The following is a 72089-nucleotide window of genomic DNA, read 5'->3' as shown; positions in this document are numbered from 1 at the left end:
GTAAAGAAAACACTCTGCTGATGGATAAAGATATAATGACTAGCATAACAACCTAAATGCTTGTCCGTATCTCCAACTGTTAGGATGTAGCTGGGTTGGTGCAACATTAAGAAGGCGCAAGACCCCTAGTGAAGTCGTCAAAGGGTAGTCGAACGTGTAATTTTGAAAAATGACACATGTACATATAGAAAAATTCCTCCTTAGCCCCTCTCGCCCATGGCATACACATTCCACAACGCTAACTCGTTCCAAGGACACAATCTCTAAAGATCCATCCCTTTCGAACACACGTATGCATCATAACCATGACTCCAGCAATTGCGACCACCTAAATATAGAAAATTATCTCGTTACGGTTGACAACAACCACTTGTATCCAATCCTTTGCGGTAAATTACTCTCGGCCAACTCTTCAACTGGATCCTCCCTTACATCTGCAACAATATCCATATTAATCCCTCTCTCACTATAGGAGGAACCACTCGATGATTCACTCATCAAATCACTACTTCTACTATGCATACCCAATATAGAATCACTATTATACATACCTTAACACGAAGATGATAACATAGGGTAATATGTCGAACATGAAGAGCTTGGTAGAAGTAGGACATAACCTTTCTCTCAATTATGAAAATGAATGCAAGTCCTCACCCAAAATTCCTCATCATTATGCTTGCACTCTCATAAATGTCACCTTAAAGGAGGTGCCTTCTTAGATTTAACTCCTTGAGGCTGTGGGGCTACAATACCCTAGGGGGAAAGACCAAAGAAAGGGAATTTTTCTTTGCAAAACTGAAACACTTACAATAGTTTTTAGCATGACAGATCTTATCAGAGGTTGGGGGCTGATGTACCATAGTGGCCAATTGGCCGCTATATGTAACATCCCGTCAGGATATTACTAATTTATAAATAAATAATTGGAATAATTAAGACAACATGTTTAATAATACCTCATTTTCCCCAAAACGCGGGAAAATTTAAAACTTTATTTATTGCTGATAAAAACTTAGAACGTCCATCACATAATTAAAATCCAATGTTATTAAGTCACCCATCCGGGTTTACAAATATTTCCAAAACAAGTAATACAAGTAAAAAGTCTCCCCAACTCAATCCCCTCTCCGCGCCTAAGCTGCACCTGAGCCACCTGCATCACCAGCATCTGCTCCCGTGTACCGCGTACACGATCATCGCCACACACACGCAGATAGGGTGAGCTTAGCAGATAAAACACATATATATTCGAAGCTATAAACATATATATATAAATCAGTATACATACACATAACATCACTTAAATTTAACTTTCCACATTGCCCTATATTTTTATTCCCTCGATTCAATCTCCAATACGTTTATTCGTGTTCTACCTCGTCTGCTAATTACTTCAAGGTGACTTGCTGCCATACCTATCGGCCACAACCGATAGAGCACGTGCGGGAATACATGCTACGGATCATACACCGCAACGCCAGGTAGAGTTCCCACATACGAACAAAGTCCGTATCGTCCCAAGACTACCAAACTCGTCAGCCAACAACTGAGGAGGGCAATCTATCTGGACCCATCCGTACTGGCCACAACCAGCACACTCATACCGGCCACACTCGCCAACCCGAGCCACAACTCAAGGGTTCCTCGTGTTCGTCCGCCATCCCGAGCCACAACTCAAGAGATGCTATTCCGAGCCACAACTCAAGGAATACCACGTGCTTAACCCCTATCCCGAGCCACAACTCAAGGGATACGTTCCGAGCCACAACTCAAGGAACTCCAGCAACCTCACCTCTAAAGCACTACCAGAAGCCTTGTAGAACACCCTATGAAGTCCAACAACTGGGACTTACAGCAGCTAAACCGCCTGGCGGGGGACACGTACCGCTAGGCGCCACAGCTTCCAAACCGCTTGGAAGCTATGATGAGTCGAACCTTGGCTCACATTCAATAATTAACTTTTGGGGAATTTAATATTATTTTTGCGCTTACAAATTTGATATTAGTTGCATCAAATTTATTATTAGATATTCTTGAGTTTAATAATGCAAGTGTAATTTAATTTAGGTCCTTAAGGGTGTAAATAGTGAATCTTTTAATTCATAAATTAAGTCCCAAAAATAGGAATTTTAGAGAGAAATAGTTCAAGTACTAAATGCACCCCCAGTTCTCACGTTTACACCCCTTTTTCAAATTGGAATATCCATTTTTAAAATAAAACATTTCTGGAGCTAGTTGCACCCCTTGTTTTCAGGTTTACACCCCCTTTTGTAATAGAAATTCATTTTTTGTTCTGCACCCTTCCTTTTTACTAAGCTACACCCCTAATGTCACTTAAACTCTAGTCCACCAGATTTCGCCACGTGGAAATCCTCCACTTACTAAGTTAACCAATGACAGATTGCCACATCATCAATCCTCCACTAACTCAAATCACCAATCAATGTTTGCCACGTCATCGTCTCCTTCCCAACACAAACCCTAACCCTAATCTCTCTTTCTCTCTCTTCCGCATCAACCCACTCCATGCCGCAGCCGCAGCCGCCACCCCCGACTTTGGCCGTCACTGCACCTCCGTCGGCCATCCTCCTCCGCGCCAGCCACCACCTGCTCGCACAACATCTCTGGCGCCAACCTCCGACAACCCCTCGCGCCACCGTCTTCTATGCCGTGTCGTCACCCTCCATCACGCTACCACCACCACTGCGCGCACCTCGAAACTCCTCGGACCATCAACCCGTCCACCACACGAAGCCCCACCGTCTCCGCAGTCGTGTTGCTGGAACCACCACTGCACTCGTCTGTCTCCATCACGCATCGTCTTCTCCATTTGGTCACGCTGCTAGAACCTCCATTGATGTCACCGGACTGTTCAATATCTCCGGCAACACCTGTACCAACACCTCCGCATCCTCCCGTGTGATCTGCCTTACACCATGCCAGAACCGCAGTTCGTCTTCACGCATCGAACCACCCCCGCTGCACCAAGCTCAACACTTTCATGGTAGCGCCACCATCGAAGTCACGGAAGCCACCGCGAGTTCGCCATGGAAGCCACCACGAGTTCGCCATGAGCCTCGTCGGAAGTACATTCTGTGTCATCGCAAACCCATTACGGCAGCTCGCCACCATGAGGAAACCCTAACCATGGAGGGACTCACGAGGAAACCCTAATTTTTGGGAAGAGAAAGCGCTGCCACATGTCCGCTTCTCAATGGACAGTCCAAAAAGTCAGACTGGTTAACCAATCAACTCTGAGCAAGGATTGGTCAACCTGGGTCAATTTGTCCATTTTGCGTTATACTTGGCAAGTGATTCCTCTACAGGAACCCTAAATGGCCTAGCAAGGAAAAGATAGTCTGGCGGTAGTTCACCACCAACTAGTCTAATTCTGGAAATTTCCCAGAATCACAATCTTTAAAAATGGAATATACAAATCCTACATAATCATACCAAATTCAGCATACCAATCAGAATTAAATTAATCAACGCATGAATTACCCTATTTAGCATGTCATTCAAATTAAAAATAAAGTTAACGCGTAAAAGCTCCCCTAACCTGGTTCCTTAGCTTAAATTAGAACAATTGATGAAGCTCTCCCTTGATCACCAATGGCCACCCTTGGTTTCCCTCAATTCTGCCTTCAACTCCCTCACGTCAGCCCCTCTCACTCACCCTTGCCTCTGTTTTTCTAAGTCTAGGTTCAGCCTTGCCAAAACCTTGCCTAAACTCCAACTTTTTCCTTTTAAACTAGTACTTTAGGTTACTTAAAAATATTAAAACGAATTTAATTTCATTTACCTTTTAATAACCCTCCATCTCTCATCATGAATGGGAATGCAGCCCCCCTTGGCCGTACTGCTTCCCATTGCCTCTGTTAACCTTTCCCATTTCCCTCTAAAGTCACCATTAGCAAAATAAAAACAAGCATAATTTCCATTTAGCCTTTCTAAGGTTTGAACCCATGACCCCTTTGTTACCACTCAAGTGCATAACCATTTCAACCAATCATGTTTCATGCTAACCTTCACAATTCAAGTATCATAACATACAAGAACATGTTTTCATAAATTTAAATAACAAAACCATAACATCAAAAGTTAGCATACATAGGACTCGAACCCAAGTCCTCTCGCACAATCAAAGTGCTCTCAACCATATGAGCTAACACTTTTCCACGTCATACTAACCATAATTTAATGTCATAATTATTACCCCTCCCGTATTTATTAATTAATTATTTATTTAATTAATTAAATTCTACGGGTCTTACACTATACCATATGCACTGCAATGGCCAAATTGGCTGCTACACCATAGTATTCAGATTGTCCACCATCTTAGGAAGGTCATCAACCATAAAGGTCGCTAGCTTGAAAATAACTGCTAAGCTTGAAGGAATACCATGTGGTGCATGACTAGGTATATAACGGTAAACAACGAAATAACTAGCTTACATGGCAGCCAAATTGATTAACTAAATGGCCTCCTCAAACATCTACACTAACCAGCCGCAAAACAAGCACGTGATGACGACCGAGATACCGCGTACTCTAACTTAGAGAAAGTCAGTTAAACCACTATGAAAAAGTGTTCGGCCTAAAACTTGGACCCAACCAAGTCCACATAAACCCAATAAAGGACTGGATCACTAAAGACATAACCAAGGCCCAACCTACGGTCTAAACCAAGGTAAGTGGGATTAGTCGTGTATAAATAAGAGTTAACCCTAACAATTAAAGGTACACATTTCATTAATGCATAATCTAAGATTTGACTTTGAGAGTTTTTGCTGACTTGTTCGATGAAGTCCTTTCTGCATGTAACCCCCCAATGATCCACCAAGTGTCGAATGATGAAGATATGACAAATAGAACTAAGAGACATCCATCCGAGAAGCTCAAAGATTGTGGTAACATAAGGTTTGAGTCCTGTAATGATCTAATATTTTTTATGTAGGAACAACTTTTAACTTATTAGTTTGAGGAAAAGTATATGTAAGCTTAATCGAATTTATGTCATGCTTTAAATTTTAAATTAAAATCCATTTTATTAATAGAATAACAATAATACTCATTATATTAAAATCATATTTCTTCAAAAATATAAACCTTATAAAATCTTTTATGTTTTAGTCATAGCATAATTTTTATGATATTTTTTATATATAACAACTAAATTATTCATTTTTCTAGAAAAATGTTAATTGTAATATTTTTTTTTTAAAATTAAAAGTTTTATAACTTTTAATTTAAGTTTATTTTTCATTAGAAATAAAACCTTGACCAAATCCTGAATTGATTTAACATTTCGGTTTAGTTATTGGGCGAAATAAGGGTCTTTTGTCTCTTCCTAGGTCCTTGTATAACATAATAATAACAAATATTGTGATATGACCTCCATAATAAAACAAATATATACATATTAAGATGTTATTGAAAAATACTTAATTCCTTTTTAAAATTGCCTTAATTAGGTGTGTACGCCATGCAAGAATGTTTCAAGTACTTCTGACACTAATTGAACCTCCATTGTGGGCATTGAAGTTGGGGTTGTGACATATCTTACTTCTTTGACCACTACTCTAGTGAAATAATCATACATGGGCATAATGTGCATTGTTGAACCTTCCAGGTACGCACTCCAGTTACAATGTTAGTCTTTGTGTCATATGGTCTAGTGTTTAGATCCAATCAAGTCTTATAATCCTTGGAATATACCACACATGGATATGTGGGTTTAGTTTGTTTACAGAGTCTTATTCTCAAAGCAAGGGTTCCTCCTCCTAGATTGGGAAATCCTGTGTTTGACACCCTTAGGTTCTCTCCCAAAAACATGTGGTTAGATTTATAAGTAAGTGTACTTCCAGGAACAATTAGATAAAGAACATAATATATAGATAATTAAAGGGTAGTATGGTTGAAGTTAAGAAGCCAAGTTCAATCCCAACATCCTAATCAACATCACCTCTCTCATAGATTTATTTAGTTTATCTTTAACATTATCAAAACCAAAATTAAAAATAGTGCCACTATTACATTTCCAAACTCGAGTTAAATTATAGACCGCTGATCTAGTTAACAAATCCATGTGGATACAACCTTGTTGCACTACAACCTACCCAATATACTTGCTGGAAATATTACACCCACACCAGGTGCAAACAAGTTTTTAGCGTTGTTGCCGGGGATTTGCGCTAAGTTAGATTACTAGTTTGTAATTACCTTGAAGTTTGTTATATGTTTTTAAATTTGTGCATTATTTTTTATTTTATTTCCATTTATACATTTAATATGCTCTACTCAATTGATCTTGAGTTGTTGTGCATGTCAAGAGGAGAGAAAGGAACTCTATTGCTTGATCCAAAAATAGTAAAAATTGCTAGAAGAAACAACAATAGAAACAGGAAAAAGAGGTTACAGGAAAAACTTAAGCCGCAGCAGAACCAGATTGCAAAAATTTGACATTTTCAAAGCTCAAATCTGCATAACTCAGACGAAATCAAGGCAAAAAGTACAAAACAAAGGAGATTATTGGGAGATTACATGCAACAACATGGGCAAGGAATTTTCTGAGCATTGTTAGGCCTACCAAAGGAGTGGAGATGAAATCTGCTCTGTTGTCACTTCTAATAGTAAACCAATTTGCTGGATTAGAGAATGAAGACCCATACAATCATCTCACAACCTTTTATGAATTTTGTAGCACCATAGGAATATCAAGAGAGGATGAGGAGGCAACATGCTTAAGATTGTTTCAATTTTCCTTAATTGGAAAAGCCAAAATATGGTTGCAATCTCAACCAAACCAGAGTTTAGTGAATAGGGAAGATGTGGAAAGGAAATTCCTATCTTGAGTTTTCCCACCATCAAGATATGTGGGTGCCAAGTCATCTATTACAACATTTTCACAAGGAATAGATGAGCCCTTATGTGAAGCATGGGAAAGATACAAATCTCTTCTCAGAAAATGTCCAAATCATGAATTGGATGATTTAGTTTAACTCAACATGTTTTATAATGGGCTAAGGCCACAACCAAACTACTTATGGATTTTCTACAAAAGGATCCATGATGACTAAAGATGTGGCTGAAGCAAGGGCAACCTAATAGAAACCAAGCACATAGAAGAGGAATTCTCGAATTAGATACACAAAATGCAATTTTAGCACAAAACAAGTTGATTTCACATCAAATGGAAGAACTTAAAAAGCAAATGACTAAGATGCAGGTTGGTGCAACAATAATTTGCATGTCTCAACCAGTTTTGAGGTGTCATTTTTGTGTTGGTGATCACCCTAATGGCCAATGTTCAACAACTTAAATTTATCCAAGAAGAGCAGGCCAATTTCATGACTGGCTCGAGAATGCCAGAAAAATTTAACTTCCATCAGAATTCAAATTGGGGGAACAATCAATACCACAATTAGCAAGCACCTTATCAAAACCAACAACCACCCCAGCATGACAAATTGAACAAATTGGAGGATGCTCTTGATAAATTCATTCAAGTTTCAACAACCCATCAAAAGAACACAAAGGCATCCATCAAAAATCTAGAAGTCAAAGTTGGACAAATACCAAAGCAACTTGTTGATCATCAAGAAAGCCAATTTTCAACCAACACTCAAGTCAACTCTAGATATGGACCAACGAGAATGGATAAAGAGAGGCAATACAAGAGATTCGTAGATATATCAAAAGGTTGCAGATCAGTGTACCTTTTGTAAGTATTGAAATGGTTGAAATGCTAAGAAGGGGGTTGAATTGGCTAGTTAAAAAATAAAGTGACTTTTAAAAGCCTAAAACAGTTTCAATTGAATCAAATCAACCACCAAGTATGGATGCAAACACTCTTGGACTAGACACTTTCAATCGATCAAAAAACAAAGTTAGTTGATTGATTTCATTAAACAGATACAATACTAATATAATCAATAGGTTAAATTACAAAAACAAACGACTGAAAAACTGGGAAAAATGCAAAAATGTGAATTTGTGATTTAAAGCAAGATCAATATGAAAAATCAGTCAAGGTAGGTTCAAATGAGTTATATCAACACGAGCAATGCTGCAGATAATGCCAGATCACAGAAGAATGTCAAAAAGATTATTCAAATCAAAATTCCTTAAACTTTAAAGTGTAATACAAGAGAGAATGGTTAGAGAAAAGAGTAATGCACAAGATTTTTATACTAGTTCACTCAAACCTAAGCTACATCTAGTTAGTCAAGGCAACCCGAGTCTGACTTTGCACTATTTCAAAAGATTTAAAAAGTTCACAAAATTACCATTTTAAAATATGCAAGAACACCACATAATGACTCTTGAATCATACAAGAATCAAACTAACACAGTAAGACACCTCTTATAGACCTGGAAAACCACCAGACACAACCTAAAAGCTTGAGAAAGACCAAACCTCAATGGTAGCATAACCTTGCCAACCACAATTACCTTTTCCAAGCTTCAAACATAAAAAAATGCTCCAAGAATGATCCAAGATCAATCTTCACTAGTTGCACACTGTATGATAAGCCTGATGATTAAAAAATTTACAAAATTCATGAAGGCCAAAGGTAAAATCAATTCAAGAGCAATAAGAAGGAAAATCAAGGATCATTCTCAAACTTCAAGTGCTATGGATGTGGAGAAACTGAACATGTCAAGGCAGATTGCCCAAATTCAAAGAAAAGCGAAGAAAGGAAGGGCAGAACATTTTTTAAGAAAAAGACATACATAGCATGAGAAGTTAATGCCTCAAGTACATCAAAATGCAATGATTTTGATAAGGAAGAAGCAAAGTTTTGTTTGATGGCTGATCATGATGTCTCTGACAGCGAGGTAAGTTCTACTTACAATGAAAATGATTATGATGATCTTTATGATGCATTTCAACAATTGCTTGTTAAATCTAGTAAATTAGATACCGCTCACAGGAAGTTAAAATTTGAGTTTAAAGAATTACAAAATAAACTTGAAAAATCTCTTGAGGAAGAAGAAATTTTAAAAATAAAATTTCAACTATAGAAAGCAAAGAAAAAGAAATTGTTGAATGTGCTTCCTGTAAAAGTTACATGTTTGATATATGTATTTTGGAAAAACGTCTTGAAGATGCATTAGAAAATAAAAATTCTGAAAATCCTTTCTTTTATCCTGCATGGCCACAACCATGTATAATATCATTTCACCACCAAAGAACCTCCTCATTCTCTATCACATGGCCACAACCATGTAATATCAATGTACATCAAGGAAGACTCGTTCCCCTCCTTCCACATGGCCACAACCATGTAATATCAGTACACATCAAGGAGACTCGTTCCAGCTCTTCCATATGGCCATAACCATGCTAGTAGTGTTCTACATCTTCTAGTGAGTATCTCAAGGCGCCTTGCTGGCACACCTATCGACCACAACTAATAGAGCATGTGCGGGAACCATGTTACGGATCACACACCGTAATGCCAAGTGGAGTTCCCAAATACGAACATAGTCTGTAACGTCCCAAGACTACCAAACTCGTCAGCAAATCACTAAGGAGGGCAATCCATCTGGACCCATCCGTACTGGCCAAAACCAGCACACTCACATCGGCAACACTCGTCAACCCGAGCCACAACTCAAGGGAAGTCATTCCGGGCCACAACCCATAGAATGCCACGTGCTTCACCCCTATCCTGAGCCACAACCCAAGGATACATTCCGGACCACAACTCAAGGAACACCAACAAGCCCACCATTGAGACATCCTAGACGCCTTATAGAACACGCCTCACAAATTCCATCTTATCCCGTTAATATCGCAGTACACATGTCTTGATCGCACAACAACACCCTCACTCACTTAGGCTAAAAGCCTTTGTTCAAACTGTTCAGCTTGTCTCGCTTAAGCTAGGCCCACTAGCTTGAGCGAGTCCCTAGAACATTTGTAGCCCACGAAGTCTCACTTAAGCGAGCTCCTTCTCGCTTGGGCGAGACCCTCACTCGCCCAGGACTAAAATGTCTCATCTAGGCGACGAGTTCAATAGGAACAGCGAAACCTCCCTCGAAATCTCACTTAGGTGAGGGACTCCCGCCTGAGCGAGACCCTCTTCGCCCACCCCACGGGTTCAGGTTTGAGCACGATGCTTAAGCGAAACCAACAAATCCCCCACGATTTCTTGCTTAGGCGAGACACACTCGCCTAAGCGAGATGGCCTGTCGCCTAAGACCAGAATCCTCCGCCTGAGCGAGATGCTCGGGCAAAAACCAATTCGAGTCTCTGCATATCTCGCCTAGGCGAGCCTAGCTAGCTTGAGCGAGATTGCAGGCTCTGGCATTGCTTCACTCACCCAACAACAACAACATACCCAAATTCACACTCCAATCATGCCAACAATCCAGAATAATGCACCAAACATGTACACCTAATTCAGACCCAAAATACTTCCCAAGATCCAAGTTTAAAGCATAAATTGTGGTTACTGTACCCAAGCCCTCATTATTCCTATACAATTGCATAAAAAGTTTGATCAAATGCCACCAGAACAACCAATACAACATCCCATCAGTTTAGGCATGAAAATTTGGGTACACACACAACACAATTATGCAAAACAATACAATTAAACCAGGATTTTGAGTTCAGCTCCCCCTAACTTGGATCCTTTTGATAAAAAGTGGATTACTGAGAGTTTCCAATGACCACCCTTCTTTGTCTATCCTTCAATTCAATCCCAAAACCTCACTCAACCTCACCACTCTCTAAAACTCGTGCTCTCTTTTCTGGGTAAAATTTCCAGTTTGCCAAAACCCTCAATTTCACCACAATTTGGCCTTTTAAAGGTGCCTTAATGTGGTTTAATGAAAAAAACGAAAACTGGTTTTATTGTGGGTTTTATTTCTATTCAAGGGCCATTACTTAGTTTTCTCCACCCTTTCATATTCAATCCACCCCAATTATTAACAAAAAGAGAGTCAAATTTAGGTTCACCAAGGTTTGAACCCATACCATGTTCCTCATCAAATCAAAGCACAACCACTCAAACAATTTATCTTTTATGATAATTCACCTAATTCTATAATCATGTTATCACTCCACACAATCATGCTTATTATTAAAATTAATAATAATCAAACAACACAAAAATGGCATACATAGGACTCGAACCCAAGTCCTTTCACAGAACCAAAGTACTCTTAATCACTTGAGCTAGTACTTTTCCACACCATATCCATCAGAATTTAATGTCATAAATAGTTTACCTACCCGCATTTATTAATTAATTATTTATTTAATTAATTAAATTATGCGGATCTTACATGAAACACCAATTAGAGGATTATAATATCTATCTAAATCATATACCTCTAAAGTGTGATAATACGAGTGCCATAAACTTAACCAAAAATCCCATAATGCACTATAGAACAAAGCACATAGAAATTAGACATCACTTTTTGAGGGATCATATAAATAAAGGAAATTATGTAATAGAATATGTAGACACTGAGCATCAATTAGTTGATATTTTTACCAAACCTTAAGCCAAAGATAGATTTGATGAACTAGGGCGAGATTTGGGCATACTAAAGGTATCTTAAAATTGCAAAAACTGAATTTTTCTCAAATCTGAAAAATGGCGCATCAATAATCGATTATCATGTATAATAATCAATTATCATGACATTTGAACAACATGACCAAACCTTTTGGAATACTCGATTATTACTTAAGATAATCGATTATCACTTTATCAGGATCCATGGTTCTTAACAATTTTCAAACAATAATCGATTATCTTTCAGATAATCGATTATCTCGAGTCGTTAGGCAAAAGTTTTCGAAAACTAGTCGTTGTAACGGCTAGATTGGCTTTAAATTTCGTGTATCTGACCGTTGAAGATCTTTTTCATATAAATTCAGGCCAAATTTTCACTATTACTGTAGCATCCTGGTCAGATATTATGAATTTAAATAATAAAATAAGGAAATAAAAATAAAACTTCATTTATTATAATTCCATTTCCCAAAAATGCGGGAAATTTAAAACATTTATTTTGTCATAAAAATACCTCGAAATCCAAAATTCATAAAACTCTAATACAATAACTACATTCAATAATCCAATTGATTACAAAATCTTTAAATTCCATCAAATAATAAACTTTGTAGAAAATCCCTGAGATAGCCCAAGCTCTGGCTCTATGCGTCATCAGATCCACTTGCAACATCATCTGCTCCCATGTACCGCGTACACGATCATCGCCAAACACAAGCAGATAGGGTGAGTTAATAGTACATAAAACATATATATAAATCAAATATAGAATCAAACTCACACCAAAGGAATTTTATCCTTTGATTCCATACCACATGGCCATCATTATGTTCCCGTGTTCTACGTCTTGAGATTAATAGCTCAAGATGTCTTGCTGTCACACCTACAAGCCACAACTTGTAGAACACGTGCGGGAAACCTGCTACAGACCACACTCTGTAACGCCAGGTGGAGTTCCCAATACAAATATAATATGTAACATCCCAAGACTACCAAACTCGTCAGCAATATACTGAGGAAGGCAATCTATCTGGACCCATCCGTACGAGCCATAACTCGCACACTCACACCGACAACACTCGCCAACCCGAGCCATAACTCAAGAGTTTCTCGTGTTCATCCGCCATCACGAGCCACAACTCAAGAGATGTCATTCCGAGCCACAACTCAAGAGATGTCATTCTGAGCCATAACTCAAGGGATACATTCTGAGCCACAACTCAAGGGACATCCAACAAGCCCATATTTAAGGTATCACCCAAGCATTGTAGATCACGCACATCCATAACAAACAAAGCTTTTGCCTCTGCATTATCGCTTGGCGCCGCTCTAGAGCCGCTAGGCGAACCTTGCTTCCAAACTGCTTGGCGGGAGACACGGGCCGCTAGGTGCCAAGCGCCTCTAATGCCATTGTCTGCAGATAACGCCTGGCGGGACAACCCTCACTGATAGGTGCCACGCGCTTCCAAAGCCCACTGTGATTGTAGCTATCGCCTGACGGGTCAAACACCACCCCCAGGCATTACACAAATACTTGCACATATTGGTTTTTAGTTCTAGTTCAGGCACATTTGCTCACACACTACCTACATTGCCACTCATCCAGAGTACCATAACCTAGTTGATTACTGTCAACAATGATTTCAGTTGTCATAACTCCTTTTATGTGCATTCATTCCCTAATGCTGTCACTTATGCAATCCCAGGTTTTCACACTTATCATTTCTTTATTAACTGACGCAACTGCCCTCCCCCTTCCAACACAACCACAACACTAATTCAACCTTACCATAGAATAGACCTATACCTCATATCCAACTATTACATCTTCACTTAGGAACTCTGACTCTTAATTGTCCTATACCTCTCAATCCAACAATACTTTAATTTAATAAGACTCTCTATTGCATTGTTATTACTGTCATGTTTCTTCCAACCCCCTATTAACACTTGAATTAATTCACGCTACTCATTTAAATGTATAATCACCCTAGACCGTTGTCCAAATAATTTCTCAATCCTACATTCAGCATCAATCTGATTCACAAAAATCCCAAACCCACTAATGCACCTCGTAGCCACGTAGGTTTCTTACTCTACACTGGCGCCAAGCGACACATAATCTGCTGCCCGACGATGCAACCAATTCTGGGAAAACCATAATTTCTCCCTACACTTACGAGAACTCCAACTTTCCCATTTCATACCAGTCTCTCAATTTTCCACCCAATACACTTCTATCATACGCTTATGAGTAGTATTAATATATTATGCTTCTAATACACAAAATTATATTACTTTTGGTCGCGTAATTTCCTCCAAAACTCAAAATCCCCAAATGTTCAAACCATAACATACATTCCTATCAATTTCATCAAATTAATTTTGATTATTTGCTAATTTGCACCACATTAGCATCCAACATTCGATTCTCAATTAGTAATCCCTTTCCTTCCGATCAGAATTACCCAGCAATTACCAAAACACAAAAAATAAGTAACTTGGCTTGCGTCGCCAGGCAGTTCCTCATAGTAACCCAAGAACACATGGCAAAACACTTGCGTCGTCTGACAGCTTTGGAGGCCCGCTAGACAGTTTCTAGAATTTTCCAAAAACCCAGAAATTTAAGTGCGGACAGCAAAGAATTCAAACTCAATCAGGCTATACATCATGCAGTTAAATTCAAACTATAAGATTACGAGTTCTAGCTCCATTAACCTAGATATCTTTGCTCAAAAGACAATGTTAGAGTTCCCTTTTGATGTTAGCACTTGACTCCCTTTGTTTAGCTTCAATCCTCTCCAAATGGCCTCCAAATTCACCCTCACACTAAAATTCCAGCACAGTTTATTGTTCTAACTCTAGAAGACTTCTCTCTCTAACTAGTTTTGCCCTTAATCCCAATTTCAACCCAAGTTTAAATTGAGTCTACCAAGGTTCGAACTCACAACCATACAATCTCAATGCAAGTGCACAATCAATTCATGTTTCATGATAATTCTTATAAATCTATGATTATATTATCACTCATCATGCTCAAGCATATTATTAAAATAATAAACAATTAAACAACACACAATTGGCATACACAAGACTCGAACTCAAGTTCACCCAACACAATCAAGTACTCTCAACAGCTTAGGCTAGTACTTTTCCACGTCATATCAATTAAAATTTAATGCCATAAAAGCTCTCACAACCCGCATTTATTAATTAATTATTTATTTAAATAATTAAATTTCGCGGGTCTTATAGTTACCCCTTACAAACATCAAATTTTGAGAACCCTATTTTTCTCTCAAAAACCTTCAAGCTTCCTTTCTCTTCAAGCTTGCTGATTTCAAATGGCTGAAGCATCTCGTGGGAAGATTCCTACTCACAGAAGAACTGCATCCTGTGCAACTTAACCTCAAACACGCATTGCTTCCATTGAAGGATGGATTTCAGTTGAAGAGAGAAGATTCAAATTTATTGGAAAGATAAGCCTCTCATCACTCCAAAATTTATCAAATCTCAATGGTATGTCAACCATTGATTCACAATTTCTCTCCTTCTTGTTGAACAAGGGGTGAAGTTCTTTACCGAAATGCAAGGGACCTACTATCCTGACTTAGTACGAGCCTTCTACTACAATTACAAGTTTAGATATGGAGTGGGATTTACCAAGGTGAAAGGTGTATATATCATTTTGGATGATGATATCTGGGAAAATATTGTTCAATTTCCCATTCATAATGGCCCTCTCCAATTCTGACGATAAGAATTGAAGGGTTTAACAGAATTCTTAGCTATAGGTCCTTCCTCAGAAAACCTGATCAAGAAATAGGTAGACAAATGCTAGTAGGTCCTCTAAAATAGATGAGCATCTTCTTCATTATCTCATTGTCTGGATTTTATGTCCCCGTGGAACAACTAATGCCTAATGTAGTGAAGTTGATCTCATGATAATATACGCTTTGCTAAATCATATTCCTATCAATTGGCCAAGTATCATCCTTGATACAATGCTCAAAGCAAAGTGGCTCCCTCAATATCCACTCCCTTATTCTTTACTTATCTCTCGCATATGTGAGTACAAAGGCGTAAAAATATCTGATGAACAATTTCATCGCACCACTGATGCCAACAAAGTTGTAGACAACTCATTGAAACATATGAAGTTTATTCTTTTTGGGAACACCTACATTCAGAAGGATGAAATGCCACATTCTGAAAATGAAAAGGAAGAAAATCCCTACACTGATCTTGTCCATCCTATTAACACCAATATTGGTTCCTCTAGTGGGGTTGGTGGCTCATCCTCTTCTTTAGAAGACAATATTTTAAACTTAAACCAGAGACTTGAAGAACTTTTTCTTCTCTCAATTGTTAGACATGAAGAGGTCACCGACTTAATCAGAGGACTTGATTCTAGGATCTCAAATTTAGAAAATAGATTTGATGATGAATTTACTCATGAAAATAATGATGAAAAGGATGACATGAGTCTAGAATTTTAGGGGATTGTACCTTTGCTATTGTTTTACATTATATTGTTAAGTGTATTTATTTCATCTTAAATCAAAGTGCTATTTATTTCTCTATACTTGTCTAATTAAAGGGGAGTTTTCTCTTAAACTTTTTTCAAATGATCAAAACAAGAGGAGAAAGTTTAAAAACAATGAAACTAACCAATCTACTTGTAAGACTTCTGATTGCAAATACTTTAACATATTGTTTTGATCATCATCAAGAAGGGGTAGATTGTTAGCAAAAGCAAAAGACAAGTTAATGTTGAAGAAAATTTTTGATGACAACAAAGAAACTCAAAAGCCATCTGGAAGATAATCTGAAGCCAAGTGTTCTATGTTTAAAGTTATCTTGTAATTGTCTTAAAGTGTTTAGAATAGCTTATAATCAATAGCAAGATAGTAATCTTTCTGATTCTCTTATTTTTGTAAAAACCACTGTGATAATCGATTATCACTTAGGATAATCGATTATCTTAAGCTAAGCTCATTTTTCAGAAATCCACTGGAATAATCGATTATCACCCTAGATAATCGATTATCTGCTCAAACTTTTGTTTTTAGAAAATGCACTAGAATAATCGATTATCATAAGTGGTAATCGATTATCCATGGTAGTTTGAACATGACTGTTTAGTTTTTGACCTAATTTTCGAAACCCCTATTTAAGGAAGTGCAGTGCTACTTCGAAATTACCTTTTTGAGAGCTAGAGTCTTAGTGCTATGTTTGCAAAGGAGTTCTCTGAGTGTTCTTAAAAATGCTCTGAAAAGCCTAGTATGGGTAGAGCGATAACTTTTCCTAAGAGGGTTTCTAGGAGATTGAGTGTTGTTGTTAATGCTAGGAAAGCTAGGTCAAGGTATCTGTGTGATTTAGAGAAAGTTATTTTCATCCCTTGTGTCTTCAAGAGAGGTGTTTTCTTTTCCCTACTATCTTATTTATCTGATTGTAATATGTTATTATTAGTGATTGAGTTAATCTCTTTAAAGAGATTAACAACTAGACGTAGAATCTTTTAATCTGAACCAGTATAAATACTTGTGACAAATCTTCTTCCATATCTCTTTATTGTGTTTGTTGTTGCATTTAAAGGAACTAATATTAAATTAAAAATTTAAGTATTAACTTTAATATTAAAACCAATTCACCCCCTCTTGGTTTTTGTCCAAACACTAAACATTTCGCTATGCGTTTTCAACATTTGGTGCCCCTTCATCCTAAGCATAAGACCCTGCCTAATCAGGTTGTCGCGAAGACTCATCAGTCACAGTGGTTGCCTTCTTCTGGGATACCACCCTTTTCTTGTAATCGCTATCCATGGGTGTCATCTGGGCCATGATATCTGCAATGAATACAAAAATTTAGATAAGTCATAACTAATTCTAAAATAGCCTATTGGCCCAAAACCATTAACTGTAAACTTCTCGCTACATATACTTTGAAGGAAGACATTGGATAAGGTCCATGGTTGGGAGTTTGTTGGGAAGTGATTGCAAAATAGCCAAATCTGCCTTCTTAGCGAGGTCAACAAGTCCTTGGACCAGGCATCCACAATAGAAGGCAGTCAAGTCCAATAAAGGGGAAATTTCAAACAACCTTCATCATAAAAAAACCACTTATAGCCCCTATGATTAATGAAGACTTTGAAAAACCAGTTTTGAAACCCTTGTAGGATGCGACGTAAAGGCTAAGCAAGGTTGGCCGAAGGTGATCAAGGTAACCCATCCATTCAATATAGCCGGACGGGTCTTGTAGAAGTGCAAGAACAAGTGGGCGGTTACTGTGAGGCCAGCCGCACGAGACAAGAGATCAAATGCTTGTAATGTCGCCCAGGTGTTCGGGTGAATCTAAGTAGGGACACAATGCATCTCCCTTAACGTAGAAGAGCCCTCCGAGAAAGAAATTACCACAACAAACATGATTACCTAATAGGAAAAGAATTTGACCGAACAGTGTGTACAATAATCGAAGTAGGAAAAGTGTTAAAATAATAGGGACCACCAATTTTTATTTATAGAAAATTCATGGAACATGTGGTAGCACGAGAAACGTTGGATTTTGTAGCCTTTAATGACCTAGGGGGTACGACTCTTCGCATTTCGTGTGACAAGCACAAAATACAAACTATTAGACACAAAATATGAAGAGTCAAATTCCCCCTGCTTGAGGAAAGGACACGACACGACATCTCCAAACTGCAAGCACCAAGCTAACCCCTTTTCGCTTCAACTTGTGACCTCACTCAAGGTTTGGGACTTGTGTATTGTATAGGCTGGTCAGCTGGTCAATAGTCGAACCATTGAGGTGTCTCCCCAAATGTTCTTATATCGATTAGACATTGGCTATCCAAGTTGCAATGTTCAACATATCATCATGATATGGCGGTCACTTCAAAGATTATAAAAACATGTGCGACATCAACCGGTCATCGGATGTTCAAGTTGTGATGCTTGACATATGAAGATATGTGCGACATCAACCAATCGTCGACTGGCTAAGTGGTGATTAGTTCAAAGATTATGAAAGTATGCGCAACATCGACTAGCCAAGTGGTAATCATTTCGGAGATTATGAAGACATGTTGATGTGACCCCATTAAGGCTCATAGCTTGGGCCATTGGCTAGGCCCATTCCTTTTAATTTCTTTTATTTTCTTTATTTTTAATTAAATAAATGTTGTTCTAATTGGGTTTATTTTGTTAATTGTAGTCCATTTTCTAAGCTGTCCAAATCTTGAAGTATTGGCATTGGGCCTGCGGCCCAATTCAACTAAAACTCTTTCATCCTTCACGATGTATTCTTGATGGGTCGAGAAGCCCAACCTCCCTCATGTTGCCACCTAAACACATGTAGCATGAAGTTGCTTCCACGCGTGCATTACACCATACATAAGTCACTTGTTTTAGGCTCAAATTAATTTTGCAAAGAGAGGCCCAATTCAATCTGCAGCCATCAACATTATGGGATTCACTTTACCAAAGTATCCATGCAAATGTGCAATAGAGGACCATTTGTGAACCCAACGTCTTTTTCATCATGCGTAGCAACCCTAAGTTAGGGTTTCAACCTTTTCATCCTTAAGCTTACCATGGCGTCTTGTCCGTTAGTATCCCATGCTTCCTCCCTCACCTTTTCACCGTTAGGGTTACACCACCTTAGTTAGGATTTCACCTTTGTCGTTAGGAACCTGTTAGATGGCGTCCCTTTCTTCATTTTTGCTTTCCAGTTGCCTTCACCTATATAAAGGTAGGCCAACCTCATGTAATTCAGCTTAGATGAATGAGTTGTGGTTTAATCACTTCCTTCGTCATCTCACCTTTCACCTTAGATGAGGATTTCTCCTACTAGGGTTCCAACACCGTGAGTGTTGTAAGGATCCATGAGAGAACGAGAGTGACTCATTCTATTATGAGTCTTCCACTGCATTTACCATCAATTCCACCAAACAATCGATGTAAGACCCGTGAAAATTAATTAATTAATTAAATAATAAATTAATAGATGTGGATAGTAGGAGTCTTTATGGCATTTAATATTGATTGATGTGATGTCGAAAAGTACTAGCTCAAATGGTTGAGAGTACTTTAGTGTGTGATAACACTTGGGTTCGAGTCTTAATAATTATATTTGATCATGTTGAGTGGTAATATAATTATAGAATTATAAGAATTATCACGAAACATGATTTGGTTGAATGGTTGTGCATTGATTTGACATTGGCAAGGTTAGGGTTTCAAACCTTGGTGAACCCAAATTAAGCTTTCTTTTTGCTAAACTTGTTTTTGGCAAAGATGAGAAGGGATAGAAACCCTAGCAGCCACATGAAGGCAGCTAAAAGGGCTGAGAAACAACTCCATAATGGTCTTGAATAGCAATTATCATGATCATTAAACCCATTTTTCGTTTTGGCTAATTAATCATCATTAAGACCTAATTAAAAGGCCAATTAGAGGTAAGAAAGAAGGTTTTGGTGGCTGCCATTAGAGAGGACATTGTGAGGAGCAAAATTCAGAGAGAAAAGTGTGTTTCTGGTGTGAAAAGAAAAGTTGTTTTGGGAAGGAATCAAAGGGAGGGGCATTGGTGCTTAAGGGAAGACCCATAATTCAAACTCTAAGTAAATGAATTCCAGGTTAGGAGAGTTTTACTTGTTAGTTTTATGTTTAAGGATTGATTTCACAAAATGTATGTTGAATTGAACGCATATGCTCTGCCTAATCAGGGAAAAATATATAATTAATGATTTGGAAGTGATTGGAAGTTAGAATTCGCTGAATTAGTCTTAATTAAAGGTTCTATTGGGTGTAAAATTGTATGAACATGAGTTTAGGGTCGATTATTTGGAATTATCCAATTCTCGCGATGTTAAGTGGTAAATGTTGATGGAAACCCGTATTATTGGGGAAATTTAGGTATGAACCGTGAAAATAAACACAGGAGTGCAGCCAGGGGGTCGAAATTGCAATTAAAATCAGAATATTTAGGGTTGGTTAAAGTTCATAGGTGCAGGAAAACATACTGGGTTCCAGGAATAGCAGGAACCGCCTGGCAGCATCCAATTTTACGCCAGGCACCGTACCTCAGTTGCAGGATTAGGTGTTTTGGTGCGTTTTGGTGGTTGGGAAACCATTTTGTGTCATGTGTGATATAATTGTGGGGTGGGAATTTGATTGGGAATGGTCTAAACGGGAAAAGTGGTTTTAAAAGCTTTTATGGTTTAGAGTGATGCATTGGAATGATCAGGACTTAAATAAGTGTAGAATGGTATTGATGGAAGTGTAGTTGATGATACAGAAACAGAAATAGAGTTGTAATGGATTGGTGAGACAAGTAGTAGGTACTCAAGAACATGTGCATGTAAGAGTTCATTGGATAAACTTAGGTTTGGTAATTATAGAATAGAACAAGGCATTGAGACAAATGAGATCATGTAATAAGGGATATGGTATCAACAGTGTTTGTATTTGACTGTGATGAGGACTCCATATCAGTGGTAATAAGCTTAGCATTAACTTAAAGTTAAGGACTCTAACAATAATAATAGGATTAAAGTGAGGAAGCTTGACTTTGTAATTGTGATGATTGTAGCATGATATGCACTGTTATTAAATTAGGGATTGATGGATAAACATCATTGTTGGCAGTAACCAACTAAGTTATAGGATTCTAGAGGAATGAGAATGTGAGTATTATGCGAGCAATTATGCCTAGACTTGAGCAGAAAACCTGTATTGCGAAAGCACTGATATGGCGCCTGGCAGTAATATCTGAACCGCTAAGTGATAGCGATGATTCAGAGGGCAGCATTTACGCATGGCGCCTAGCGGCAGAGAGCTTCTGCCAGACAATAACTACAGATCAGTGGGCTCTAGGGCGCTTGGCGCCTAGCGATACATGTCCCCCGCCAGGTATTCTAGAAGTGCCAGCGCCTGGCACTACGTGACCTATGCCAAGCGATTTATGATGCAGTAGCATTTGGGTTGATGGCATTATGTGCGTGATCAACAAGGCTTCTATGACACCTTAAAGGTCGGCTTGCTGGTGTTCCTTAAGTTGTGGCTCAGAACGTATCCCTTGAGTTGAGCTCAGGATAAGGGTTAAGCATGTGGCATTCCTTGAGTTGAGCTCGGAATAACATCCCTTGAGTTGAGCTCGGGATGGCGGATGAACACGAGGAACCCTTGAGTTGAGCTCGGGTTGGCGAGTGTTGTCGGTGTGAGTGTGCTGGTTGTGGCCAGTACGGATGGGTCTAGATGGATTCCCCTCCTCAGTAATTAGCTGACTAGTTTGGTAGTCTTGGGACGTTACGAACTATCTTCATACTTGGGAACTCCACCTGGCGTTACGGTGTGTGATCCGTAGCATGGTCTCCCGCACGTCCTCTATCGGTTGTGGCGGATAGGTATTGCAGCAAGACATCTTGAGGTAGTCACTAGAAGATGTAGAACACGAATAACATGGTGGTGGCCATGTGGTATGGAATCAAAAGAGGGAATTCTTTTGGGATGGTTGTGTGATATATATTTAAGTGTGTTATATATGTATATATATTCATATTTTTATTCTATTTAGCTCACCCCATCTGCTTGTGTGTGGCGATGATCGTATACGCGGTATACGTGAGCAAATGATGTTGCAGGTGGATCTAGTGAGGCCTAGAGACGGAGTAGGGGCTAATTGGGAGATTTTATAGGGTTGTTTTTATTATGGATTATACAGATTGTAATCTTTAGTTATGAACATGGTTTTCTTTTATAATTGAATTATAATGTAATTGAGATACTTTTAATTGAAATAAAGTTTTAAATTTCCTGCATTTTGGGAAATGAGGTTTCAATAAATGAAACTGGTGTAATAATTCTTTATTTTATTATTTAAATTCGTAATATCCAGTCGGGATGTTACAATCGACACCTAGAGGTCGTTCTCCGTCAATTGGAGCTATATTCTACCGATTAACGATGTCGCCGACCTCATCAAGTGGTATTCAGAGCCAATCGGTTCTCGGAGTGTCGCAAGCTAAGTATTCCCCATCTTAGTTCGTCTTCTTTTATATTTGTTTGCTTCCGTCTTGATCCTGATTAATTGTGTTTTCGAGTTTTCTTCTCTGCATGAATTTCTGCCATGGTATTTTTCTTACTGAAATTGATTCATTGTCTTGTTCTAATTTTATTGAATCAATATTGATGATATCATGTCTTAAGTCTCTGAATTTGCCGCTCCAACGCATGTCAATTAGGTTTGATTTTATTTTATTACTTAGCTTTGAATTTTCTGATCTTTGTTTTGTCTAGGTTCATGTTAGTTGCTTTGTATGTCGTGAATTCCATAGACGTTGTGCCTAATTTGAGTATCGTTCACTGTTTTGTCTTTGCTTCAGTCCATGTTCTATTTTTTTTTTCAGTCATTAGTTTCTATTCATGTGTATGTTCTGGAGTTCTGAGATTGCTAATAGATCACTAGCAATTGTTCTGTAGTATACATTGAAATTGTTCCATTTTATTTCTATTGTTCTTTTCTGTTGTTTGCTTTGTCCACTTTTTGAAATCCATTTGTTGTTCAATTGTGTTTGTGCCTTTAGTTTCTATGGCATCTATTATTGTTCTGCACTTCACTATCTTGGCCAAGGATTGCTCCCAACTGAAGCAACTCACGAGTATTCCACCACTAACTTCTGATTTGTATCAGGATAAATGTGTGGAACCTATGCTTAGTCATGTGTATGCATAGGCTGTATGCTTGTTGATCTAGTGCATTCTATTTTGTTGCCTCATTTTTTGCCATATATATTTCCTGACTCAGCATTAATGTTTAGTGATGTGCTAATTTTTGGCCATATCTGTGTTTTGGATCAGCCTATGTGTAATTGCATCAGTACTTGTGTTTATCTTCTTCTTTTTTAGTGCTGGTTTAATTTTTCCAATGTTTTCAATGCATGCTCTGTGATGATCTGATGCATTCTTGGGCTATTTCAATATGAATGAAAAAAACTGCAATTCGTGTCTTTTATTTGAAAGCTAGATCACATTTCTTGTTTTTCTGTGATTACCCTCGAGTGTATCTCTTATCATTTATTTGCAGTCTCTATGTTGAATATTGATTCCTTGTGTTGTGCTGATTTTGACCATACCAATTGTCTTGAATCAGTTTTGGCGCATCTATTTCTTCCAGTGTTATTTCATATTCAATGGTGTCTGGTTGAATTAGAGTCTGTTGATTATTACTGCACTGGCCGAGTCTCTTCTGTTGTCTTGTATAAGTCTGTTTCAATTTTTTTTAGTTGGATCACTTGTTCTCTATTATATGCGTTTGATTACTGAATTGGAAGTAGCCCATTGAAATTGTTGTGAGTTGTTGATTAAGATCTTTGAGAGTTAAAAGAAAAAGAAAGAAGTCCAATGAAAGTGAAATATGATGAAAAATACATGAAAATTAATTATTGTCTGCAAAGTGAAGTTTTGATAAAGTCTTTGAGTACACAGCGTGCAACACCGTCACATATTTGCTACTTTTTTTTCAATGTCATTTGCATATGCTCTTGATTCAACTTGTTTTTTAGTCTTGTTTTAGTTTGGTTTTATTGATCATATTCTAGACACTTTCCTTAGGTTCCTTTTGTGTGCCTTCTTTATTTGTTAGCTTGTTTCTTGCTTGCTTCTTTGATTATTGTTTGAGTTTGTCTATTAAATCCATCACTTGATGTTGTCATTGCCTCGTATTTGAGCTTTTCTTGTTTTCTTGATTTTTTACTCTCACGTAGCAGCTTGGCTTGCTCTTGTTCTATTTTGGATTCTCCAATCTCACTTTTTTTGGCAGCCTTGTAGGTGAAGCCACTTATTGGAGTAGTGGAGTGGTGAGGAATCTGTTGGGGACTTAACTGTCGAGAGGAAAAAGGAGTGAGCTGGGACTTGAGAGCATCAAAGTGGAAGAAACACTTGAGAGATATACTTTGGAGGCTGGACCGAGAGAGACATAGCATAACATAGTTCTTTTATTTTGTGATTATTGTTGTTTTCACGTCACGGTATTTTGGGTTGTATTTTTTTTTTCAGCTTGTTGTTTTTATTTCATTTGGCTTAGGTGGGAAAATGCTTTAGAGCAATCTTATCCTTAGTAAGGTTTGTAATAGTTTAATCGTGTAGTATAAGGTTCAAGGGGTTCCAAAGGCCACTTGTATCTTCACTTAGGATTTAATTTTCGTCTAGTTTATGTTTTTTTGTCTTTATGTTTTAAATGTCCAGGTTTTGTGTGATTTGTGTGTTTGCCTTTATATTTTAGGTCACCATGTGTTTAACACCTACTTGACCTTCTTTTGGTCTTTAGGTTTCAATTAGTCCACACACTTTTGAAAATTGTTTTTCACACAATCTATTTTGCTTTGAATTTTTATTAAGAATTTTGGTGAAAGAAATTTAGAGATCTCTGGCTAGGAAAGGCTTGGTTTCTAAGCTTGTCCATGAGACTCACCTCCCTTTCCTAGGAGTATCTCTAGAAATCTTTTCCTTTATATTCTCTTTAGAAATTCTTCAAGTCTTTATTGTGAAAGTATTTTCAAATTGTTTTAAAAATGAGTTGTTCTTTGTATATTAGTTCTTCTAGGTATGGGATACAGAGAAATTGGTGCAACCACTGTTTAGTAAATATAGTCTATTTGACATTCTTAGGCATGTTACTTCTAGGTTTATTGGACGTGCATCCGAGTGGTGGCAAAGGAGAAAAGTTAGAGTGCAAAAGGGGAGAGAAACAAGCATTAATACATTTTATGAATTGAAAGCATGCATGTGAAAACATTTCATTCCCCCTTCATTTAGGATAACTAGTAGGGATGGCAACGAGGCGGGGCGGGGACGGGTTTCACTATCCCATACCTATCCCCGTAAAAAAAATCCATCCCCATCCCCATACCTAAACCCAACGGGTATCAAACTTTTGTCCCATCCCCATCCCCATCGGGTAACGGGTATAATCTCGTACCCATACTTGTACCCATTTTCTTACTACTTTAATATTAATTTTAATTAATTTTTATAAAATAATAAAAATTATGGTAAAAGAAACATAATATTACCAAATATCCAATATTAGGAGTATGGTTGTTTCTTCGATATCAAATACTTTAAAATAAATTATAATTGTTTACATTTTAGATTAGAATACCAAATAAAATTTAATGAGAACCAAAACATTTATTAAATTTGCAAACATCAATGAAACCTAGTTGATAAATTTTAAAAATATTTTTAAAAAAATATAAAAGGGAAAAATATTCAAATTAAAATATATTTTAAATGTTTGTTTACTTCAATTTTTTAAATTATAATGAATCTATTTTTTATACACTAATAAAAGTTATAATACATCACTTGATCAAAATGACGCAAAGAACAAATAATAAACATAATAATAAAATTTTAACATAGATCTTGTATCTTTTGAACCTCAATATATGTTGGATGGTGGTAAAAAAATATTCATGGCAATTATATAAAATTTTTATATTGTAGTAAATAAAAATTAATTCTACAATTATAGTGAAAAAATTAAAGTATGATTGTAATGAGTTAGAAATAATTAGATAAAATTTATCAAAATAGTATTCTACATGATGAAAATAAACCAAAAAATAAAAAATATTAAAAAATTAACAAATGTGTGTATTATAAACAATTTGGAGACTAATGAAAGGAATCGCACAAAGGAAAACAAATATATAATAAGGGTATGATAAGATGACAAAAATATCTTAGAGATCTAAGAAAACTTTTCAAAAAATATCAATATATATACTCAATGGTTGATAAAAAAAATAACGCAAAGAACAAATAATAAACATAATAATAAAATTTTATCATAGATTTTGTATCTTTTGAACTCCAATATATGTTGGATGGTGATAAAAAAATATTCATGGCAATTACATTAAATTTTTATATTGTAGTAAATAAAAATTATTTATACAATTATAGTGAAAAAATTAAAGTATGATTGTAATGAGTTAGAAAATAAAAAATAATTATATAAAATTTATCGAAATAGTATTCTACATGATGAAAATAAACAAAAATAAAAATATTAAAAAATTAACAAATGTGTATCTTATAAACAATTTAAAGACTATTGGAAGGAATCGCACAAAGAAAAATAAATATATAATTAAGAATATGATAAGATGAAAAATATCTTAGAGATCTAAGAAAACTTTTCAAATATCAACATATATACTCAATGCTTGAGAAATAACAAAAATTGTTTTAACGAAACAAAAGACTTCTTCAAATGAAACAAAAATTAATAATAATAAGTAAAGAATTTTTTTATATTACCTAGTAAATGAAATGTTTATGCTATTAAACACTTAAATTGAGAGTATTAAACATTCTCATGTGAAAGGAAAATATACAATAAATAAAAATATTAAAAAATAATAGAAATATTCAAATGTTAGACATAAAATTTTTTTAATTGACATACATCATTAAACATAATTGCATAAAGGTTATGATAAGATAAAAAATATATTAGAGATGTGAATGAGTTTCATGACAAACTAAATATTTAGAAGAAATAAAAAATAAAAAGAATATATATATATATATATGGTTACTTAATTAATTGTGAATATTTTAATAATTTAAACGAGGATGGAGATATGGCGGGGACAGGTATTATGGCGGGGATATATACATCCCCATCCCCATCCCCATACCCAATTGAAAAAATTGAGGATTCCCCATACCCATACCCAGTTAATGCGGGGATTCTCATCAAAACGGGGACGGGTTCGGGCAATACCCACGGGGACGGATTTATTTGTCATCTCTAATAACTAGAGAGCAACAAGCTAGGATAGAAAACTTCATTGACATAGGTGATGCATTCGTCCAAAATCTAGCTAAGTTTTGTAGGCTAGAAAAAGATTTTAAGCACAATTTGGACTTGCTCTTGAGTGAACAAAGAAAGAGAGAAAAACATAAGAGAGAGCAAGCCAAACTAAAAAAGCTTCGAGAGTTTGAAAAGAAGAAAGAAAAAGAAAATCTTGAGAAGCTTCGTGCTAAAAGAAGCAAGAGGAATATGAGAAAATTGAGAAGAAGAAAAGAGATGAGAAAGAAAAGGCAAAAGAGGAGACTCTTAGAAAAGCCAAAGATTAAATGAGAGAAAAGAATTAGAAGAAAGAGAACAAATAAGACAAGAGAGTGAGCTTGAAATACAATCATCAGTAGTAGAGTTAACGAGCATTTCAAAAGAAAAAAGGGAACTCATTGTTAGGGACTTGGTGTACCATCCTTCACCAATTCCTTCCATAAAGATCCAATTTCCAAAGGGAGTTCTCCCATCTTTAAACTCTTCTCACTTTTTCATTAAATCTTTTGTTTTGTTTCCCTCTCAAACAGTTTCTTCTCCATCTCATTCCCTTATTTTATACTCCTCAACATATTGTGCCAAAATACACTTTGACTTTAAAATTATTTTCAAAAATCATCCAAGTCAAAGTGTAAGACACTCTTTTTGTGAATTAGGCCTATTATCAACTACTTCCAATTTTATAAGCCCGTTTTCACACATTGCCCAATCAATAATACAACATGGTCATTATGATTTTAATGTCATTTTATTTGATGACTATTGCAGATTTGTTTTTTATCTTGGTAGACCCTTAAATTTGGTTGTTGTGAGCTTTACCACCCTCTTGATCTGAGGATAAATCCTCTTCAAGAGGGAGGAGATGATGTTACCCCATTAAGGCTCATAGCTTGGGCCATTGGCTAGGCCCATTCCTTTTAATTTATTTTATTTTCTTTATTTTTAATTAAATAAATGTTGTTATAATTGGGTTTGTTTTGTTAATTGTAGTCTATTTTCCGAGCTGTCCAAATCTTGAAGTATTGGCATTAGGCCTACGGCCCAATTCAGCTAAAACTCTTTCATCCTTCACGTTGTATTCTTGATGGGCCGAGAAGCCCAACCTCCCTCATGCTGCAACCTAAACACATGCAACATGAAGCTGCTTCCACGCGTGCATTACACCATACATAAGTCACCTATTTTGGGCTCAAACTGATTTTGCGAAGAGAGGCCCAATTCAATCTGCAGCCATCAGCATTATGTGATTCACTTTGCCAAAGTATCCATCCAAATGTGCAATAGAGGACAATCCATGAACCCAACATCTTTTTCATCACGCGTAGCAACCCTAGGTTAGGGTTTCCACCTTTTCATCCTTAAGCGTGCCACGGTGCCTTGTCCGTTAGTATCCCATGTTTCTTTCCTCACCTTTTCACCATTAGGGTTACACCACCTTAGTTAGGATTTCACCTTTGCCGTTAAGAACCTGTTAGACGACGTCCCTTTCTTCTTTTCTGTTTTTCGTTAGCTTAGATGAATGAATTGTGGTTTAATCCCTTCCTTCGTCAACTCACCCTTCACCTTAGATGAGGATTTCTCCTCCTAGGGTTCCAACACCATGAGTGTTGTGAGGATCCGTGAGAGAACGAGAGTGACTCGTTCCATTATGAGTCTTCCGCTGCATTTCCCGTCGATTCCACCGAACAATCGACACCTGGAGGCCGTTCTCCGTCAATTGGAGCCACATTCCGCCAATTAACGACGTCGCCGACCTCATCCATGTGTAATATTGATTGACCACGATCACGTCTCACGGGAGCGAGAAAAAAACATAGCGGAAAACTATAATAAAGATCTAAAAACACAAAAAAAATATATTTTAGTAGACATTAAACTCCACTCCACATACTCACTTATTTCTCTTGATTAAACACATTAGATTTTCTACTTTATAATTATTGTTTTTTATCTTATATCTTTTCCACTTACTATGTTTCTTTCATCTCACCGCTAGGGATTGCACAATAACTATTATCCATTATATTGTTCTTATAGGACCAAGTTGTACTTCACAAATCTCCTGAGTTGTTCTGGTGCTCGCCTACTACCTAGTCTCTCCTTACTCTAACGAAGCTCCGATAACAGCGTAGGGGTGCCAGCAAAAGACACTCTTATGCTTAATTTAACATTGGTCATGTCAGGGGTTTAGAGAATACTTTAATGCGTAATCAATGCATAGAAAATGTGTTATTTATACCTTTTTTACATGTGGGTCCTACCTAGAATGGGCTTTTGGGCCCAAAATATCTCTTTTAACTATTTCTGGATCCAGTGGAAGTGGGTAAAATTACAAGAAGAACCCTTAAAGGTTGTTAGTAGGTAGCTTACGAGAAAATATGGTTGGATACTGCATACTTATGGAAGACTTCAAGTACACGGTATCGGGTAATCGGACATGTGAGGTCAAGGGGCTGGATATTCTTGGGCTGCATAGTCAGTTGAGTGTATGGCCGCTTACTGTAAGATTTGGGAAAAACTAGAATAAAGAGAAACACATGAAAAAATTTATGACTGGCTTAAGAATGTAGATTTATTCTAATATATTCTAATTTAAATTATTTTATTGAATAATAAAATAGGTGATAAACATTAATTAATTATGAAATGTGATATGTATTTGTTTATTACTTTGTTGTGTGCATATTATGAAAAAAATGCATATAGCTTAATGGTTGTTTTGTGTGTTAGTGGTGAGAAGGTGCATATGGGTGCATATGTTCGATCCATGGCAATCTTAGTTTTTTTTTGTCTTTTTTAATTTTTTCTCTCCACTCTTTGGTGGGGCCACATAAAACCTTTTAATTTTCTCTCTCCCGTTTAGTTACACTTGGAGCATCTCTGATTTATGTTTTTATGTTACAACATTTGTTTATTTTGGTTTTCGTTGCCATTGCCCCAAATATTGATAAATAAAAATGATCAAGTTTTAGCTTGAGTGGTAAGAATCTTAACAGAAAGATTTAGAAACTAAAAACGGAAGAAGATAGAGTAACAATAGATAGGGTAAATTAGAAAGGTTAAAAGTTAGGGTTTGGAGAAGAAGATGAGAGAAAACCGTGAGGCGGGAGTGGAGTCGAGAGAGCGCAATGAGTGAAGATGGAGAGCTGCAGAATATGCCAATGAAACGTAGATGGTAAGATCTTGAAGGACGGGTACAAGAGGTAGCTACACCATTTTTCACTTTAAGCAACAAGTAAAATGTGTTGGCTAAAGTTAAAAAAGTGTGGCCTAAACTTTAGGCAACACTTTGGCAACAATTTTGTAGGTGTGGAGGATATGGCTGTGGGCTTAGGTTATAGGCAACAATTTTTGTACTAAAGGCCACACAATTTACAAAAATGTTGCCTTATAGTGTTAGAATAGGCCACACATTTTAAATGTTGCCTATTCTTTTTAGACAACACATTTTGAATGTTGTTTGTTGTTTATAGGCAACACATTTTAAATGTTGCTTATTGATTTTAGACAACACATTTAAAATGTTGCTTCATGTTTAGACAACATGTTTTTAAATGTTGTCATATGTAAATGTCATACCTCTTATCTATCCTTTAGAGAACACTTTTCTAATGTGGCTTATTGTGTATAGACAATACATTTTAAATGTTGCTTATTGTTTTTAGACAACAAACTGAAATTATAATTATTCATTTAAGCAATTCTTATATTATTTTGTGTTAATGATTTATGTAATATAATAATAATTTTACAAAACATGTAATATACGTAATAACGGATAAGAGTTCATAAGCATTAAAACTAAGAGTTAAAAGTAACATATGTGTAGTCCAATGTATGCTAAAACTAAAAGTGTTGTAAGTATTAAAACTAAAAGAGTTAAAAGATAACAAAAGAATTATAACATTTGCTATGTAAAATCTAGAGGTTCTTCAATCAATCATTCTTCCATTTGCTCTGCGGTATTTTCTTGAGGTTCTTGATCAACCTAAAACAAATAAACAAAAGTTGATCAAGTTTTTTAAAATATGATCTAATATGTAAATGAAATAAGATAAACACAAAGTACCCAAATTATAACATTGAATGCAAATTGTTAGCATGCTGTTATACTTGGTCAAAACAAGGAACATGAGTGGAAGCAGATGAACGTGGAGCAATGGCACTATTTTCTTTCCCAAAAGTTAATGACATCATATGTTAAAAAAATGAACTACTCAAATATATATCATAAATTAAAATAAACTTACAATAGTATCCAATGTTTCTTTGTCCACTGCTTTTCCTTTCCTACAAGGACGACCTTGGCGAGTTTTTATAAACATTTCAACTCTACTGACTTCTTCTCCATCCTTTTTCCCAGCACTCTATATGAATTGAAAATTAAGCCTTCAACTAATGAGAATCTCATTCTAACAAGTAATATAACAAAATTCTCAAAGTCTCATTATAAATGACAATGCATGCTTTCTCATACTTAATATAACAAATTAAGTGGTAATAGAGTTTTTTGGTTTCAATCTTTGGAGTTGACATAGGATTTTATGTGCTTTACCTCACTTTTATAATACTTCTCTTTGATTATCCTTTACCGACCAAGTTACCTAACACATAATTTCTGTTAACATTTAAGAACAATCATGTGTGCTCGCAACAAACTAAATTTCACGAAAAGACTTCTATCATTTTCCCATTGGTGATTCCAAAACCATTTTTCCTATTCAAGTATAAAACTATAACCATGGTTTGTGTTGTTGTGTTGTAATTAATAAATCATCCTAAGATCAAACAGAAGAGGAGGACTGTGTTAGTCAATTGAGATGATGATAATTGATGACCTTATTTTTGAAGATTTGGAATTTGCCAAAGTTGAATGACATGGTGTGATTCATAAAATGCACTATGCATTGGAGTATCTCTCGCCAATTGTTGAAGCCCTTAATAGAATAAAACTTCAGATATTTATGATCAAGAATATTAACAATTGGTCTATACATGAATGTATTGCAGGATTCAAATATTGTTAAATTGGATCATGGTTTGGATTTGCAAAGCAACAATGATGAAATCAATGATACTCAATTGGAAACTAATATCTAGTGATTGGTCCATGAACTGAGAAAATCAAGCTATGAGGCAGCGAAGTATTGATTGAAGAAATAGTGAACAGAAAAATTTTCATTACGCGAGTCAACAGAAAAATTTTCATGAAGGCCATCAAAGCTCTTCCAAGCTTCACCATCAGTAGGATGTCTCATTTTTCCATCCTTTACTCGTTCTTCTTCATGCCACCTCATTAACTCAACAGTCTTCGAACACATAAACAGTCTTTGAAGTCTAGGAATCAATGGAAAGTGCCGCAATACTTTGGCAGGAACTTTATGCTGATATTTTGGGCCCTCAACCTCAGAATTGGCTTCAGGAAATTCTTTCCATCGTGAAGATTTACAGATACTACAAACATCTAAATTTTCATTGTCTTTCCAAAATAACATGCAATCTTTTGGACATGCATGAATCTTTTTATAATCAAGACCTAAATCAGTAATCATGCTCTTCGTTTTGTTGAAAGATTCAGGAATATTCAAGTTAGGCATGGCCTCTTTTAGTAGTTGTAAGAGGTCAGTGAATGAAGAATTGCTCCAACCATGAAGACACTTTAATAAATATAGTCGAATGATAAAAGATAAAGTGGAGAAGCTTTCACATCCAAGGTAGAGTTCTTGATTTGCATCATTAATCAATTGGTAGAACTTTTTAGCTTCATCGTGAGGACCCTCTTTGCCTTCTTTTTCTTCTACCACATTTCTAAATGTATCATACAATAAGGCATTAATATCATCATGTGAATCTTCATTATCTATCATGTCTTCATCTTTACTAGTGGGCGAAGGTATTTCTTCTCCATGATGGACCCAAAGATCATACCCTTCAAGAAATCCTGTGATAATTAGATGTTCGTAGATCACATGTCGTCTAGCCCAAATATAATTTTTACATTTAGCACATGGGCATAAAATCTCACGTCCTTGAGGTCTTCCTCTTGTGTAAGCAAAATCAAGAAATGATTCAACACCCTTTATATACTCATTACTAATCCTTGGAAATTTCTTCCACTCCTTATCCATCACCTTTAATGTAATACATAAGAAATTATAGTTTCATTAAGCAATTAATAATTGAAAATAGTATTACACGAATTAAAATTATAGTTTTATTAAGTGGCAAATAATCTACAAAATAAAGTTAAACAATGGTTCACTTATGACTTAAAACAAAATTAAGCAAAAATGTTTCTAGCCCATAAACATTCACTAAAACTGCAAAAAAAAAAAAAACTAAATTGGAAAAGCATAAACTAAAACAAAGTTTTGGTTCCTTTTCTTATCCAAGAGATAATAAGACTCAAGGAAATATATTTATACACGTAATTTTTTTTTAAAAAAAGTTTTATTAGTAAGATTCAATTTAATCATTTCTAAGGTGCGAGTTTTCTTGATTTATATATATATATATATATATATATATATATATATATATATATATATATATATATATATATATATATATAAAAGAACAATTTAATTGACAGTCTTTAATCAACAAAGACAAGTTAAGTTATGTTATGTATGCATTCAAATATTGGAGGAATGAGAACATCACCTGTAGCTAAAGAAGAATTATCTTGGATACAATTTAAGGAACTTTACTGTGAAATGGAGACAAGCCAAACATAATGCAACATCTTGGATACAAGCTACAATTGAGATAAAGAATCATAGTGCTTTTTGCCAAAAGAAACTGTCACCACTTTGACAAATCTTGAAGTTGTTCAATCAAAACCTACCATGGTTGAGGAACTTAACATCTCATTGGAACAGACATTGAGAAAGAAAAGCAAGAATAAATATTTATAATATATATATATATATATATATATATATATATATATATATATATATATATATATATGTTCATAAGGATTTGTTGTTGTTAGCATTTTTACTTTATTTTTTATATTAAGTTAGTTAGATTAGACTGAATCTGTAATTCATTTTGCATGTAATAGTCAAAATTTAGGTTCATTTTATAGGTAAGAGGTACAATTTAGAGTAGATTAAATTCATGTTGCATATGTAAGAATTAATTGTTTAGTTATATTGAATTCTTGTTATCATCATCAAATTCTTAAGTCTCTTATCGGCATAAGTTTCATCATTTATTGCACATTTTTATTTAAATAAAATAATAATAGAAACATATAATAAAAAAAACTTACCATAGGATTGGACGAAGGATGGTGGGATGAAAATGGTGTTGTGTGTAAAAAATAAAAAGAGAAATCATTAAAGAAAAACAATTTACAGATATCATTTCTACATATAATAAAAAAAAAAGGTACTTAATACAAAACTAAGAATACATTATTTTATTCATTTTGAGCACTTTTAGTCTTTTAAATAACATACCTCTTTAAGTAAAGTTTATCTCAATAAACCTCGCATTTGTTATACATTTTTATTTAAGTAACAATAATAGAAACAGAAAAATCTAACAACCCAAATTAGTAGATAATATGTTACTAGTTACATTATTCATACATATTAACACACACTTTATTTATAATACATACCAAAATCTTCACACAAGATTCCCTTGGTACAATCAAGCTAGTCTTACATTATATTAAGTTACCCATATTAATTTATGAAAGTTACTATCTGTTATATATACATGCAGATAGAGTCTTTCAAACAAAGGTCAACTGTGAACAGAGAAATTTTTAATCCAAAGCTTTTTGCTTTGATAATCCTAATTGCCAGACAATTCGGATTTCTCTCAATTAGAATTTATCTAATTTTTGTACCATTTATTTTACAGCATACCTACAACAGTAGTCGCAGACGTTGCCCTTTATGCCACAGAAATATACCATAAAGAGTCTTCTGGAGTAGTGCAAAGACTTCTCTTCAGTAAGTTTGATGTTGCAGAACTTGGTTCCTTGTTCATGCCTGGGACATTTGTTGATGCCTTCTTCTCTTTGCAATCAATTACTCTGCTCTAATGACTCAAGGTATGGATTTTTGTTTTTCTGTTTTTTGTTTCTGTGAAATGAGTAATGGATAATGCATACTAACAAAGAACTTGAATAGAGAAGGATAAAAGAGAAGAAAGGAGTAATCAATACGAAGGCTACAAATGTATCCTGTGTAAATTATGAGATACAATTTGTCAATTAAAAAATACAGAGAATTGACCCTATTTATACTGGAATTGCAGTCATCTATCCTTGATAGGAATATCAGTAGTTGATCCCATAAATGTTATCATAAGATAATAATTGATGGCAGGATGATTGTTTTACTGAAGATTATAGATACACGATAAATACTTTATTTACACATAATATAAAGGCTTAAGAATAGTAAAGATACCCAAAATTAAGATATGTTCATATATCAGAAACTGTGAGATGTAAAGAACACACTATAGATGGCAATGAGATTCAGAACACGGGAATGGAATTATTTGTTGATGAAATCTGTTATTTATTTTACCTTTTGACAAAAAAATAAGTTTTATTGTAGTGAAAATAGCAGAAGTCCAATTAGTGGGAGGATAGAATATCATTTGATAGACTTAGAAAGCATTTGACAAAGGACCATGATTAACTAAATAATGCATGACCAAAGTGAATCCATAAATATAATCCTTATCTCATGGAAGTTTACAGGCTATGGGATGCTCTTGATGAAAGTTTTTGTCTTTTTTCTTTTGTAATCTATTCCAAATAATGTAAAGTACTGAGCTTGAAATTGAATCTTGCAACTGGACTCGCAAGGCTACATATCATGTTTGGTATACCGGGCTTTCTAAAATTAAACTTTTAATTCTCATTGACAATAGTAAGCAACTCACAAATAATTAAATAAAGAATTCTTGAATAACCTCTACATTTTCAAATTTTTATTTTGGTATTCTTTTTAAAATTAGAATTATAATTCCCAATTAACAGTGACAATTGGAAGCAATTGAAAACTAATGAAACAAAGCATTCACTCTGCAATCAAGACCCATATAATTCTAACTCCAGACTTAATACGCATTATATATTTTCGAGGTATTGTGCAATCTGTGTTATATATCTATGTTTTGCTTATAAATGTTAAAAGCAATTTGGTATTTAAATTCCTATTTTCTTCACATATACCAACATAAGATAACTATGACGTGTGATAAATGAGTTGTAAAATTTTAGTTACGATCTTGTCACATGCTCGCATACAATGTACTTTATGACTATCAGCAATTTGTTAGTCTTATCGACATGTTTCACCATAAGCAACAACTAAGGAGCTTTTTGAATCTAGAAATGCAATTTAAACAGAAATGACTTACAAACGTAAAGACCCACAATTGTGAATTTAAGCACTTTAAGCAGCAACTCCTTTGCTCCAAATTACAGATTTCCACTGATATTAAATTCCACTGATGTTAAATTCCACTGAAAAAAAAACGCAATCAAAAGGGGAATCAAGCAACGAAAAATACCCTAACCAACAATGAAAAGTAAAGAAATCAAATAAATTAACTTAACCTAAACCCTAAGTTGCTCACCATACAAGATTATTTAGCGGTGAGAAAATCGAAGACGAAGCAGCGGTGAGAAAGAGGAAGGTGAAGACGAAGCAACGGCAAGAAAGAGAAGACGAAGACGAAGCAGTGATGAGAAAGAGGAAGACGAAGATGAAACAGCGGCAAAAAAAAGAAGACGAAGCAACAGTGGCAACGATTGAAGTGAAAAGGAAGGCGACACAGTGATGGTTTAGAATTGAACGAATGCCCTTCTCACTCTCGAGGGCAGATTTTTTTCATTCTTATGAGCAGATTTTTTTCATTCTCAGGAGGGAGGGTTGTCTCAAGAGGGAAACATTTATTTTTTAGTTTCGAAGGAGGGAACGAAAAAGATTTCGTGCCAATTATTTTTTTCTTTTAACTTATTAATATAGCTCACATTTTTATCTTTAAATTTATCTTTTTAAATTTTACATTTTTTAAAATTTATTTTAGGCCACATTTTAAACCTTTAGGCTACGTTTTTTAAAATTCGTCCACACTTTTTAAAGATAACATTTAAATAAATGTGGCTTAAAATATCTATGATTTTAAAACTGGGTCTTTAACCATCTTTAAACCATGTTTATAAAACTATGGTCTTTTTTATGTTTAAGCTATAGTTTTTTACATGTGGACAAGTTTAGTGTGGCCTAAAGCCAAAAATGTTGTAGTGTAGGGGAAGCTAAGTTTGCTTTCTATTTATGTTTGAAGCTAGAACTTGTTTTGTCTTCTTTATCTTGTGTTGATTGATGCATGTGGATTGAAAGCATACATATGTGTATAGAATGATGAGGAGTGTCATTTTGTTCTCGCTTGTTATTTTCATGTTCTTGCTAGTTGATGGAATGGTGATGGGTATTGGCTTGTGTGGTGTTCTGAATTTGTGAATTATCTTGTTGTTTTCATAGCATGGTGGGTGCAGAAAGGGTGCAGCTTTTGGGTTCCAATAGGGTAGTTTACGTAGGGTTTTGTTTTTCTTTCTTTTAAGCTTTGAGTGTTGGCCATAACTATATGCCTGTCTATATGTCATCTCCTAGCCTAGTTATGGGTAGGAATGGCAACGGGTCGGGTTAGGCGCGGTAGTACCTACCCATAACTCGACCCGTACAAAAAAATCCTACCCAAAACCCGCTCCTCTACTGGCGGGATACCCGCATATGAAAAATCCACAGATATTTTTAAACCCGCGAGTATCCATGGATACCAGTTAATATTTAAAAAATATATTTTATTAGTTTTTAATTAAGATCAAAATAAAATTGCATACAGAATAAAAAAGAAGAACAAATAGTACTTAAAACATACATTCAAATAGTAGTCTCGGGACAACTAAATATATTTAAAATATAAATCCAAATTGATAGTACTTGAAACATACATCCAAATTCAAACAACAGTAATTTATAAAAAATATTATAAAAATAACACTCTAGGATTTATCCTCATCATCTTCATCTTGACCATTTAATTCCTTAAACAAATAACACACAAATAAAGTCATCAATACATCCCCAAAAGTGACACTATTAGTAAAATTAAAATAAAATATTTTTAAAAAAGTACTAACATCATCATTAATTATCTCCTCTAGTATTGTATCAAGTTTCATCTTGTCCACTTTCAATTTAGAAGAACCTGAAAATGAAAAACAATTCATTCATTGTAACAATTAACATAACTATACATATATATTTAATTTGAAATGTTAATTTAATTACCTTCTATGTCAGTCCATAACAAATCTTGAACACACATCAATGCCTCTAAAGTGTTTGGGTGTAATCTACTACGATGTGGAATGAGAAATCAACCACCAATACTAAAAGAAGACTCATAAGTAACGTTGAGATAGGAATGGCTAGAAAATCTCTTGCAATCATTTGCAAGATTGGATATTTTAACCCATTAGCCTTCCACCAAACTAAGATGTCAAATTCTTTATCTGAATCAGGTAGTGTTGGTTCCTCCAAGTAATAATCAAGTTCTAACTTATAATTTGATGGTTCGGTTTTCTTTGCAATTTGATGTTTTGCAAAATCTCTCCTCCAAGCATATTTTCTTCCATCAACACTTTGGCCAACATTTATATTTGGATCTTGGAACAAAGAACATACCTTCTTACCTCATGTTGATTTCATACTCTCTTACCAAGTCGTTACAAAGAGTTTTCACTTTTTCAATTTCACAATCAGATTCCTCTCCATATATCTTGAGGGGAAAATAATCCAACAAATCAATTTTATACTTGGGGTCTAACACAATACTTATAGTCATCACCCCACTAATCACACCCCAATACTTGTTAAATTTTAAAACCATGGATGTAGTCATTTGATGAATAATAGAAATTGGAGAGTCAAGCCATTCCATCAAAGCCAACTTAATTTGGCATACCTTTGGAAAGAAAATATTAGTATTTTGATATGAAGTACCAGAGAACAAGAGTGTGACATCATAAAATATTTCCAATTTTTGACAAATTTCAATTGTCATTTGTCAATCATGTGCACTAGGCAAAGCTTTGTACTAACTCTCTCGTTTTGACAATCGATCAAATACATCTTTGTATTTTATGGCTACTTGAAGCATTAAAAATGTAGAATTCCACCTAGTTTTGCAATCAAGAACCAATTTTCCACTAAACGGGATACTCAATTTAGCACATGTCTTTATAAATTTCTCTTCTCTTTTAGGTGTTGTTGTCCAATAATTAGCACTTTCTCTAACCTTTTCCATGACATTACCAATTATATACAAACCGTCCTTCACAATTAAATTCAATATATGTGCACAACATCGCATGTGAAACAATTGGCCACCAAAAATAAGAGACCTGTGTAACATCTTATCTAAAATGTGTTCAATCATACCATCATCATTTGTAGTGCAATTATCAATTGTCAAAGTAGAAACCTTTATATCTAGATTCCAATCCATTAACATTGAACCAACACTTCAGCAAGAACTTGATTAGTATGAGGAGCAAGCACATACATGAACCTATTTTAAAAGACCAAAATTTAATAATGTAGTCAACAAGAACAAAGTTAACCTAAAAATAGTAGTATAGTTTAATGTTATTACCTCACAAGTCGACTTTGTAGCCTCCATAAATCATCAATAAAGTGAGTTGTTACAGTCGTGTATCCTCTATTTTGATTACTAGCAGTCCACATATCGGTTGTAATTGCAACTTGACTTTGAATCCTTGACAATAGTAACTTCATTTTCTCTTTTTCTTCATGATACTCCTTAGTAATATCATTTTTTTATAGAATTCCAAGAAACCACCTTGAATAGAGGTTGTAGAGCAGCACAAAACTCTTTAAAACCAATGTGATCAACCATTGACATTGGATACTCAGGTAGGATTCTAATCTTTCAGAGTGTGTGCCTAGTTGTTTGTTGATTAAACGCATAACTCCCAACAACCATAGTTTCATTCTCTACCTCTTGAGTTTTTAAAAATCCTTGTTTGATGTCTCGTGTTGTTCGAAGCTTACAAGTCTTGAAATGATTTTGCAAATGCGATGTACCTTGCCTTTCATCATCCAAAAGTCTTTTCTCACAATAGTTGCATACCGCTTTCCAATTTCCATCTATTTTTTGCCTCTTATAATGATTCCAACCATCTGAAATTAATTTCCTTGAATTCACAGTTGGAGTTGAGCTTTCTATTTCACAATGCCTTGAATTTATAGGAACATCATTTTGCTCCTTAAGATTTGATTCACCCACATTTAATTCTACAAATTGTTCTTGTTCTTGTTGATAATCCATAGGAATAGGAGTAAAGGTTTCTTGAATGAACATTGATGTAGCCACAAATGAAGTCAGGATGAGTAGAATTGGAAAATCCTACAATTGATAGACAAAACAATTGGTCAAAACCAACGAGTCTGTAGCATATATCCTACAATTGGTTGTCACTGTCAATATATCAGAATACAAGTCAAGCAAAATAATGATGATAAAATAGTGATAAAAATCTAAATTCAAATTTAATTGCAAAGGTGAAAAAAGGTTAAATTAAACGATGGTCACATGCTACTGCATCCTAGCACCACATGTTTAAATAATAAAAAAGGTGAGATTAAAAGCTTGATATAGTAACGTATTTTTTAGATTAATATTAATGTTATTTTCTTACATTAAAGTCGTCATCCACAAATTTCTAATATTCTCCAGATTTGTGCATTCTGTTTGAGGCTACTTTGTAGGAGTAGATATTTTACAAATTATATGCATTTTCTTGTTTCTATTTTTTTCTTTTTGTCACTTTGCCACCACACAGTTAAATGCATGCTTAATTGTTCACAACACAACACGACGACTTTCGGACGAGCCATTTACAATGAATGTTATTGGTTTCAAAATCCTAGGCATGTGAAGGAAGAACAATCATGCTTTAAGCATCGTAGTGAAGAAGAAAAAAATTACCATTTAAACGTGAACTAATATTTTGCTTCGATGGTAAGAGGAGTCCACGAAGTGAAGCAACGCAGTCTCGTGCGTGAACAGATGCAGATCTAATCACCAACAACTTGAATAGGAAGGTGAATGAATGTGGGTCGAACGAACTTAATGAGACGTTAAAATGAGATTAGAAGTAAGCAATTATTTTTTCGAACGAGGCTGCAGAAAAACTAGGTCAGAGTTATTCAATTGAGCAGAGGCAGAAAACCTAAATTTTATTAGGTTAGACATAAATATGAATTTTAAATTTTTTTATTATTTTTAACGGGTAACGGGTATCCGCGGGTACGGATAGTTTGATATCCGCACCTGATCCGTTTATAAGGGAATATTAAAATACCCGCTACCCGTGGATAATAAATACCCGCGGGTACCAACTATCCACAAAGAATTTTACCCGCGGATATCCACGAGCACGGGTATTTTTTTCATCCCTAGTTATGGGACAACTTGGTGATTTAGTGAGCCAAGCCGACCCGGCTCACTTTTTAGCGAGCTAAAAAAATTCGAACCCGACCCGACCCACCACGGGTTGGCGGGTTAAACGGGTTGGCTCACGGGTTCACTTAATTAAAAAAGAAATACAATTTTTTTTTAGTCAAAACTAAATTGTAATTCTAATTAAAATCTTAATAAACTTTAATACAATCCAAATACAAACCAAAATATAAAAAAATACAAATTATTTATGTGTTGGATAAAAAAAAACCTAACATGACCCAAATGTAAAACTCAACTTAATAAAAAAATAAAAAACACTTATGTGACCATTTTATCTACAGGTTGGTGAGCCAACCCAGCTCATCACAAGTTCAACCCGAGTGAGCTGGGTTTTAAATGAGTCGGATCAAAAATCAACCCGTATTGAAATTTGTAAAAAAATTTCAACCCAACCTGGCTCGAACCCGTGGTGAGCCGGGTTAGCCCGCGGGTTCCAACCCATTTTGACAGCTCTAATTGTCAGTTATGATCGTGTGGGGAATGCCATACCGGCAGATGATATTCTTCCAGACAAATTGTTGCACTTGCTTTGTCATTATGGTGGCTAATGGTTTAGCTTCAATCCATTTAGAAAAGTAATCAACTCCTACTACAAAGAACTTGACTTATCCTTTTCCTGGTGCGAATGGACCGATTATGTCCATTCCCCATTTAGAGAATGGCCATGGGGAGGAAATATGGTGGAGCTCTTCTTGGTGTATATGGGTAACTAAGCCATGTTTCTGGCAGGGAATACATTTTTTGGTGTAACTGGTGTAGTCTTCCTTTATGGTTGGCTAGTAGTATCCTACTCGGAGTATTCTTGCAGCCATGGTTTTGGGACTAGAGTAGTAACCATAGATGCCTTCGTGTATTTTTTGCATAACGTACTCAGCTTTTTCCTTAGCTATGCATCTTAAAATAGGCCTGCTGAATCCTCTTCTAAACAGCTCTCCCTCGATTAAGGTGTAATGTGTCGCCCTCATTTTCCATCATTTCTCTTCATTCTCTGGTTCCTTTTTCTAAGTGTTGGATGAAAGATTTCATCCATGTGCCGACAATTGTTATCTGCATGCATTGGTCTTGTCGTTGAATGGAGGGTGATGTTAGGGTTTGTTGCAACAAGGACTGATGCCTGTCTTTCTTTTTTGTGCTGCCCAGGTTTGATAAAAGATTGGTCCTGGTGTTGTTGCTTCTAGAGATGTGTTCGATTTTGAAGACGTCAAAATGGTCGATCATGGAGGTAACTACATGATAGTATTGGGACAACATTGGGTCTTTCACCTGATTGAGGTGTCCAACTGTGAGTCGAGAGTCTATTTTGCACAAGAGTCGCTTGGTGCTGACGTCTTGCGAGAAGTTGACGCCGGCTATTATTGCCTCATATTTTGCTTGATTGTTGGAGGTTTTGAAGTTGAAACGTAACGACTGTTCTATCAAAATACCTCTCGACCCTTCTAATACTATGCCTGCTCCTGCACCTTGTGGATTTGAAGAGCCGTCTACGTCCATCGTCCACCACTCTTCTTCGAGAGTGGGTTGATCTTGTAGGTCGTTGGTAAAGTCAACTAGACATTGGGCTTTTATGGGGACATGTGGTTCGTAACGGATGCTGAACTTAGATAGCTCATTTGACCATGATGATAGTCGTCTTGCTAAATATGGTTTTTACAGGATTTTTTGTATTGGGCAATCCGTTCTAACAACCACTGTGTGACTTTGGAAATATGGTCGTAGTCTTCTAGCGGTTGTTATGAGTGCAAGAGCAACCTTCTCTACCATCTGGTAGCGTGTTTCGGGGTCCTGGAGAATGCGACTGACGAAGTATATCAGTTGTTGTGTATTGTTTACTTCTTGGATGAGTGTTGCGCTGACCGCAATGGTAGAAGCTGAGATATACGATATGAGGGGGAGATCGGTGTGTGGTTTGCTTAATATTGGAGGGGTGGCAAGGAGTTGCTTTAGTTGGTCGAAGTTTTATTGGTAGGTTTCATCCCATGCAAACTTAGCTGACTTCTTTAGGAGTTTAATCATGGGCTTGGTCTTATCGACGAGCTTAGGGAGGAAACATGATATGGTTGTTAGCCTTCCTACCAAACGTTGTACTTCCTTGACGTTAGCGGGCCTCTGCATGTTGATAATGGTTTGGCAATTCTCTGGGTTGGCCTCAATCCCTCGTTGTGTAAGCATGAAACCTAGAAATTTCCTGTTGTCTACCCCGAAGGTGCATTTTACGGGTTAAGTCTTAGGTTATACGCGCGTAGTGCCTCAAAGACTTCTACTAAGTTTGCTGAATGTTGTAGCGGACTGGGGGATTTGATAATGATTTCATCAACGTAGACCTCAACGCATTTGTCTAGGAAGGGTTGGAAAACCTTGTCCATTAACCTCTGGTACGTGGCCTTGGCGTTCTTGAGGCCAAAAGGTATGACCTTGTAGTATAGGTTGGCCTCCTCCGTAATGAACATGATTTTTAGCTTGTCTTCCTCTGCCATGGGTATCCGATTGTAGTCGAAGTATGCATCCAAAAAACTTAATATTGCGTGTCTTGCCTACTGATGGTTTTTTACTATGTACTAAGGAGTCTCTTAGTATAGTGTAAACGGCTTCAAGATTGCTGATGTCCGCTTACTATATACTAAGAAGTTTCTTAGTACAGAATAAGCGACTTTGTAATTTTTTGGTGACCGTTTACCGTATATTTTGTGTATTTGTTCCAGATTCTTGGGACATATATTAGTTTTTTCCTCTTCTAAGTACAATAATGCAATAAAACTACACACAGTTACATTAATTTATGATATTATTTACTTCATACCCATTTATCCACTTCGGTCAATGCTTCATAAGTTAATATTGTCATATGTATACAAGTATTATTTTGCCTTATAACTATTAAGAAATATTCTAAATATTTATTTTAAAATATATTTTAAAATATATTTTAGTCAATTAATCCACGACACAATTCAAATATAATTAAAAATTGACCTGAGTTATTAAATACAAAAATAAACTCCACATGATTTAAACTAATTAACTAAATTTAATTGTGTTAAGTTGAAATTTAAATCAAATTGAACCCAGTTTATGCATTACTTTAATTTTAATAAATTTTTGGGAAGGATGGAGTAATTTATTCATCTATTAGTTAGACTATGTTTTTTCACCGAATAAATGATAACTATTTGGCTTTAAAACATTCCTTCAATGTCAATTTCGCAATTATGGTACATGAAATTGCCAAATTTGGAAAACTGCTTCACTAGTTGTCTGGTCCCAAAAATCATCATTACATTGAGAAAACAATAAATGCAATGGCAGAATGATGTGTAAAGTATTTTTTTATAATTAAGGCGTATTTATCTCCTGCACAGATAATAAATTATATTTTTAATGGCAACTTCAAGATAAACATTTAGTTATCATTGTTTAAATTAAATTAATGTGGAATCATATGTACCAATGATATATTCAAAAGTGAAAAATATTAAAATTTATAATATAATGGTCTCGTCACAGTCTCTTCAGCCAAATCCATAATATCAACTCCTGCTTCCATTTCAACAAGGAAAATCATTAACCCCACTTTTTGTTTGGACCACTATCTTCTTTTTCGTCACAATAAATCATCCATAAATACCAAATTCATAGATAAAGTTCCTATGATCAGTTTAATTCTTATATTTTTATATCACCATTGCTTTAGGCACAAGTACCATTGTTTAATATCAAGTCATATAATTAATTATGGAATGATATTATGGTTTCTTGCTCTGTTACGAAAAACTTTATAGATATAATATAATTTATTAGGCCATGCTTGGTAACTTTTAATTTGTATTTTCTCGTGTTCTTATGTAGAAATACATTTTAGATCACTTGTTTTCATCTTTTCTTCTATCTTTTTCATCTTGTGACAAGCTTTAAGCTCAAATAAACCAAACATTGAACAAGTTAAACATGAGCAAAATGTTACATGTTGAGACACCAAAGATAATAACTAGGCACGTAATCCAAAATTAACTAGAAATTTAAATGATTTTATGCATGATATTTGATAGTAATGAAAAGTTAAAAATAAACTTGTAAAATTATAAAATTACTGTTTTTAGATTTTTTTTTTGAAGGTGTTGTTATTTTTTTATACAAGTTTGACTTATATATTTTATATTTGTTATGTATATTTTTATTATTCTTGTTAAATATTATTTTAACTCCTTAATATTTAGTAAAAAATATAATTAGTTTTTTTTTAAATTTTGAATTAATTTAATTCTTAATTTTTAAAAATATTTAAATTTAATTTTTTTAACTAAATTTTATTAAGTTTATTTGTCTGGAATTTTTTTCATAAATTTAATTTTTTATCTTTAAAAATGCGTGAAGTTAGTTTTATTAATCAAATTTTGTTAAATTTATTTGTTATTTCAAAGAAATTTACATGAATATGTCAAATGACGTAAACAATTTAAATATTATCATGAAACATTTTTGAAACGTAACAAAAATTTGATTAAAAATATTAAAAATTTTGGTTAAAAATATTAAACTTACGTATTTCTAAAATTTGATGACTAAATTGGACTATAATTAAAAAAAAATTAATTCTAATTTTTACATAAAATTAAAGAACCAAAATATTTAACTTCTTATAGAAATTTCATGTGTTGTATTTTTTTAGTGAAATTTTTTTAAAAAAAATTATTAATAATATAAAATTTATGGTTCTTCTTATTTATCGGTCGGTTTAGATGTGTGTAATATAGATGAAAAATTTTAAATATGAGAATTCTTTATAAAATTTTTCTGACAAGAATTTCAGACATATATATCTCATTATAATATACAAAAGTATAAGAATGTCATATTAAGGTATTCAGGATTGAAAATACTTTTACTTAGACAAAGAGTATGCCAATATAAAATAAACATAGAAAAAATTATTAGAAATCCAAATAGAAATCTAAATTTCACATTAAATAAACATACAAAAATTTAATAACATAAAAAAAAAAACCAATAATCTTTAAAGTTTTCAATTCTTTTATATGAATTTAACTTATGTCCCTTTCTCTGCAAATCCTCCATGAAAATAGCTATTGGGATCTCACGTAAGAGTTTCCAAACATGATGGAAACATTAACCAATAAGTGAAGGTAGAAAAAACTAGAAAGCTTTACTTTGATCTTTATTACGTGCCTCTGAAAGAAGATGATGAGAAGTGACACACGTGCATGGTTGTATGTGATGGAGCCACGGAATAAAACAGTAGTAAAAAGAGAGAAAAAAAAAGAAAAACATGGGTTGAATGAGTCATATCATATATAGTATTATTTGGAGCACAAAAATCTTCTAGGCCCTCCCTAGCCGAATTGGTGAGAGTAACACTGTGTCCCTTCCTCAAGACAAGTACCTTGAACACATACTGCATAAAACAAAATATGCTGCCATAAAGAGGGAAATGCCAAAGAGAAAGACCCATAATACTTCCCTTGTGTGACCAATAATAGTTGCTCCATTAGGTGGACATTGGCATGTCTAGAGCAAGATGTGTTGATCTCACAAATGTCTTCAATCAACTCAAAATTGAATCTTGTCAAAAGGGTGTTCTTCACATTTAATGAAAGATGGTATCTTAAATATAAACTTTTTTTAATTAATGATTCATAGATATTTATAGCAACAAGTTATAAATATAAGTATCTCCCTCAACATATCTAATATTAAATTCTTAATCACGTATTTGATAATTAATACCATTCTTCATACTAATGTCATTAATATGAAGTGGAGCAACACACAAAGAAATACATTAGATATTTTTTTTTTCTTTTTAAAATATAAGATGTTCTTGTTGATTTTTGAATTTGAGCTAGTATATGTTGAAAGTGTTATTACTTGGATAGAATTGTATTTAGGAGAAATGGAAAGAAAATGTGTTAATGGGGGCCCATTTTGGCATTTGCTTAGAGAGGAAGTGAATCAGAATGGGAGCGTAGGTGCTTCATTCAAAAGGGGTTTAAAAAAAAAGGCAGAAATGGACAAGGCCTAGTGGCAATGAAAGAGGGTACAACTGTACATGTAAGTAGTCCATGACATAGATACAACTCTCACATGCTGTGGTAGATGCTCCTAGAGAGAGAAACAGGGTTCTAGAGAGAGAAAGTGTTGTTCCTTTCTGTTTGCCATCTTTTGCAGTGTGGTAGCATTTGGGTTTCACAGAGCTCTTTTTATTTCTGGTGGGGTTCAAGGTGAGGGGTGAAGCCAAGCAAGATTTCGATTTCTGTTTTTATGCTCAGAAATGTTCAATTGCTTCTGCGATTTTAAGGAACCCTAATTGTGCCTGAGATTCTGCCGCTCTGGTGCGTGCCTCTGAGCATTGTTGCGCCTATCGGAGTTCTCGGTCGTGTCCTTTTGTTGAATAGTTTGGTTTTTTTTTTTTTTGTGGTTTCTGATGATGTGTTTTGAATTTCTTTCTCGAGAATCTGGGATGGGTAGGGTAGGTTGTGATCTGTGTTGAAAATGAGGGTTTCTGCTCTGGATTTTCGGTTCCGTCATCCATTTCTCGACCTGATGTTTGTTCTGTGTCCCAATGCTGCTTCTGGATTCATGCATGTCGGTTTTATGCTTCACTTTTGTCCCGGAATTCTGGGTTCCGCGTCTCTTTCAAGTGATTTGCTGCTTTAATTGAAGGGAATATTAAGTATTTAATGAAAATGAGAATATTTTTTAGCTTGAAAGCATATAACGTGTGCGTGTATTAAATGTTAATGTTATTAAAACTTGTATTCTTATAATTTTAGCTTTTTAAGTTGGATAACTTTTGGTTTCCCTCACGGTTCTCTTTTGAAAACGGAGTTGTGTTCTTGCCAAGCATAAACTACTAGGGGATTGCATTTGCATTTTTTTTTCAACCCAACCTTTACATTGCATTTGTGTGTTCTGTGAAATATTTACAGAAGTTTCTAATATTTTTATGCTAATAGCACAAAACATTGTTTAGTCATTTTTTGTCGTTAAAGACCGTTCTATGTCACTTCTATGTTGAGCTTGAATTTTTTAACAAGGGACATGATGAGTATTTTGAAGAAGTTTTTAATGAGGCTTTTTTAGTTAATGATTTAGAGGGTACTCACTGAAGCACTAATACTAAATCTGCAAATGGCACTGGAAGACATGAGACTCCCTCTGTCGAAAATCATTGTTGCGTGAAAAGTGTATTATTACTGAATTCTGATTCCTAATCCCTTAGTTTGATATGCTGTTTTTGTCCGAGGAGAATATTTCTCTAGAAGAAACTGTTGCATGAAAGTCAATATATTCTGATCCCCTATGCCATGGATCAACAATGAAAAACACATGTAATTGTGGGCAAACAATATATTTTTGCTTTGCTTGGTCTTCTTTGGCAGTTAGGCAGTCATGCTGATGCAACCAAAAGAGTACTTATAGTTCCATATCTAGAAGATAATATGGAAGTTAACTTATTCCAAAACTAAAAACTTCCATATTTAGGTGTTTAAATGCTTAATTACTTTTGTGGTTTTTTGTTTGTTTATAAATACAGTTTACCCATACCTTGTTTTACTACATTTTTTTTATTAATGAGATGAGATAATGGGGTATTCGGATTTTAGTGAAGAGAGATAAAGAATCTTTTAATGAATCCTTGTGATGGATGCTCATGGGTGCAAAATTGAATGTGTGGCTGTTGTCCGATAATCGTTCACCTTATTTACATTTCAGTTTTGTATTTAATGCAACTATGACTCTGAGGGAAAATGATACCAATAAATAAAAATGACACTTACACGATTTCTTATATTATTGTTGTTGCATGATATCTTCCATGCATATTTTCTTTCAGAAAAATAATTATGATGGTAATGCTTGTTTTGAATCTTTTAATTTCAAAGACAAGTTAATAACATCTCAATTTCTTCTGCAGATTCTAAAGCCTTTACCTGGAGAACTTTTTCTATTAATTGGGGTCAATAGTGACGAAGTATGTCAACCAGTTATTTATGGCTGAAGAAAGGCTTTCTTCATTTGTTGGTTTAGCTTTTGTAATGGTGCCAACATGTAGACCAGCAACAGAAACCGCATAGTGAAATCGCATCTGTCAGCAGAGATGTTGATCAGCAACGATGTAGAGGATTTGTTTGATGATAACTTTGAAGGATCTAACGAAGAAAGACAGATTTTTTCAGAGGTCTTTTCTGGTAATGACATTTTTCAGTCCAGTCAGAAATGTGTTGTTCCTGGAGTTATCAACTTTGAACACGAATCTGCTAAAAACACATTTAAATCGTTCTGCTCTAGTAACGAAAACTCAGTTGCATTGCATCCCTCGTCTTCAAGACTTACACACCCTGAAGAGGGGAACTTTGTTGTAATTGAGCATTCTAAAGAGGCTGCTCCGGGATGTTTGCCAGAGAGTTTCATTTGTGAAGAACAGAATGACGAGGATGTGAATGTCAAACGAATGAAATTTTCTCTGCATGAACTTGCTTGTAGTAGATCCGATTCAGAAAAAAACTTGAGTTCATCACGACTCTCAAAAGTAGCAGTTTCTAACCTGTCTAGTGCTGCTACAGGCTGTGATAGGGAACCAATTGCATTCCGGTTGGTTGAATCATCCAAACATGGTGTGATATCTAGTTGTTATCTATTGAACCATAACAATTTAAATAAACAAGCTGTTAAGGATGAGGTAGATGCTACAAACTTTAACACAGCAACAGCAGACGGACATATTGCAAAAGAGGTGTCTATAAGTAAAGCAGCTGCTTCTCCTGTTTCCCAGGAAAGCTTTGCGAGCAGGCTTGTAGTTACCAGTCCGTCAATCACTGTTGTGAAGAAGTCTGGGTCTCCTTTAAATCCTGAAGAAATGCCGGAATTGACTGATGTGGACATCTCAAATTCACCATCAACGCTACCGGAAGAGGACCCTCGTACTATTCTGCAGTTTCAGATTGTTCAGTTGCTTACGATGGCAGGGTGGACTATTGAGAAGCGTCAAAGGCCTAGCAGGCGTTATCCAGAGTCAGTTTATAGGACACCAAAGGGAAAGCCTATTCGGGAATTTACAAAGGCTTGGAGAATATGTGGTGAGCTATTGTCTGTTGAAAAATGCAATTTAATGTGCAGAGATTATAAGGAATGGACTGATATTAGTCAATTCTGGTCTGATCTATCCAGTGCACTGATAAATATTGATAAAACAAAGATGCAGTCAGAAGACCCTGCTGCCATGTTGGCATATCGATGGTGGCTTTTGGATCCTTTTGTAGTGGTTATATTTGTTGATAGAAAGATTGGTGCCCTGAAAAAGGGGGAGGTAGTGAAAGCAACTTGGAGTTTAGTTTCTAGTAAGTATAAGGTGTCACGTGCTCCCATTGATTCAAACTCTGGAAATTTGAATCAGGTACCTGGAGGGTCTAATGTAAATTCAGTTCGTCAAGCCAAAATTAGAAATTCTAGAAGTCTTGATAAGCAGAGTTCAGAAAACTATCAGGAAACAGATAATATTATTGATGGACATGCGCCAATGGACATGTCAGAAGAAAATAACACATCCAGTGTGAGCTATGGCTTGGTTCATTCTCACGACTCAAGGGCTATACAACAGTCTGAATGTAGTGAGGAGGAGGGTGGGAAAATCTTAGTAGATCCTGCATCTGGGAAAGATAACACATATTCTGTTGCTAATCTTACTCTTAGAAAGAAAATGCGAAGGAAGTGCAAAAGGGTATCTGAAATTAAAATGAGTATGTCCTACCATGGTGACATGCTGGGCTCAACTGTCACTGACCAGGTGCAGTCACTAGATGGTGAAGAATGTGGTTTGGAAGAGGTCCAGAATTATCTAGTTGACAATGCTGGAAGGAAAAGAAGCTGCAGAAAGTTATCATCTGTCAGTGCAATTCAGAGAAATATCAGGAAAACAAACTGCTCCGTAACTGGAACGGATAGGTCTAACAGATGCCAGATTAAAGATGATGATTTATTGGTGTCTGCAATATTCAGGAATAAGGACTTTGGCCCAAAGGCAATCCGGGGAAATTCTAGAGCTAAATCCTGCAAATCAAGGGGCCAGAGAAAGCTTAAAAGCCAAAAGGGTCGTTGCAGGTTGCTGCCAAGGAACCCCTGTAAAGGAGGAAAGTACAACAAGGACTCTAATAGGTTTTATTTGGGTTCAAGGACAATATTGTCCTGGTTGATTGATAATGGGGTCATATCTTTAAATGACGTGATTCAATACAGAAATGCTAAGGATAATGTTGTCATTAAGGATGGTAGGATCACCAAAGATGGTATTATATGTATATGTTGTGGTAAGGTGCTTACATTATCTGAGTTCAAGTTGCATGCTGGGTTTACATTGAATCGTCCCTGCATGAATATTTTTATGGAGTCTGGCGAGCCCTTTACATTGTGCCTCCTTCAAGCTTGGTCAGCTGAATACAAAGCCAGGAAAAGTCTGAATCAAGCTGTGCAGACCGAAGATAATGACAAAAATGATGATTCGTGCGGATTATGTGGTGAAGGGGGTGAGCTTATATGTTGTGATAATTGTCCTTCTACTTTCCACGCAGCTTGTTTGTCCACTCAGGTCTGTCTGCTCTTGGTCTATGCAAGCTTTTCTTTTATTTTGTTTTGGAAATCCTAATATAAGTGGTTGATTTAACCGGCTCCTATGACATTCCTCTGTGTGTATGTGTGTATATGTCTTTGTGCTAGCATAAACATGTTGTTCTGCTCCTCCATTACTGTACTTGTAGTATAATCTTTCTGAGCTGTAGTTAGGAATGTTTATTCTGACTCAGTTGATTACTTGAAAATGTAGTATATGATAATTAGAACTTTTTATAGTGTACAAATGAGTTCACTTCTGTGAATATGAATAAATGATCAAGGTCGTCCACTGTATTTAATTGCTTTTACAGCCCAGTAGCCAAGAATTAACGAACTTTGTGCTTAGTTTAGCTGTGGTTTGATAAAGAAGTTCAGTGAGTATACACCTGTGCATTGCATCAGTGCCATAAAATAGTAGAAGTTATCTTATCTTTTACTGTGTAGAAAACATTTAGTAGTATTTTATTTAATTATAAAACTTCTTTAAGCAAATAGGATCAGATTAAATTGTTAAAAATATGTGCTTTTGGTTGAGTCATGAGTTAAGAATGTTTTGAAAATTATTGGGGTTATGTAAAAGATGACATTTACGCACAAATGTTGACATTACAAAGCAAAAACGTTGGTATGGTTGCATATCAAAATGTATTTATTATAAATCTATTGAAAATAAATGTGTAAATGCTATAGAAAAATTGAAAGAATTTCAAGTACGCTATGTTAATTGTGTTATTGTTGTGGACACTCATATGGACCTTTCTTAACAACAACCTAAAAAATACTATTCCCTTATTGTGTCTAAATCCATCACTAACAAACAGTATGTCTAGGATCCTTCGTAACTTGGTAGAATTTTGAGAAGCATGGTAGCAATCGCGAACAATAGCATATTAGGTAGCTCTTGAACCCATAACATCAATAGCTAGAGCTTGGTACAAACATCTCAAGGGATTACAAAAATAAATAAAAAATTATTCATTAATGATTTCATGAGAAACTCATTTATTAGATAATTATTTATTATTATTTATTACTAAAACATATTAGTATATTCCACCTACATTTAAAATGATTCCATTGTAGCAAGAGACATGAGAACATACAAAAAGTTATTGTGGCTCAAAGGAAATTTACATGCTAACATGTGAACTCCACGACTTGTGGTTCAGATTTATATATTATATATAGTAGATAGATTGATGGTATGGATGGGTTGCTTTGTGTTAGTGTGTTATTAATGTTTATATATGTTTACTTATGTTGCTCCTGTAGTCTTGTTTCTTTTCATGTGATGTATTTAACAATAAACAAGGTCCTTTTGTACTTTGTATTTTTGTGGATGTGCTTATTGTTGTTGATGTGATTATTATTAAGTACCTTAGAAGAATAATACAATCCTTTTTTGCCTATGTACATCAGGAGATCCCAGATGGTGACTGGTATTGTGCAAACTGCACTTGTAGGATATGTGGAAATTTGGTTATTGATAAAGACACTTCAGATCTGCAGGATTTGTTACAATGTTCACTGTGTGAACATAAATGTAAGTATGCTCTGTATGATCATGTTGCATTATGACATTACCAATGTTATGGTTGTAGAGCCTTTAGGGTGCAACAAGTTATATAATTTGTTCTGGTTTGAATAATTGAGATACTGTAATTTGTTTAATGGCTAAACAATTTGTTGGTTTGATTATTGTCATGGCTATGTCTGAGTCTCCCTAAAGGCCACAATAGTGGGAGCTTCATGATCTCATGCCCTTATATATTTATTATTACAATTAGTTACTTAATGATCATGACTGAAGATTTCTTTGATATGAAGTCTCTGCATTATGTTCCCGTTGTAATGCTTCAATGATCCGTCTGACTATTGTGATCTTTGTACTAAATAGATCACGAGACATGCCTGAAAGATAGAGAAACAAGAGAAGGAACAGCCTCAGACATTTGGTTTTGTGGTCAGAGTTGTCAGGAGGTACTATGCTACAATTTTTCAAATTTCTAGACTTCCATTTGAACTAGATTTCTTGAAATAGCTAATTATTTGTTATATTACACGATGATGTAGTGGCTTGTAGTGTGAGTTGGTCATTTTACTATCTATAATTTGAAGATGTTCAAAAACTTTTGAAACTTTGGTTTATATTCCAAACCGTGTGCCAACCTTTGGTACATTAAGTGATGATTATCTCATTAAAATTTAGGCTTAACTAGTAATTTGGTCGTTAAATTTGTTGCTTTTATTTAGTTTGGTTTCCTTATATATTTTTTTTTTCAATTAAGTCTCATGTTGTGTTAGATTTGTATAACCAGTGTTAATATTGTCTTTGTAAATACTATGTGTCAGTTTGTAGTATTTTTTCTTACACTTTTTTTTATTTTTTAAAGGTTTTTTTTTTCACGTGTCAGGGTTTGTGTCGTGTCATGAGACAATATCAGTCCCTATATTTATTTTTTATTTTTTGACATAACGAGTCCCAACTCTTTTTTTAAATCGAGCAAGGTTGTCCCAGTCCAAAATATAGTTGAATTCAGATTACTTACCAATAAAAATAAATAAATTATGAAACTTGTTTTATTTTATGAAAAATTATTAAAAAAATTATTTATTTTATAAAATTGATTTAAGTAGACAAATTATGTTAAAGACGTAAAATATATAAATAATTTGGTTTAGATTTCATGTGAATATTAACTTTTTTTTGTTAGAGGAATTAAATTTATTAATAAGCTAACAAATGATTTTTTTTTTTTGTTTTTCAAATATTAAATTTAAAAATTACAACCATATTTTGTTTCTTTAAATTTAAATTAAAAAGAATTAAATTAATTTTAATATTTAGGTTTCTTTAAATTTAAATTAAAAAGAATTAAATTAATTTTAATATTTAGGTGAAGTGATTTGATATATAAATCCTAAAAAATTATTTTAACATGGATATAAAAGTTACAAATAGGCTTAATTACTAATTTGGTAAGGACAACACGGTTCTATATAAAAGAAAATGGAACTTCATTGAGTCAAAAAAATAAATACAGGGAATTGAAAGAAAATACTATGAACTCTCACGTGGCGTTTACAAATACAGTGTTAACAACACTGTTGATACAATTATATCGTAAACTAAATTGAATCAATTTAATGCAAAATGAGACTTAATTGAAAAAAAAAAAAGGAGACAAAATTGAATAAAAGCAAAAAAAATTGGAACCAAAATAGTAATTCAACCTAAAATTCATGCAAGTGGTAGATATAGTTCTAAAAGTTGCTCTTTTCAGGTTTAAGATTAATAAATTTGAAGTTTAATCTGAGTTAAACTGAAGTTCGAGGTAATTAATAAGGTGATTGTGATCTCCATCAAATTCTTCTGTCCAAATATAATTCAATGGTTGTAATAATTGAGAGCATTATAGCACAGAATCATCCATGACTGTAGTGTTTGCCAAAAGCAGACCAAATTGGACAGCTTTTCAAACCCATATAGAATGTAGAAGAGTCTAGCCCTGTGACTTACCAAGTAACATAATGACTTGTTGGCATAGATGTATCCAATAGAATCACTTAGTATATAAATCCGGGAAGCCTTGATTTCCTGTGACTTTTCAAAGGGTTGACATTCTGTTTGGCCTCTCTTCTCTCTTTTAATCATCCTTAAGGGGAAGAAATGTAAAAGTAGTCTAGCTATGTGACATACCCAGTAAATTATCCTGGTCCAATGGCTCTCCCAGTTTACAGTTTAACTTCATTACAACAGCCCTCTTTTCTTGCCTTTTCAACTGTGTTGTACAATCTGATACAATAATTTGAACAATGAAAACCTTATCTCTCTAGGTGAGGTTGGCTACTACACGGATCACATGCCACCATCGAGCTTAGTTAAAAAACTATTCTCAGTCAAAAAGATTTGTTACTGTTAAAAAACTTTGTTGTAATAAGAAGTTAGTAAGCTTTGGCTTGACTGCTTGAAGGGGAGTGTTGGAAATAGTAAAATTCGGAAATAGCATGTTTCTGTATCACATGATAAAGTGCATTTAGTTATTCCAGGAATTAGTGTTTAGGAAGTTGGACTTGATTAGTATAGCCTTGGAAATAGTCTCCACTATATCTGACAAGACTTTAGAATCTATAGATATGGATGGTGTGCATAATTTGAGTACTCATTTTATTAAAAAAATCTCATTTCCTAAAATATTCTGTTCTCTCTCTCCCTCTTCCCCCCTCTCCCCCTCTCTCTCTTTCTCTCTCTCCCAAATCCTCTTCTAAATTCAACAGCTTAAAATATTCAGTCGGAGGAAGAAGGAATGTTTTACATTTGAATAATTATGGTTTCTCGTTGTAGATACTCTAGATGGTAAAATAATAGGGTGGGTGCATTATTCGTATGATTTTATTTTGGGTTTTAGTTAACATGTGTGTTTTTAGCACAATATATTAATGAACAACATGAATTTATTATTTCACTGTAGTCTCAGTTAACATTTTTTTGTGGGCTAGGAACAATATTGTTTTCTCTTCTATGGGCAATGAATACTCTATCGTATATAATAATGTATTATGGTATTTGGACATACTAATCCTATTATGTTAATAATCAGGTCAAGTACACTCTACTTGAATAACCTAATTATGCTACCCAAGACTTTATTCAAGGACTCGAGACTCTTGTTTGTGCAGGTGTACACTGGACTCCAATCTCAGGTGGGGTTAGTTAATCAAGTTGCTGATGGCATCTCATGGACGCTTCTAAGATGCATTCATGATGACCAAAAAGTTCATTCTGCACAGTGGTTTGCCCTAAAGGCAGTATGCAATACGAAGTTAGCAGTTGCTCTTACTATCATGGAGGAGTGTTTTGTGTCAATGCTTGATCCAAGAACAGGCATCCACATGATACCTCAAGTTTTATATAACTGGGGGTTAGTGCCTCTTCCCTTCATTTCGTGTGCTTCTTTATTTATATTCCTGCCCCTTGCACTCTTTTTTCAATTTCATTTTGATTTGAGAGGCTTTATTTCATGTGATGTTCAGGTCTGAGTTTGCTCGTCTGAATTTTCAAGGGTTTTACACCATGGTATTGGAAAAACAGGATGTGTTAGTATCTGTAGCATCTATCAGGTAAAATTTAAAATATAGATATTTTTCTTATGAAATTTATGGTAGAATTGATGTTTGTGAATGTTTATTCTTATCTTTGTGTGGAATGGTTGTAGTTTAGGTACTATTTTAATCTATAATGGCAATTATTTAAATGCCGTTCACGGAAGCTCAAGCTTCTCTTCCAGCTGATTTATAGTTGCATTTGTTTGATTTATACAAGATGCTATACTTGTTTTATTGCATTGTTCTCATGTCCTTTACGTTTTTACAGGGTGCATGGAACCACAGTAGCAGAGATGCCTCTAATTGCTACTTGCAGTCGGTTTCGTCGACAGGGAATGTGCCGGCTCCTTGTGAGTGCTATTGAGGAGGTATAATTTGGCGTGTTTCTTGTATTTGTTCAACAAATTTGTAGTGATTTTTCGCTTAGTGACTTTTTTTTCCTATAATGGTTGAGTTTGAAAATTTCCCACACTTGCTTCATTTTGGCCTTTTGTGTTTCTAAACTTATCTGTCATTAGCAGATGTTAACATCTTTCAAGGTGGAAAGGCTTGTGGTATCAGCCATTCCTGATTTGGTTGAGACATGGACTAAGGGCTTTGGATTCAAACCCGTTGATGATGTTGAAAGGAAAAAATTGAATAAGTTTAACATGATGATATTTCCTGGGACAGTGTTTCTTGAGAAACCGTTACACAGGAAGATGAAAACTGAAGGTATTTTTGTTTGGTGTATTTAGTTTAGTGTACTATTATTGTTAAATACTTAACTAAACTTAATTTTCTTTTCAGTTGAAACAGGACTGTGTGATGAATCAACTCAAGCAACAGATGAATCCGTCAAAGTATGTATCAGTTCTGAAGGAATGAACATTACTGACTCATTGCTACCGGATGTTGCAAACATTACTACCAATCAAGTTGAAGCAAAGTCAGAACATGAACCTGTGGATGGTAAAAATCAGTCAGACTATGAAGCTGGCAGTGATACCCTCAGAAAAGACGATACACAACCTGTTGACGCTGCATTGGAAGCCAAAGAATCAACAGAAATAAGTAGTAGCTGTTTTACGGAAGAGATCATCCAGTTGACAGTGTCTGGTGGCTCAGAGAAATCCATGGAAGAGAACAATGTGAGCGAATTGAGAACATGCAATAAAGTGGAAATAGAAAGTGATTCAGTAAAGCAATCTAGTGAGAATTTTTGTGCTATCAAAGATGGTGCTGAACCAAGTATAAGGATTTTGGAGGACAAGAATATCAAAATAGGGGAGGGTCAGGAAAATGCTTTGCAGGGCCATTTTTCAAACCTATCCTGCAAAACATTTTTAGGCAGCAATTTTGACACGGATTCCAGTATTGAATGCTCAGTGATGTATGATGAAACAGCTTTTTTTGGAACATTTGCAAAGTCTGCAAGCTGAATCAGAAGTTGAAAGAAAGTAGATGTTTAGAGAGATGTTGTGATGCTCATAACAAACTTGTGTAGGGTATCTTACGGCAACTAACTGCAAAATATGGAAACATAAAATGGGTTCTAGACAACAGGGCTAGATAAGTTAAAATTGTGACCCATTGTGTGTAGCTAGGGACTTAGTGTGCAGCATAAGATGGATGCAAATAAAAATGTTTTTTGGTCTTGCCTTGGTAAGGAAGATAAGATGTGAATGAAGGTTGTGCTACTCACAGATGTCGTTAGTTTGCTCAAATCACTTTATCAATGTACCTTCAATTCCTATCACAAAGAATCATTCAGCTTCATCAAGAAAAACTTAACATTTCTTAAAATGGTCTGATACTTGTAAAAGCTAGTCTCGACAACTTAGCAAATATTGTTGCAGCTTGGTGCAATATGAATTATCTGCTGCCATTGCATAAATTGGAAATATTGAGAAAGAATTGTAGTCTATAGAACTTTGATAAATTGAATGTGATCATCTAAAGCAACTTACGATTATAGGATGATGAATGGATATTTATTAATCTAGGAGATTTAGGACATTGTCATAATTAAATTAAGACCTAATCTATGAATTTAATCTTCTCAAGGTTACAAATTGGCTGATTGTTCTTGCACTCCCATGATTTCATCTTACAGCTCTATGGAGCGCAGGTTGAGATGTACAGGAAAAAGCTGCCTTACAAATTTGGGAATTGCTTTCTGCACTCTCTCATTTTTCTTCCTGCACCTCATTATTAATGTTGAATTTCAATTATATCCTTGGTAAGTATTTCATTTAACCCTAATTTTCCCCACCGTTGGTGGGGTGGCTTGAAGGTTGAAGCAAGTCTTTGGGTCGTCATTGAAGTCAAGTGCGCGCTGGTGTGGGACTTCCACGGGACTCCCTTAAGCACCCATTTTGAGGTAAGTTGAAGAGACGGTGTGTTGGGGTTTACGAAATTCGAAATCCAGAGGGAGAGGTGCATGAAAACGAATATGGGAAAGAAAATCCGGACATGTTCTTTCCTGAAACTACCAAAATCATTTTTCCGGTACATGTTTTCGGATAATCGTTTCCCAAAACAATATTTCAGAACACAAGAAATGGAAAAATAAAATTCGTAAGCAGAAGTATGTATTCCGGAAAGACACTTCCGGAATATGCAGTTTCATTCTCCACTTTTTATTCAGAATTGCAAAGGTTCATCACTGTGGAATTGATTTCACGGAGTGCAGGTTTTGACCACTGGAAATTCTTTTCCGTTACATTAAGAACCATTTCGGAATAAGTTTTCTAAAACCGTAAATTAAATTCCGAAAATACTGTATACGCCATCATTGTTGGGATCATGTTTTTTTACGAGTATTTATCGGAAAAATAATGAAACTTTAATTTACTGTTTTTTATCTGTTCTTAACTCATCACTTCAATACTGTTAAATAATCACATCATATGATTATAAAAAATCAAAATAAATGATAATTAAAATACGAGTTAAAAATTAATAAAAAAATAAGTTAAAACATCATTGAAAAACCGATTTCGGGTAATTTTAAACAAAAAAATGTGCACGCCCAAAGAAAATATATATACTTACATCCCAAGGCGCACTTCACTTCTGCAAATGCCCACCATCTCCACATCACCACCGCTGCGACAGCTCTTCATCGAAGACCTAATCATCACGATAGTCAGTCTTGGACAAAAATTTCAAAGAACAAATTGTAATTTTGATATATAAATTATTAATTAAAAAAATAAAGTTTTTATTTTTTCTATTATTTTCTTTATTAAAAAGATATCATGGCAAATAATATGTGATTTCTTTATAAGTAATATTCTAATTAAGAAGGAAATAAGTTAAATCTTCTTAGACGAAGATCTTTACCTATAATAGATGATATTTTAGATGTATTTGATATGCATTCATTTTAGATAAGCTCTTTCTACCTCAAATTAAATCTAAAAATCAATGCTTAATATCTTAAAAAAAATTAAGATCAATTAGCTTTCTTTATCTTATTTGATTGACTCTCTCTTTACATCGCTTCAAAGCCTAAAATACTTTATCTATACAAAGAAGAGTTCAATCCAACAATTAGATTATGATTTCATGATCTCTATAAGATATAGATATAGATATAACTTACAAAAAGTCACATACAAGAAGAAAACATATTATTTAAAAAGATGTAGAAAATCAACTTACCCAAAAGAAAAGATTGTACGGTTCCCAAAAGGAAAGATGGTTGAGTTCAAAATGTTTCTTAACTCCTCAACCTCGCCTTTGTGATTTGATTTTGAAAATAACAAGAGATTGGATGCAGAAATTGAAATAAACAAATGTGAGAAAGAGACTAAAGTTTGGAAAGATAAACCAAATAAAAGAACAAAAAATAACAGATGAGAAAAAAAAACTGATTTTCAAATTTGAAAAAGATTTTTTGAATTAAGTTAATATAAATAATAAAATAATATATAAATTTATTTTTAATATATATATATATATATATAGATATATAAAATAAATATAAAAACAAAAAACTGTTGAGAGTTTTGACTCCCCTCCGTAGTTTAAAGAAAGGTTTAAAAAGTCCTGACCGCAACAACACTTCACCACCACTAGTGAAAAAAACAAATGCTACGTTTCTAATTTAAACAAATGCTACGTATCTAATTTTTTTGTCATGACTAAAAATAAATAAATTAATAAAAATTTCTTTTATCATAATTATAAAACTTAATATAAATAATTTTTATAATTTAATTAGAAAATAAATTGTTTATTTTGAAGATGATTTTTTAATTAAAAAATTGTTAAGTTTAAAAAGAATGGTCAAAGTGAAAAAATCTTTAAATTTAAAAGGAAAACGGTTATTTGAAGGATAAAATTATTTTTAAAATATTTTTCAAAAAAATATATATAAAGATAAAAAAATATATTTTATATATAATTATAGATAAAACAAATTATATGGTACAAGAAGAAAATGATCGGGTGCAAAAGGTAACAGTGTCCAAATTTTAGGATAATTTCCGGAGTTGAGAGGACTATTTAGGGCACTTTGTTCTTATACTTCCATAATTTCTTTATATATATATATATATATATATATATATATGACACTTTCTTTTGTATTTTCTTTTATTATTTTAGTTTTGATTTCTGTAATATAATATTTATTAAATTTTTTAAAATTAATCGTCACTTTTATATTTTTTATTCCTTAATATTTATCTTTCTTTTTCTCAAATTTATTTTATTTTGTTTTTAAAAAAATATAAATTTATTTTATATATTAACTTAATAACATTATAATATTATTATTTATTAATATAACATTATATATATGTAACGTCCCATTTAATTTATAAACGCAATTAAAGGAAACGCCACACATAAGATAGTATAACAACGCAGTCCTGGGGTTCTCAACATCACCCCTACAACACTAGGCACACCACGATGCCAACAAAAGCAGAATAACTGTTTAACTAAAAGTTTACAATCTAATAACCACGAATACAGGGGCCATAGCCCTAAAGAAAGCATGACGGAAAGAAGTATAAGATCCATCCCAGATGGCTAGGCAGCGGAATCACCATTCCCTTGTTGACCACGAGAACCTCGCCCATCTGCTCCCATCAATCAAATTGATGATCATCGCAAGGAAGAACAACCACATACAACACAACCATGCAACGAAACGGGTAAGCTAGAGCCAACAACATATTTATCATACAGTCAAATATATTTTCATCATCTCATATCCATATAACAACCAAGCATGTTATGACTCTTCATTCAATACACTACGACTCGACTCGACTCATCCGGATACGTATAACTTGGTCGGATCCAGCGGATGCTTGCACTTGTGGTGGATACCTCTGCTCGACCCTGAGTTGCTCGATCCTGAGCTATGTGTTACAAGTGTTACGATGAATCAAATTTCCCTCACCACAAGGTTAGCCCTTACTAGGTTTCAGGCCTCCTGCTACTCTCACCACAGGAGTCAGTCCGCTCTAGGTGAGACTAACTGGCTCCTCAGAGTGTCAGGATGCAACCTTACCTTGAATCCTTACCTAGTTATACAGATGGGGCACCACCATGGGCACCCACTAACAGGGGCCATGGGATTACGTCCCGACCACTGAAGTGTAGCCCCGGAGGTCTCACCTAGAGACCCCCAAGGAATTACACGCTGACACGGGCAAACACATTCATAAGACAACAGTAGGAGAACATCAAAGTCATGTTTACAATTCCATACCCATCCATGAGGTCTATTCCTCGTACGCATCACCTTTTGAATCCATACATCTGATCATCGCCACCCCATGAGTCTAGGGTCTCCTCTCATGTTAATACCATGTTCCTTTAATTTCAAACCACACATTCATTTCACATGCTAAGTCCCCACCACACTCATCATTCATCATTTATGAATCATGTCACGCATATATAGCAACCCATTAGGCATATATTCATACATCAGTACATGCATCTTATCATAGCAGTCTTACCCAAACAATTCCAAGCATAAGAGAGCAAATACGCGACCAAACACCACACTGTCTCACCCAGTCCCTCGCTCAGGCTGATGGGTCTCGCTCAGGCGAGACGTTCTCGCTCAGGCGGAACCCCTTCGCCTAGGCGAGGGCTCGAAGGAGGAACCAGGAGCCACCACGGGATCTCGCTTAGGCGAGTCCCTTCTCGTCTGGGCGAGATGCTCGCTCGCTCAAAAACGAGGAGCGGGTCGCCTGGGCGACCACTCGCATAACTGATCTAGGCGAGCCCCTAATTGTCTCGCCTGAGCGAGACCAACAGGTCTCGCCACTGCTTCACCTGCAGCAGCCATTATTTCCGGCCAAAAACACCCATACAAGCTACTCTCACGCATCAAAACGAAGGATCAAATCGTACAACCAATAATAAACTCATGCACAGATCAAAGGATGACTCGAAACTTGAAACTCTAACTTCCCGTACCTGGGAGATGCGAGCTAGAGCTTCCGATACTCGAGCGACGAAGGACAGTAGCCCAAGGAACTAGGGATGGCAACGGGGCGGGGCGGGGACGGGTTTCTCTATCCCATACCCATCCCCGCATAAAAAATTCATCCCCATCCCCATACCCAAACCCAACGGGTATCAAACTTTTTTCCCATCTCCATCCCCACCGGGTAACGGATATAATCTCGTACCCATACCCGTACCCGTGTTCTAACTACTTCAATATTAATTTTTATAAAAAAAAAAATTATGGTAAAGAAAACATAATATTATAAAATATACAATATTAGGAGGATTTTCTTCGATGCCAAATACCTTAAAATAAATTATAATTGTTTACATTTTATATTAGAATACCAAATAAAATTTCATGTGAACCAAAACATTTATTAAATTTGCAAACTACAACATTGATGAACTTAGTTGATAAAATTAAAAAATATTTCAAAAAAATATAAAAGGAAAACAAATATTCAAATTAAAATATATTTTAAATGTTTGTTTACTTCAATTTTTTAAATTCTAATGAATCTCTTTTTTATACACTAATAAAAGTTATAATATATCACTTGATCAAAATGACACAAAGAACAAATAATAAACATAATAATAAAAGGAAAACAAATATTCAAATTAAAATATATTTTAAATGTTTGTTTACTTCAATTTTTTAAATTATAATAAATCTCTTTTTTATACACTAATAAAAGTTATAATACATCACTTGATCAAAATGACACAAAGAACAAATAATAAACATAATAATAAAATTTTGACATAGATTTTGTATCTTTTGAACTTCAATATATGTTGGATAGTGACAACAAAATATTCATAGCAATTACATTAAATTTTTATATTGTAGTAAATAAAAGTTATTTGTACAATTAAAGTGAAAAAAATTACAATATGATTAATAGTGAGTTATAAAATAACAAATAATTAGATAGAATATATCGAAATATTATTCTACATGATGAAAATAAACAATAAATAAAAATATTAAAAAACTAACAAATGTGTGTTTTAGAAATAATTTGAGAGACTATCGAAAGAAATCGCACAAAGGAAATCAAATGTATAATTAAGGTATGATAAAATGAAAAATACCTTAGAGAACTAATTATTAAATTACGTTTGAAGTGGTTAAAATTAAATAGAAATATCATTAGTGACCAAAAAATTTGTCATTAAATTACAAATAAATTAGTAATTAAATTGGTCATTAAATCAAGTATCGATTCGATCATTGAATTAGTCACTAATTTAGTCATTGATTCAGACAATAAATCAACTACTACCACCAATGACAGAAAATAGTGACTGATATGGGTTACTGACTAAATCAGTCACCATTTCATGTTTTTCTTGTAGTGAATTATCATATATTATTCCTAAATATCATTATATATATATATATATATATATATATATATATATATATATAATTTTAACCACTTCAAACAGAATTTAAAGTGAAAAAATTACATTATGATTAATAATGAGTTATAAAATAAATATTATTCTACATGATAAAAATAAAAATAATAAATAAAAATATTAAAAAACTAACAAATGTGTGTTTTAGAAATAATTTGAGAGACCATCGAAAAAAATCACACAAAGGAAATCAAATGTATAACTAAGGTATGATAAGACGAAAAATATCTTAGAGAACTAAGAAAAATTTTCAAATATCAACATATATACTTAATGGTTGAAAAATAACGAAAATTATTTTAATGAAACAAAAGAGTTCTTCAAATTAAACAAAAATTAATAATAATAATAATAATAATAATAAGTAAAGAATTTTTTTTTTTATATTACCTTAAATTGAGAGTATAAACATTCTCATGTGAAAGGAAAATTTATAATAAATAAAAATATTAAAAATAATATAAATATTCAAATGTGAGGCATAATATTTTTTTTTATTAACATACATCATTTTAACATAATTACATAAAGGTTATGATAAGATAAAAAATATATTGGAGATGAGAATGAGTTTCATGACAAATGAAATAATTAAAAGAAAAAAAAAAAAAAATATATATATATATATATATATATATATATATATATATATATATATATATATATATATGAGTTACTTGATTAATTGTGAATATTTTAATAATTTAAACAAGAATGGAGATATGGCGGGGACGAGTATTATGGCGGGTATATGTACATCCCCATACCCATCCCCATACCCAACTGAAAAAGTCGGGGATTCCCCATACCCATACCCATACCCATACCCAGTCAATGCGGGGATTCCCCGTCAAAACGGGGACGGGTTCGGGCAATACCCACGGGGACGGGTTTATTTGCCATCTCTACAAGGAACGGCTTCGCGAAGCGGAACGGAAGAATGCGGCTGAGCTTGCTAGACTGCGACTTCTCCCAACCCTAGCAGAGGTAAAGGCGGTTGTGGCTCAAGGCAATGACAAAGCTTTTCTGAAAATGGTAAGGAACTTTAGGTTTAGAGCAGACCTAAGAACTTATATGTTGGGCCGGCCTTAGGCCCATTTACAAGGACAACCCACTAACTTTAGGGTAGAAAATATTGGGTCTTACAATATATATTTAAAAATCATATTTTATGCTAATATTCTATAAAATAAGATATTTTGTCCTAAATAAATAGCTAAATTGATACAAGTGTTTCACTTTCTAATTAAAATATTCAAAATTTTCAAACAAATGGGTAATTGAAAGATTCATCATCTTACATTTAAGTGTTGAAGGCAAGTATTTTTTATGTTTTATATTTCAAAAGACAAAAATAAAGTAATATATTTTTGAATTTATATATATATATATATATATATATATATATATTTGACATTGATAAAAAAATTCTAAATGTCGTAATGGAAACATATATCGTGTTGGTAAAAAAATGATTGAAAAATAAATCTGGAAAATAACCACAATCGATTTTTAACATGAGAGAAATATCATTATCTATAACAATATATAAAGGGGATTCTCCTTTTTGTGTCCACATTTCAAAATACCAAGTTTACCCTTTAAATATAATAATTTATTAAATTTTTTAAAATTGACCATTACTTTTACAAGTTTTTTATAAAATCGGCTATCTATGCTTCTTTTCTTCTTCTTTATTTATCAATGGTTATTTTTTCATCTGTTCTGATATACTTCACTTTATTTTTAATAAATATAATTTTAGTTTATATATTAACTTAATAACATTACAATATTATCATCTACTAATATTATAATTTTAGCTTATATATTAACTTAATAACATTTAAGTTTAAAAGATGCATATACACAGGCGCGATAGCGCCTGTGTTTACACTAGTTATTAGTAAAATAAATGTGTTACGGTACCTGTATCTCAAATTGAAAACGAAAACGGAATAAAAAAAATATGAAAAATATATATATGAATTAATAAAAAAATCAAAATTTTGAAAATTTTTACATTTAAATATAATTTAAAGTTTCCTATAATTAAATTATCAAATTAAGGTATGTGTCTATGATTTTTAAAAATACATTATATTATATTAAAAGATATATTATTGTAATGTTATTAAGTTAATATACAAAATAAAATTATATTTATTAAAAATAAAATATTTTGAACGGAAAAAAAAAGATTAAAAATAATAATTGATGAATAAAAAAAGAAGATAAACAATTTTATAAAAAGTATTTTGAATATTATTAAGTTAATATATAAAATAAAATAATATTTTAAAAGCAAAATGTTTTGAACAAGAAAAGATGAAAAAAATAATTGTTGATAAATTAAAAAAGAAAAAACAGAAAATAGACAATTTTATAAAAATATATTTTTAATTTTTAAAAATTTAACAAATAATTATGATCGTATAAAAAAAGATGATCTTTTCTATATATATTTATAAATTTTAATATTTTTTATTTTTTATTTAATAATATATTATATTATTGATAATAATATTTAATTCATTTTTTAAATTTACTTTTAATTTATTATTTCGATCAATATTAGATCATGAGACTACATCGTTAAAATGTTTAAAATAAATTATTAAAAAACGAAGTGGTAAGTTAAAAATAAATAAAAAAATATTAAAATATCATTATAAAATTAACTATCCTCCGCAGATTTTTTTCTTTTCTTTTTACACACTGCACATATTTTTATGTGAAATTGCTTATCTCTTGCTACTTTGGTCTGGGTAAAACAATTACAAAGTTGAAAAGATATAAGAAAAATGGAAAGAAACATAAAAAACAGACAGAGACAGAAGAAAATTAAACATAGAAACATGGGTCCACCATTAAAATGGTTGTGTTGTTTGGGTGATGAGATCGAAGAGAGAAAGAAACAGCATAACTGTCAATAACAGATGCTTGTTGGTTAAGCATAAACCAGACCATCCCTTTCTTTCACTTCATCTTCCACCTTTCATCTTTATCTTCATCTTCACCACACCACACCACACCACACACCCTTTAACCTCCATTTCCATCGCATCACATGATCCAAACCTCCATTTTCTCACACCCGGAGCTTCTTCCAGTTCCGGGCATCCCTTCCTGAAGCCATGCCTTATTCTTCACCCAAATCCTTCTACCCTCGCAGAACCACCTTCCTCATCCTCGCATGCCTCTTCCTCTCTCTCTCCGTTTTCTTCTTCGCTTTCCTCGGACCCCTTCGGGACCCTCCCTGCTCCAATCGCACCCCCACATCGGTTCGAGTCCTCTGGGACCACCGCCCCATCGTCCACCACGACCCTCCGCCGCTTCATCACAGACACAAAGTTATGGCCTTTGTGGGCATTCAAACCGGGTTCGGATCCGTGGGCAGGCGCCAATCTCTCAGGAACACTTGGTTTCCTTCCGATCCACATGCACTTCATGGGTACAGCCTTTCTTTCTTTATTTATTTCATCGTCTTTGCAATGTTTGTTTTTCGACAAAACTTCAGTATAGATTCACTTCGCTAATCTGGGTAATAAAGAATCTCACTCGCAGAAGTGAATCTTCTATTGTCATTCGAGAATACCACTTATGATCCTGCATTTAAGTTAACGACAATAAAGACTTGACCTTTTTACCTTATGCGTCTGTCCCAACTCCACCACTAGGATGAGTGTTGTGGTTTTTGGTATCTATTTATAGATGACGAGGAATGGGAACGATTTAAGTAATCTTATTGCATAACTGTTGTTACTGATCTGCTTAATTTTGGAAAATGAGACAGCTTGGATGTTCTGATAAATACTCCATTTTGAAGTTTATATAAGTGGAGGATAGAATGAGGTAGAAAGAAGAAATAGGATGTAGATGAAATACGGTAGAAATGAGATTAGGGAGAAAGTGAGTGATTTGCATAGTCTTGTAGGAAACTGTTATCACTGATCTGCATTAGGAACAGGAGTTGCTTGGGATTTCTGATAAACGTGCTTACACTCTACTTTGAGGTGTACAAGGTGGAGAAAAAATGGAAAGAACGAATGAAAATGAAGAGAAAGAGAGTGGAAAGTGTGATAATTGATGTCAGGAGAAATGAAAAGAGAGATAAAGAAGAAATTTGGTTGAAATGAGCTGGAAGAGGAGATGAATATATGTTTCTAACTATTTGATTGCTTGGAGTTTTGTCATTGCCATGTCTTCATAAGTGGTGAGTTACAGTTTTAGCCATGGAAGATACTAGGTTCTTATCTGTATTTGTGTGGCCTAGTTAAAATTTATCTACTATATCAAAATTTGTGGACAGATTCGGCTGAAGGTGAAACTAATCTACTATTACAGAAATGATTTTAATTTTATAGCAATCAATTCTGTTTACATTATATTAATAGAAGTTCTGCAATTGTCATTGAAATTGACCAATGGTTAATACTAATCTGGTATATTTTCTATGGTCAGATGGGTGAGTTTATGTTTCTGCTTTATGAATATGATACTCTTTGGGCATCTGTAGTATTGTCAATTTTTATTTCTGTTTTGGAAATTCTAATTTCTAGAATTTTTAGCTGTATGCATGAAATGAACCTCTCAAACTGTTTTGTTGTGTATTTTGAAGGAGTTTGTGTCTGAGAATGATGTGATCTAATGGAATTAACTTTACTCATTATGACATGCCAGATTTGTTTTGTTTCTTGCAGCTTGGAAGAAGCCACTGGCTTGGCTTTTAGGTTTGTGATTGGTAGAACGAGTGATAGATCAAAGATGTCTGCACTTCAGAAGGAAGTGACACAATATGATGATTTCATTTTGCTGGATATAGAAGAGGAGTATAGTAAGCTCCCATACAAAACGTGTGTTCTGAGGGTTAGTAAACTGCTAAATTTTATGTCTGTAGTTTGTTGCTGAGCTGAATTTGGCCATTTATACAACAGGTTAGCTTTCTTCAAAGCTGCTTATGCACTTTTTGAGGCAGACTTTTATGTCAAAGCTGATGATGACATATACTTAAGGCCAGGTGCCATATCTTTCAGTGCCTAACTTTGTTAAATATGGTGATGACTACTTTTGTTTGAGATTAATGATTATTCTATAATTAAGATTTATGTAATCATTTTTTTTTTGTCAGACCGTCTTTCATTGCTGCTGGCAAAAGAGCGATCTCACCCTCAGACTTACATAGGATGCATGAAAAAAGGCCCTGTGTTCACTGATCCCAAACTAAAATGGTTAGTTCTATTTAGATTAACTATATTTTGTCTCCACTTTTTAAGTTTACCACTTTATCATGTCTTGGTTTAAGAGTGTTAGGCTCAAGAGTTTCGACACTTAAACAAAATCTAACTTCTACTAATTATGCCAGAGTAGTCCAGATTACAGTTCTGAACAGTTGGAAATCCAAATATAAGACTAAGTCTCACATTAATTAAAAGTGAGAAAGTTGAGCACCATATAATGATAAAGATCCATAAACTCATTACCTTAAAATTTTAGATTGAAGATGGTATCATTTTCTTAGGTAGTTAGATTCAAGTCTCAATAGTGTTGTATCTTTCCAAACCTCCTCTCTCGATAATTCATCATGCACTTCTGCATATAATGATTACATTACATCCACTCACCGGGTTTCCTCCTAACAAGGATTTTTCCTTCCTCAAACACTGGAGAAACAATCCACTACCTCATAATGAGCATATTTACTCACCACAAGTAGATAACTGGGTTACAAACAACGGAGACCACTCAAATAATTGTCACGCCAAATAGTGTACTTTCCTGTAACAGCAAAAGCTAATTAGACATCACAAGACTCCATTGTCCTTTTATTCCTTAGGACCCATTTTGTGAACAGGATAAAATATGATAACTATTCTATCATATTGTAATATGATGTTTGTTGCGTCAACCTGATATGACAGTAATGTTTTATCACTTATCCTATCATGTCAGTGTAGTGTATTTTTTATCTCAAGGAAGAGTTGTATTTGGTTTAACAAATAGGATAAACTCTATCTGCCTCTCTCTCTATATGAAATATTCACTCATAAATTTAAATTATGATGTAATTAAAATATAAAAAATAATCTCTTACTATTCAAATATATTTTAAAGAAAAATACTTCCATCATAATACTAATTTTACAAAACTTATACAATTTATTTATAATTTTAAGAAAAAGTATATAACTAAACAAAATTTTGTATAATTTTTTACTATTGATTTATATGATAATATATATCATATATTTTTTATTTAACAACATTTATAGTTATGGTGATACATAAGTTCAAAGTATATTATTTATTAGAATACTAAATTAAGTACCAATTGTTTAAATATTTGTTAAGATATTATTTATTTATAGTTTTGAAATCTTGTTTACTTTTTCATAATATAAAAAATAGTTATATATAATTTTTTATAATTTGGTTAATTTTTTTAATAATTTTCATAATTTA

At 34.2% G+C, this 72089-nt stretch overlaps 2 protein-coding genes and 1 long non-coding RNA gene across 4 annotated transcripts in view; 2 read left to right on the top strand and 1 right to left on the bottom strand.

The window, feature by feature from the left end:
- Nucleotides 1–31239: 31239 nt before the first annotated feature.
- LOC114183106 lies at nt 31240–34132 on the bottom strand. Its single transcript, XR_003604297.1, has 3 exons — nt 34074–34132; nt 31661–31777; nt 31240–31398 (listed from the first exon to the last, which is right to left on the bottom strand). It is a non-coding gene; the product is annotated as an uncharacterized LOC114183106 (long non-coding RNA).
- A 13897-nt stretch (nt 34133–48029) lies between these two features.
- LOC114183509 (increased DNA methylation 1) lies at nt 48030–59377 on the top strand. 2 transcript variants are annotated; one of them, XM_028070549.1, is made up of 9 exons: nt 48030–48238; nt 49936–52602; nt 54045–54168; nt 54523–54605; nt 57306–57547; nt 57660–57746; nt 58000–58099; nt 58253–58445; nt 58521–59377. In XM_028070549.1, the coding sequence occupies exons 2-9, from the start codon at nt 50119–50121 to the stop codon at nt 59150–59152; spliced, it is 3945 nt and encodes a 1314-aa protein (XP_027926350.1). In that variant the 5' UTR covers nt 48030–48238; nt 49936–50118; the 3' UTR covers nt 59153–59377. The 2 variants fall into 2 exon arrangements, with proteins under 2 accessions (XP_027926350.1, XP_027926351.1); XM_028070550.1 differs by having other exon boundaries at nt 48077–48349.
- A 9142-nt stretch (nt 59378–68519) lies between these two features.
- LOC114183946 (probable beta-1,3-galactosyltransferase 13) overlaps nt 68520–72089 on the top strand; it is a 5241-nt gene continuing 1671 nt past the window's right edge. Inside the window, exons 1-4 of the mRNA XM_028071149.1 lie at nt 68520–69081; nt 70331–70483; nt 70565–70647; nt 70759–70858. Coding sequence (XP_027926950.1) covers nt 68765–69081; nt 70331–70483; nt 70565–70647; nt 70759–70858 — 653 coding nt within the window. The 5' untranslated portion in view covers nt 68520–68764. The remainder of the gene's footprint in view (nt 69082–70330; nt 70484–70564; nt 70648–70758; nt 70859–72089) is intronic.

This window comes from Vigna unguiculata, chromosome 5 (assembly GCF_004118075.2).
Source record: "Vigna unguiculata cultivar IT97K-499-35 chromosome 5, ASM411807v1, whole genome shotgun sequence".
Classification (NCBI taxonomy): domain Eukaryota; kingdom Viridiplantae; phylum Streptophyta; class Magnoliopsida; order Fabales; family Fabaceae; genus Vigna; species Vigna unguiculata.
Note: the sequence above shows the minus strand (reverse complement) of the source record. Positions and strands in the feature narration are given on the sequence as shown.

Excerpts from the sequence above, each read along its gene's own strand:
- LOC114183509 (XM_028070549.1), top strand. The coding sequence starts at position 50,119 with ATGTTGATCAGCAACGATGTAGAGGATTTGTTTGATGATAACTTTGAA. Across the intron at positions 52,603-54,044 it reads CAGCTTGTTTGTCCACTCAG|GAGATCCCAGATGGTGACTG; the intron begins GTCTGTCTGCTC and ends TATGTACATCAG. Across the intron at positions 57,747-57,999 it reads GTATCTGTAGCATCTATCAG|GGTGCATGGAACCACAGTAG; the intron begins GTAAAATTTAAA and ends ACGTTTTTACAG.